The sequence below is a fragment of the Nicotiana tabacum genome, chromosome 16 (genome assembly GCF_000715075.1).
Source record: "Nicotiana tabacum cultivar K326 chromosome 16, ASM71507v2, whole genome shotgun sequence".
Classification (NCBI taxonomy): Eukaryota; Viridiplantae; Streptophyta; class Magnoliopsida; order Solanales; family Solanaceae; genus Nicotiana; species Nicotiana tabacum.
In genome coordinates this window covers 142,785,855-142,857,943 of record NC_134095.1, presented here as the reverse complement: position 1 = coordinate 142,857,943, position 72,089 = coordinate 142,785,855, and the positions used below count along the sequence as shown (strand labels likewise).

Genomic DNA, 72,089 nt, shown 5'->3' with positions numbered 1-72,089 from the left:
TTGGACATTGGTTTTATTTTCCAAAATAAGTAATTATCTCCCCTACGCTGCTATTTTCCTTTTTTTAGGAACCGGTCGACATGCGGAACCGAAGCAAATAAATGCACAACATAGATAGGAATGCAGCAATGATTGGTCTTTTCATTTCAGGTTGCCTGTCCTAGACGGACCTAACCCCTGTGTTGAGTCCCCTAAGTCAAATGCAACATGATGCAAATAAGCGTTCCTACTAGGGATCCGGCATGAAGTCAAGTTATTTTAGGTTCGTAACCTGGGTATTTGTTCTAGACTGTGTACCCGAGCGGACAACTCGAGTCGAGGAGGGGGCTACGTACCAGGGACCCGCGAGATCGTCCGGCTTTGTAACTTGTCCGACCTCTTTCTTATTTCAGGTATTGACACTAACAGAATAGGGAGTCTCGACCAGCGAGCTTCTCCCCGGAGGTAAGAAGAGAAGGGTTTCGGCACAGTTTATATACAGTTCAGATAATATCAAAGCGGTAAAAGACAACATTTAGCACGTTATGCAAAAACATGTAATAAAGATCAGATAATAAAGCCAAATATAGCAATTATTCTAAGCTCGAATTCTTGAACCCTGAACCAGTGGTTCTGGGTCACATATTCCCCAGCAGAGTCGCCAGAGCTGTCACACCTCCTTTTTTGCGCGCCCAACCCCGAAGGGTAAGATGCGCGGGTGGAGTTTTTCCAATTTAAGTGACAATATTCGAAATGGGATTATTTATTTAATTCAGAGTCGCCACTTGGGAAAGGTTTGGCTTTTGGTGTCCCAAGTCACCGGTTTATCTTGAATCCCAAATCGAGGAAATTTTTGACCTTTCCAAATGAAGTCTGCGAACCAGAAATTCTAAGTAAGGAATTCTGTTGACCCGAGGGAAGGTGTTAGGCACCCTCGAATCCCGTGGTTCTAGCACGGTCGCTTAAATTGTTATAATGGCTAAATATCTGATTTAAATACATGTTGTGACTTATGTGCTTTTATTGAGTTTAAACCGCTTTTATTATTATCATTTATTTCTATAGAATTACAACGTCGTGAAAATGCATCTCGAACTATGTCACAATCAATGCACCCGTAGTTGTTAACGCATTTCGACTCCGTTGAGATTTCGATTCGGGTCACATCAATGTGCACTCGAGTTTAAGAACGTAATTTAATTAAGCCGTGCCTAAAAAGTCTAACGCGTTATTTATTTTTGTAGAAGGCCATGAAATTCGCTAAACGGCCTATCCTGGACTCTAAATAATTATTATGGTTACTTATTGAGAGCCCCGCAATTTTGCATTTTTATTCGGCGAGGCTCGCCTCTATTTTAGAAAGGGTATCCTAAAGTGGCTACATTTCTAATGCATTTGTCTCTAAAAATAAAAGAAAGGATTACGTGCTAATTACATGCTTGACCAGCTTCGGATCCTTACTTAATTATCTGATTTTTATAAGGCGTGAATTATTTAGTGCCTTATTTCATGGATGAGCATGTTGTTAAATTGTCAGGGGAATTTAACGTACAAGATTAATAGAACTGTTAAAAAGCTTATGATAAATGTTCTTCAGATCTAAGTATGAAACTTGCTTTTTTTTTAACCAAATCAGTAGAATTAACTTATCGGAAACTATTACTAATAGAGTTTGAATAGGATCCTGTGAACTATCTACAAAGATTCAATAAGACTAAGCATCATATTTGGCAAGCTTAAAGCAATCTTTTCTATTCATGCAGAATGTCAGTTAAAAAGTCACCTAATTATCTATGTGTTAAAAAAACACTCATGCATTCCTTATTAGACAACCCCTTAAACAAACGAAATCACAATTTAGGACAAACTAAGCTACGGTTAAGTACAGGGCTGCCTAACGTGTTTCTTTATTGAATTACAAGCTAAACAAATTACACAGATCTTAATAACATTTGTAGAACTGTAACTGCAGCAAACGAATGATTAAACTCCTGCATATCTTTGATTTCATGCTTTCATTGTTACATCAGATGCAAAGTCTTAGTATGTACCTGGATGTCGGATACAACAGAAGAAGCAAGGGGTCAGTAGGACGATAGAAGCAACACCAAACCAAACAGCAGTAACAACAGGTACAAATAGGACAACTCCCAGTGCAAGATACAATTAGAACCGATAAGAAGTGGTAGAAAGGTAGCAGCAAACAATGCAGTAGGAACAATACTCCAAGACAGACCAAATCCAGGAGAAACGAACAATATGAATTAACCAATGAACTCAGCTGATACTTGAAAGAAAACAGAGTTGATCGAACAGGTTGAACAAGACTGAGAATCAAACAAACAAGAAAGAAATAATTGCTGATTTTCTGTTTATCCCTTTCCCTATCTCCTTTCTTTTCAAGAATCCAATATCAGTCTTCAGTTTTGAACTTATACTTGAGTTATCAGAAAGAGACCTTTTCCAGTTTTTACTGTTTTCCCCCAGAACTTCAGTTCTCAAAAATTCAGTCTGGGTTCTCCCTGTGTCTCTCTATATATGTCTGTGTGTGTATACCTCTCAGTGTGTATCCCCCTCCCTCTCTTTCCAATTCTCCTCTATATATCTGTGTGTATCTATTTGTATGTATTTCAGCTCTCTCTTTCAAAAACTCCTCACAGTGTGCCTCCCTCCCTCTGTGTGTTTATCAGATGTCCTTTTATCTTTGTATGTCCTCCCTTTTATAAGCCTTTACATTACCCCTTTTTACAGCCTGATAGATTAAAAGAAAACCCTCCCATGTGCCTTCTTCTTTTCAGTTCCACTTTAGCTAATTAAGTATTAAACCAACTCCCATGATATTCCCTGGCAGATTCATTTCAAGTAATGTTTATTATTTTTGGGGCTAAAGTAGAGCATGGGCAGCAGAATATATCTGACAGCATATGCTGTTAAACCATTTTTAAATCAAAAGCCCTTTCATGCAGGAAACCAGGCTGTGCACAATGCACATGCTGTGCACGAGTGCACATGCCATCAATTCAGATTTCAATTACAGACCAAGCCTTAGGTTTCTGAAATCATATTAACAACTATAAGTAACTGAACTTGTTTCTTAATTGAGTCAGGCAATGTTCAACAGAAGCAAATCAATTTATTTTTGTTCAGACAGTTGAAACTAATTGACGACATATGTCGACTCGACTATATTAGTTATAACACATACAATCGTAGCCAAAATCAGACATTTAACAGTATCACACAAGGTTCGAATTATACTGACTAAGCAGAATTGTACTCGAGGGGTCAGCTAATCAGCTCAAATTTGAAGCTCAACTATTCGCACAGCACGTACACATATACACATTAGGTAACAAGTAAAAGCAAGAAACAAATCAAACACAAAGGCTCGGGCAAGGTGGACAGGACACAGTTAATAAAACTCAAAACACCAGATTCCACCAAACATGGACAGTTTTTAGAACAATCACATGGACCAAAACAAATAAAGAAAAGAAAGAAACTCACCTTAACCTTAAAAAATCAAAACCTTAACTCGGACTCGGACAGACCTTTCTTAAGGCTGAACGGACTTTAATCGAAGTGTTTCTCAGATGAGAAACACTTTGATTAAAGTCCATTAGACCTTAATCTCTTCGGTTGAACGGATATGGACCAGTGACGAAGAATCACAAAGTTCCAAAACTCAGATCTAGGATTCATGCTTCCCTGATCAGATTCGGACCAAACCAAGTATGGTTTAGTCACGAGGGGGGTCTGGGGAGTGTCTGGTGTGAAGCTGGGGTCGGTTGGTGTAAATCAGGTTTCGACTCGAATCTTCAAATGAAGATTCGAGAAGGTGGGATGGGATTCGAGGTGTGTGGTTGGTGGATTTGGGTTCAGGATGGTGAGGAGCATCTATGGTGTTGAGGGTAAGGTCACCGGCGTCCATGCCGCCGGCTTTCATGGTGAAGGATACAGGGGCGACTCTAGGGTTTGATGGGGAAGATGGTGAAGACGGGAGCTGGGGTATCAGATGGGGGGGGCAGGGTAAGGTTAAAAGGCTTATATATGGAATGGGTGGGTTGATCTCAGCCGTTGGATCAACTGAAATCAATGGCTTGGATCTAAGGGCTTAGGGGAAACGGTGTTGTTTCAACTAAAGGGGGGTTTGGGTTGGTCCGGGTGGAATGGGTCGGGTTTTGTTCGTGGGTATGGGAAATGTGATCTTGGTCGTTGATCAATCTGAGATCAATGGCCCAGATCAGGCTGGATTAAAACGGCGTCGTTTGGACACCCTGAGTATCAACTCGGACTGGACCGGGCAGGCCTGGTTTGGGCATTGTTTGTTTGGGCCAATTTTAACAAATTGGCCCAAATCCGGAAAAAGGAAAGGCCTTTTTTTTTTATTATAAAAAATACAAAACTAAGTAAAATCAAATTAAAATAAACACTTAATACAATTATTTGCACACACATTAAAATAATTCAAAACAGGTAAAAATCATACAAAACAAAATCACGGACAAAGATGCATGTTTATGCTTTTCTATTTAACAACCATGTTACGGTTCAGATTATGCATGACACGTACATTTTTTTGTATTTTGTTTTAATAAAGTAAAAATGGGCCAAAGTCATAAACAATTAACGAAGTGCCATGTAAAAATCCAAAAATTGTACAACGGGATCAATTGTTGTTATTTTTTATTTCTTTTGGAGCGATTGTCTCGTGAAGCAAAAATCACGCGCTCACAGCTGCCCCTCTTTGTTCGGAAACACGAAGAGTTTTCGTGCAAAGATAAAGTGAGCGTGTATGAGCGATTTTTTGCCTATGGACTACTCCGTGTGAAACACATTTTTTGAAAGATCTGACCGAATCTTGCTTCAAAGATTTCCTACATATCCTGGGCTAAACAGGAATCGGGTCAATGTAGTTCGGGAAGTTTTGGTAGCTGGGACTACCATGGGATTGCAATGCTTGCTGCTACTGCTGTTGCTGTTGTCACTGCTGCGTCACTGACCGCCTTATTACAACCAAACGAAAATTGGAAACTGAACTAACTACTTATAAGCATGTCAACTGCTAGTTACAAGATTCCTATCTATGATTCTTTTACGACTTGATCTTGGGTCTTATCTGATTCTGCTTGTAGACTCCGATCTGAATCTTGATGCTTGCGAGTTGCGGCGACTTGTTTAATCTCTGGGATACTGAGTGAGACGCGATTGGCAGGGTTCAGGACCTTAACCAAATGTTGGAGTCAATTTGCCTTCCATTTACTCCGATATCTCGGGACATATTCTCTCTTTTTTCTTCTTTTTCTTCGTTGATTCCGAACCGGGACTCATCTCGTGGGTCATTTCGATCCATGTGGCTCGAGGTTAGACCTGCGGGAGAAAACAAACAAACGAACGAAATTTTCAGCCCCAGTTTCACTAGGAAAATTTCGTTAATTATTTGCCAGGAAGTTCATAAAATTGATGAAGGAAGATAAAAATGTTCAGTTCAGGGTTGGAGCCCTAATACCGACTAGCTGGGGAAAGGTTCAGCTTAGGGTTTAAAACCCTAATGCCGAACAAAGGAAAAATTCAGTTTAGGGTTTTAAAACCCTAATGCTGATTGCATGGAAAAGCTCAGTTAAGGGTTTAAAACTCTAATGCTGGCTGAATGGAAAAAAATTCAGTTTAGAGTTTAAAACCCTAATGCTGACTAAAGGAAAAATTCAGTTTAGGGTTTAAAACCCTAATGCTGATTGCATGAAAAAGCTCAGTTTAGGGTTTTAAAACCCTAATGCTGGCTGAATGGAAAAATTTCAGTTTAGGGTTTAAAACCCTAATGCTGACTAAAAGGAAAATTCAGTTTAGGGTTTAAAACCCTAATGCTGATTGCATGGAAAAGCTCAGTTTAGGGTTTAAAACCCTAATGCTGGCTGAATGGAAAAAGTTCAGTTTAGGGTTTAAAACCCTAATGCTGACTAAAGGAAAAAGTTCAGTTTAGGGTTTAAAACCCTAATGCTGACTAAAGGAAAAATTCAGTTTAGGGTTTAAAACCCTAATGCTGATTGCATGAAAAAGCTCAGTTTAGGGTTTAAAACCCTAATGCTGGCTGAATGGAAAAAGTTCAGTTTAGGGTTTAAAACCCTAATGCTGACTAAAAGGAAAATTCAGTTTAGGGTTTAAAACCCTAATGCTGATTGCATGGAAAAGCTCAGTTTAGGGTTTAAAACCCTAATGCTGGCTGAATGGAAAAAGTTCAGTTTAGGGTTTTAAAACCCTAATGCTGACTAAAGGAAAATTCAGTTTAGGGTTTAAAACTCTAATGCTGATAGCATGGAAAAGCTCAGTTTAGGGTTTAAAACCCTAATGCTGGCTGAAAGGAAAAAGTTCAGTTTAGATTTTAAAACCCTAATGCTGACTAAAGGAAAAAGTTCAGTTTAGGGTTTAAAACCCTAATGCTGACTAAAGGAAAAATTCAGTTTAGGGTTTAAAACCCTAATGCTGATAGCATGGAAAAGCTCAGTTTAGGGTTTAAAACCCTAATGCTGGCTGAATGGAAAATTCAGTTTAGGGTTTAAAACCCTAATGCTGACTAAAGGAAAAAGTTCAGTTTAGGGTTTAAAACCCTAATGCTGACTAAAGGAAAAATTCAGTTTAGGGTTTAAAACCCTAATGCTGATTGCATGAAAAAGCTCAGTTTAGGGTTTAAAACCCTAATGCTGGCTGAATGGAAAAAGTTCAGTTTAGGGTTTAAAACCCTAATGCTGACTAAAAGGAAAATTCAGTTTAGGGTTTAAAACCCTAATGCTGATTGCATGGAAAAGCTCAGTTTAGGGTCTAAAACCCTAATGCTGGCTGAAAGGAAAAAGTTCAGTTTAGGGTTTAAAACCCTAATGCTGACTAAAGGAAAAAGTTTAGTTTAGCATTTAAAACCCTAATGCTGACTAAAGGAAAAATTCAGTTTAGGGTTTAAAACCCTAATGCTGACTGGCTGGGGACAAAGTTCGAGAATACTAAACGATCTCCTTTTTTTTTTTGAATTTTCTTGTTTTAGTAGAAGATAAAAGGGAGTTTCGTGGAAACTTACCTTTCGAGTGAATTCCTTATTGCCAAAATGTTTCTTGTACCCATGTACCTTCTTCTTTGGGCGACACCTGCTTCTTGCACGGTTGTCTTGGATTAAACCTGTTTGAACTTTTCAGACAAAGAACAATTGTTAGTTCGGAAATGACGGTCGGTTTGGTGACCTTGATCGTTCCCGGTTGCTTTGTTGCGTCTTCATTTCTGTTGCGAAGTCCCGTCGTTGATTTGATTCATATGTCGAAACTTTTTTAGACTGCTCAGGCTTGCATTTCCAGATTCTGTGATGATTTGCCTTGTAAGTCTCCTTTCTTTCCTCTTTTTTTTGTGTCCCGTTTTTGCTTGGAGGTTCTCAACGGGGATTTTATTAGAGGTAATCTGTGGGAATTTGTATAAAAGGAAGCTCTGCGGGGGGAATATTTACAAAGTGGATTCTTTGTGCGGATTTTGTACAATGGGGCATGCTGGGTATTTGTTTCAAAATGAGTTTCCCAGGGTTCGTTGGGGTAAGCTTGTTGGAGAATATTTACAAAGGGACTCGCTGGGGATGTGCTGAGGAGATTCCAACGGGGATTTTTTTTTTTTATATTGGGGAGACTCTGTGGGAGATTGTACAAAGGGAGACTCGGTGGGGATTTGTACAGAGGGAGACTCTGTGGGGATTTGTCCGAAGCGGACTCGCTGGGGAAGATTTCTCTCTTTCCTCTTTACCATCAAACGTCATGATTCATCAGGCTTGGGCAATCGTACCAACGAAATGAGGCGTTTTCCCTCATGAGACGGGATTCCGTGCAAACAAACCTGCCACCTGCCCTTTCCGGTGTATCCTGAACTTGGGGTTAAAACAACAAAAGGGATTCGAAGAGAAATAAAGAAAGGAGAAAGCGAATTTTAGAAAAGGAGTGCCCCCTTCGGGACGAGGAAGACTTATCTGAGGAAGATAATGCTGGCTTTAAATGACATGACACGCTCTTTGGACTGGACGCCTGACTTTCCATGAGCCTGCGTTTCCCTCAACCAGAACGGATCTGTGATTCCAAACCTGGTGGAACTTTGCCGAAACCTCCTTGGGGTGGAGTCATTCTTTTTCGGCCAACAGCGCCCTTTGCGGGTTTTCGCTGGCTGACCTCTCTCATTTATCTTTCTGTCATCGCTTGTTAGCACTCTTTGTGAGTTTTTACTAAACAAACTCTCTCATTTTGGTTTCTCTTCTCCCGTCGCCTCGTGGTGCCCGAAGGTTTTCACCGCCGAGACTCTCTCATTTTATTTCTCTCAATTCAGAGTGTGCCGGTTTCCATTTGTGATGCTTATTGGTTTCCCACTATCTTTGGTAATTGATTTGAAGGCTTGTACTTGGTAAAGAGAGGTAGCTGATACTAACTTCTAAACTGCTCGACGTGCCCCGGTTTCAATTTCAGGGTGAATGGGATTTTATTGTTGGTGTGACTGAACCTCGGGGAGAGGCTGCCTACGTATCCTTTCGGAATCAAGTCAAACGTAGTTCAGGCCTCAATCAAATTTTATTTATTTATTTTTTTTTTTTTGCAAGCGGCTCAAAGGTTTGTAGAGAGAATTGGGTAGTGTTTGGGGAGTAGTGGGGAATAAAACCTTCGCCATTTTCAAATGTGTCATGACCACTGGAGTATGATTTAGACGTAGTATCTCTTGACTGCATCTGCATTTACTGCTGTGTCGGGGTCATTTCCTTCGATATCACCTAAATACAATGCTCCTCTCGGTAATATCTTCCTTATGATGTACGGGCCTTTCCAATTTGGAGCAAACTTCCCTTTTGCTTCCTCATGATGCGGCAGAATACGCCTCAGTACCAATTGACCTACTTCGAAATTCCGGGGTCGGACTTTCTTGTTGTAAGCACGGGCCATCCTTCGTTGGTATAACTGTCCGTGACAAACTGCGGCCATTCGCTTTTCGTCAATCAACGTCAATTGCTCTAACCGAGTCTTGACCCACTCGCTGTCCTCGATTTCTGCTTCGACAATGATTCGAAGCGAAGGAATTTCTACCTCTGCCGGTATTACAGCCTCGGTCCCATAAACCAAAAGATAAGGAGTCGCTCCCACCGATGTGCGTACCGTAGTGCGGTACCCCAACAATGCAAATGGTAACTGCTCATGCCACTGTCGGAGAACTTTGGATCGTTTTCCTCAAAATCTTCTTGATGTTTTTGTTTGCCGCTTCCACAGCACCATTGGCTTTCGGCCGATAAGGAGTAGAATTCCTATGTGTTATCTTGAACTGCTCGCATACATCTCCCATCAAGTGACTGTTCAAGTTTGCTGCATTATCTGTAATGATAGTTGCAGGAATACCGAAACGACAGATAAGATTTGAGTGTACAAAATCCACTATAGCTTTTTTAGTTACCGACTTGAGAGTGACAGCTTCTACCCATTTTGTGAAGTAATCGATGGCAACCAGTATAAACCTGTGTCCGTTCGAGGCCTTTGGTTTAATTGGTCCAATGACGTCCATGCCCCAGGCGACAAATGGCCAAGGTGCATACATGGGATGCAACTCCGTGGGAGGTGCATGAATCAAATCACTGTGCACCTGACACTGATGACACTTCCGAACGAAGCTAAAGCAATCCTTTTTCATGGTCATCCAGTAATAACCTGCTCGAAGGATTTTCTTTGCTAAGACATATCCGTTCATGTGATGTCCGCACACACCTGCGTGTACTTCGTGCATGATCTTTCTCGCTTCCTCGATATCGACACATCTTAGGAGATTGAGGTCCGGGGTCCTCTTATATAACAATTCACCGCTTAGAAAGAAACCACTTGCATGTCGCCTAATGGTCCTCTTCTGATCTCCAGTAGCGTTCTCGGGGTATTCTTGTGTCTTCAGGAATTTCTTGATGTCATGGTACCAAGGCTGCGTATTTGATCCCGCCTCGATTACATTGCAGTAACCGTGTCTTTCCTTGATTTGGATTTCCAAAGGATCGATGTGGGCGTTGCCCGGGTAGGGTAGCATTGAAGCCAAAGTAGCAAGTGCATCTGCCAGTTCATTGTGACACCTCGGAATATACCTGAACTCTATTGAGGTAAAGCGCTTGCTGAGGTCCTCCACATGTTGTCGGTATGGGATAAGTTTGACATCCCGAGTTTCCCATTCACCTTGGACTTGTCGGATAATCAGGTCAGAATCTCCCATAATCAGTAAGTCTTTGACATCCTGATCGATTGCCATATGCATGCCCATGATGCAGGCTTCATAATCAGCTGTATTATTTGTGCAAAAGAAACGAAGTCTAGCTGTGGCGGGATAATGCTGACCAGAAGGCGAGATCAAAATTGCCCCAATCCCTACACCCTTGGCGTTCATGGCTCCGTCAAAGAACATCTTCCACACATGAGCTTCCTCCGAGATCACTTCTACGGTGTTTACTTCTTCATCTGGAAAGTAGGTATCCAATGGCTGGTATTCCTCATCAACCGGATTTTCGGCCAAATGATCTGCTAACGCCTGGGCTTTCATTGCCGTGCGAGTGACATAAACTATGTCGAATTCCGTAAGCAAGATTTGCCATTTAGCCAGTCTCCTAGTAGGCATTGGTTTCTGAAATATATACTTCAAAGGATCCAATCTGCTTATGAGGAACGTAGTGTGGGCTTGGAGATAATGTCTCAGCTTTTGAGCAACCCATGTGAGAGCGCAGCATGTCATTTCCAGCAGAGTGTATTTGGCCTCGTAGCCGGTGAATTTCTTGCTCAAGTAGTAGATTGCTTGCTCCTTCTTTCCGCTTACGTCGTGTTGCCCGAGGACGCAACCAAAAGAGTTCTCCAAGACTGTCAGATACAAGAAAAGTGGCCTTCCCGGTTCTGGAGGGACCAAGACCGGGGGATTCGAAAGGTATTCTTTGACTTTATCAAAGGCTTCTTGACACTCAGCTGTCCATTTGATCGTCGTGTCCTTCCTTAACAGCTTGAATATGGGCTCACACGTGCTTGTCAGCTGGGCAATAAACCGACTGATGTAATTCAACCTGCCCAACAGACTCATCACGTCTTTCTTTGTTCTCGGGGGAGGTAGATCTCTGATGGATTTTATCTTAGTTGGATCTAGCTCGATTCCTCTCCTGCTTACGATAAAGCCCAGAAGTTTGCCCGACGGAACTCCGAAAGCGCATTTGGCTGGGTTCAGCATCAAGTTATACTTCCTTAATCTCTCGAAGAATTTCCTCAAGTCTTGGATGTGATTATCCTGCGTCCTAGACTTGACTATCACATCGTCCACGTACACCTCTATTTCCTGATGCATCATGTCATGGAAAATGGTAGTCATGGCCCTCATGTAAGTAGCCCCAGCATTCTTCAGACCAAATGGCATGACCCGGTAACAGTAGGTGCCCCAAGGCGTGGTGAAGGCAGTTTTCTCGGCGTCCTCTTCATCCATCAGTACCTGATGATACCCAGCGTAACAATCTACAAAAGACTGTATCTCGTGTTTGGCACAATTATCAACGAGGATGTGGATGTTGGGCAGCGGGAAATTATCTTTAGGACTTGCTCTGTTCAGATCTCGGTAATCTACACATACCCGAGTTTTTCCGTCCTTTTTTGGTACTGGAACCACATTCGCCAACCATGTTGTATATTGGACTACCCGAATCACTCCCGTTTTCAGTTGTTTGGTGATCTCCTCTTTAATCTTGTCACTGACCTCAGTTTTGAACTTTCGTTGCTTTTGTTGAACTGGAGGACAATCAGGATGAATCGGTAATTTATGAACCACTAGATCAACACCTAGCCCCGGCATGTCATCATATGACCAAGCAAACACGTCTTTAAATTCAAAAAGAAGTTGAATTATCGCCTCTCGCATTTTCTTGTCCGTCTGAATGCTTATCTTGGTCTCCCGGATTTCTTCCGGGGTTCCTAAATTTACCAGTTCAGTGTCATTCAGATTTGGCTTAGGTTTATTCTCGAAATATTCCAACTCTCGGTTTATTTCCCTAAAAGCCTCTTCTGCATCATATTATGGTTCTGGGTTCATTAATTCGCAGTTAAATAGCTCATTGTGATTTGGGCGTGAAGTCCGCAAGCATGTCATATTTAAAGCCGCATTATTAGGACTGAAAAGAAAGATAAAAAGGCAAAATAACAAAAGATTAGAACAAAAGAAAGAAAATGGGAAAGCAATGATGATTTTTTTTTATTTTCTTTGGAAAGTTGGAAGACAACAATGTTTACAACTTAGGAATTCAAAACAACAATTGAAAGGAAGAAAATGCTCAAGTTATGTCCTGGAGATAACTTGTGACACAGGAAAGGTGGCAGGACAGGTCTACCCGGACTTCCGTCTAGTCGGGAATGGCGTGGCCTCCCAGTTTTGGAGTTGGGCGTTTGGCCCCATGTACAACATCTCAACAGTACTTGTGCCTTCACCTGGTTGAACCATGTGGACCTCGTAGAGCATCTCTCTCATCGCCCCACATATCTCCTCGATTTCCTCAGCTGTGAAGACCCCATCATCTTCTTCAACGTACCTTGGCCTGATGAAAGTTGCATATAAATCCGGCAGTGGTTGAGGTAACTTCCAACCCTCATTTCTCCTTTTCTTTGCCCACTCTTCGTCTGCTGGAGTAGGTTTGAAACCTAGTCCAAAAGGTTTCTTGGTGACTGGCAAAGTAATGGGTTCTGTTATTCCCTGAAGAGTTCGTCCAAGTCCCTTCCCTGGCCTAAATTCATGCCGGATCATCTCCTTGGCCACCATAACCGAAGCGTTAGACAAGAAAGGCTGGGGGCAGGGTATTCCCTCTTCGTGCTGCTCAGCCAGTACGATCTCAAAAGCTTGATAGACCGTATGTTCGCTCCCTTCTCTCGGTTCAAGATACGGGATGGACGGGTCTCGATAAATGGCATGCTCATCTTCCCCATGGACCACGATCTCTCGGTCTTCGTACTCGAACTTCACTATCTGGTGAAGAGTGGAGGGCACGGCTCCTGCCGCATGGATCCAAGGTCTGCCAAGGAGAAAATTGTAGGATGTATCCATGTCGATCACCTGGAAGGTTACTTGAAATTCGACTGGTCCTATGACCAACAACAGGTCTATTTCTCCCATGGTATCTCTCTTGATGCCGTCGAAAGCTCTTACGCAGACATTGTTGGGTCGGATTCTTCCGGTCCCAATTTCCATCCTTAGTAGCGTGGAGAGCGGGCAAATGTCAACACCTGATCCCCCATCCAACATTACCCGCTTGACATAGTAGTCCTCGCATTTAACTGTTAAATGGAAAGCCTTGTTATGTGCCGCTCCTTCCGGGGGTAAATCATTCTTGCTGAAAGAGATTTGGTTGACAGCGAAGAATCTTTCTGTCATCCGCTCTAGTTGCTCTACCGAGGTTTCAACTGGTACATATGCTTCATTCAGGGTTTTTAGTAGGATCTTTTGATGCTCGGTTGACCTCATCAATAATGACAGCATGGATACTTGCTCAGGGTACTTGCGCAGCTGATCTATCACTTCGTAATCCGGCATTTTCATTTGTTGGAAGAATACTTCCGCTTCCTCAACACTCACGGGCTTCTTTGGCGGGAAGCGCCTTTGTGTGGCGTTGTTCAGTTCTTGGGTATTTGAATACCTTCCAATGAAAGTATTTTCTGGAAGTTCTCCCATGACCTCTTTACCTTTGTACATCACCAAAGTCTTTTGATAATTCCACGGCACTGTGGACGGGTTGGTCATTGGCTTTTGTGGCACACGTCCGATAACCACTGGCTCATTCAGCCGAGGTGGTTGAATCGTCCCCCGGACCACATAGGCCCCTTTCGGCACGTACATAGGTTTTGTCTTTTTGATTCTGAAGTTCTGCGTCTTCTCAGCTTGACCTCGTGGTATGTAAAGAACTTCATCCTTTACCGGTACCACTTTCTTCTCCACCTTCTTTTCGGGAACTTTCTTTATAGCCTTGACCTCTTCCCCATTTTCTGGTTTTTGGTTCGTTTCAGGCCTCTTTCCCGTGTCGACAATGGCAATTATGGCTTTCAGAGCAGGGTCGAACTCTTTGTCTTCACAAATCATTCCGATCAGCGGCCCATTATTGTGAGCGGGCAATGGATTGTTAGTCACATTTGGGATCTCTTCGTCCCTCAGCACTATTTTCCCCTGCTCTATCAAATTTTCGACCACTCTTTTCAATGACCAACAATCATTTGTATCATGTCCCTCGGCCCCTGAATGATAGGCGCATCTGACTCCAGCTTTGTAAGAAGGTGACGTTGGGTTTTGCCTCGTTTGAGGGATTGGTTGTAAGAAACCCAACTGGACTAGCTTCGGGAACAAAGTAGAGTATTGTTCACCGATGGGCGTGAAAGTTCGCCTTTGAGGTGGCTCCTGAGGGCAAAAGTTATTCTGTGGGGTTTGTGGGTTATAGTGGTTGCGGTAAGGAGGCTGATTTCTGGGAGGTGGAGCTGGGCCTCGGTTGGCTTGTTGTGGTGGATGGTTATAAGGTTGGGCATTCATGACCATATAAGGTTGATGAGCATATGCCAAATTTGAGTGGGGGTAGTAGTGTTGTGGGGCTCTTTCCGGAAAATGGGGCCTGGGATGACGATACTCCCTTGCTTCAGAGGCTGCCATAGTCGTTTCTTCCTTCTTCTTCCCCCTTGTCGTTCCTCCGGACCCGCTTTGGACGGCCTGGGAGGTTGCCCTTATGGCTGCTTGACTCAGAATCCTACCTGTTTTCAAGCCATTTTCCACCATCTCTCCAATCTTGATCGCTTCCGCGAATGGCTTACCCATGGCTGACATCATGTTTTGGAAATAGTCAGACTCTTGAGCCTGGAGAAAGGTAGTGACCATTTCCACTTCATCCATGGGAGGCTTCACTCTCGACGCCTGTTCACGCCACTTAATAGCATACTCTCTAAAGCTTTCCGAAGGCTTCTTCTTCAAATTCGACAGAGAGTTTCGGTCTGGCGCAATGTCGATGTTATACTGGAATTGTTTTACAAAATCTCTGGCGAGATCATCCCATATATGCCATCGGGACATTTCCTGATCCATATACCATTCCGAAGCTATCCCTACTAGACTTTCCCCAAAATATGCCATTAGCAGTTCTTCTTTTCCGCCGGCTCCCCGCAATTGGTTGCAGTATTTCTTAAGGTGCGTAATGGGGTCACCGTGCCCATCGTATTTCTCGAACTTCGGGGTCTTGAAACCCGTTGGCAGGTGCACGTGAGGGAACATGCACAGGTCAGCGTAAGAGACGCTCTTTTGTCCGCTCAATCCTTGTATATTCTTCAAACTTTGTTCAAGGCTTCTCATTCTCTTGGCAATCTCATTTTGTTCTGCAATTCTGGGGTTCTGATCCTGCCTAGGTGCAAGCTCGCACTGAGGCGGTAGAGGATTAGTACTGGTAGCGAATCTAGTTGGTTCCATTGAGAACGATGGTGCTTGGAATGTAAAAGAGGATGAGTCAAAGCTTGGCTTGTACGTGGTAGGCTGTGCCGTAACCGGGCAAGGTGATGCAGTAAAGATGTTCATGCTTGCATTAGTGGATGACATTCGGGGATGAGGCTCGGAAGGCGATCCAGCAGAGAAGGCTGAGGTGGCTGAGTACCCGAATGGGGTAGCAGGATAATTTATGGGGACATTAGAAGTCCCACTTGACCTGGAGAATAATTCAGGGAATCCGGGGACGACACTTGGCGGCTCTTTCCCATTATTCCAATCGTCCAGCATTTCCAACATGCGGAGCCGTAGGATTCTATTTTCCTCCGCAGTTGCGGATTCAGGTGTGAGGACGGCTGAGATCGAGCTTTCCTCAGAAACAGGGATTGTTTGCAATGGAATTTCTGAAGACATTTCCACACTTCCTTTTGACCTGGTGAAGTAAGTGTGAGTACTGCTTCTGGTCCTAACAACAGGTAGTTGAACACTTCTCCTTGACCTTGTGAAGTATGAGTGCGAGGCCAGACTTTCACCAAACCAACCGTCTTTTCAAAAACCCTGGATATACTCAATGACAAACGCATGGTTAATTTGTATCAAATAACAGATAGTTAACCCCACGTTGGGCATGATGCACCTATACAGTTAAGTGGATTACTATATGTTTGCTACGAGAGCATGCGTCGTTCCGGTATTTTCCTCTTATTAGTTTTTCCCTTTTTTTATCTTTTTCTTTTCTTTCTTTCTTTTTTTTTGTTTTTCTTTTATGTTTTTTTTTTTATTTTTGCAGTAAAAGAAATGCGACCGGATCCGTTGAGGATTGCCTACGTATCACGATGCCTACGTGAATCAGATCATTACGTAGTTCGAAAAACACAAACAAGCGTAAAAGAAACAACCTCTTTATTTGTTGAAATGTTCTGTTACAAACTACATTTTGCAAAAGAAAGAGCGAACTTTGAAAATAAACATAGATTCAAAATAGACTAAAAATCACCCTGATGGGAAAAACAAGCAGAAGATGCTAAGATACAGCTTTGACCTATGAATGCATTATGGTTTTGAAAATTGGTGTCCGCGGGGCATCGTTCGGCCTCACCGCGGTCCTAGGCGTGAGATCCCTCTCAAGTTGCTCCAGCTCATGCATAGTCTGCCTGACATAACTCATTACTGCCGAGAGGACGGTAATGCTGGACATGTTCTCACATCGTAGACATCGTCTGGTGATGGCATGGGCAATGGCCTTGATCCTATCTCTGGTTTGCTTCTTCTCTACGAGTAGGCGTTTTATCTGATAGTTGCATATCTTGAAAACTTGAGCATCCTGTATATGCTGGTGTTTCAGTCGCCGTACTTCCAACTTCATCTGGGCTATTGAGTCGTACCAGTATCTGCTCTCTATTTGGAAATCCTTGGCCTGATTAACTGCTTTGATCTCAAGTGCAGCCATCTCTCTCTTTATTTTAGCAACAGTCTTCTCGTGGTTGCCTTCCAATTGATTCAGGTATCGGCGATGCTCATCTGCTCTTGCATCCCACTGTGCCCTGAGCTCCGCTATGACGTTTTCAGATTTCTCCAAACCATCTTGCCATTCCCTGATTTCATTTTTTAACCTTTTTATCAGATGTCCTTTTATCTTTGTATGTCCTCCCTTTTATAAGCCTTTACATTACCCCTTTTTACAGCCTGATAGATTAAAAGAAAACACTCCCATGTGCCTTCTTCTTTTCAGTTCCACTTTAGCTAATTAAGTATTAAACCAACTCCCATGATATTCCCTGGCAGATTCATTTCAAGTAATGTTTATTATTTTTGGGGCTAAAGTAGAGCATGGGCAGCAGAATATATCTGACAGCATATGCTGTCAAACCATTTTTAAATCAAAAGCCCTTTCATGCAGGAAACCAGGCTGTGCACAATGCACATGCTGTGCACGAGTGCACATGCCATCAATTCAGATTTCAATTACAGACCAAGCCTTAGGTTTCTGAAATCATATTAACAACTATAAGTAACTGAACTTGTTTCTTAATTGATTCAGGCAATGTTCAACAGAAGCAAATCGATTTATTTTTGTTCAGACAGTTGAAACTAATTGACGACATATGTCGACTCGACTATATTAGTTATAACACATACAATCGTAGCCAAAATCAGACATTTAACAGTATCACACAAGGTTCGAATTATACTGACTAAGCAGAATTGTACTCGAGGGGTCAGCTAATCAGCTCAAATTTGAAGCTCAACTATTCGCAAAGCACGTACACATATACACATTCAGTAACAAGTAAAAGCAAGAAACAAATCAAACACAAAGGCTCGGGCAAGGTGGATAGGACACAGTTAATAAAACTCAAAACACCAGATTCCACCAAACATGGACAGTTTTTAGAACAATCACATGGACCAAAACAAATAAAGAAAAGAAAGAAACTCACCTTAACCTTAAAAAATCAAAACCTTAACTCGGACTCGGACAGACCTTTCTTAAGGCTGAACGGACTTTAATCGAAGTGTTTCTCAGATGAGAAACACTTTGATTAAAGTCCATTAGACCTTAATCTCTTCGGTTGAACGGATATGGACCAGTGACGAAGAATCACAAAGTTCCAAAACTCAGATCTGGGATTCATGCTTCCCTGATCAGATTCGGACCAAACCAAGTATGGTTTGGTCACGAGGGGGTCTGGGGAGTGTCTGGTGTGAAGCTGGGGTCGGTTGGTGTAAATCGGGTTCCGACTCGAATCTTCAAATGAAGATTCGAGAAGGTGGGATGGGATTCGAGGTGTGTGGTTGGTGGATTTGGGTTCAGGATGGTGAGGAGCATCTATGGTGTTGAGGGTAGGGTCACCGGCGTCCATGCCGCCGGCTTTCATGGTGAAGGATACAGGGGCGGCTCTAGGGTTTGATGGGGAAGATGGTGAAGACGGGAGCTGGGGTATCAGATGGGGGGCAGGGTAAGGTTAAAGGGCTTATATATGGAATGGGTGGGTTGATCTCAGCCGTTGGATCAACTGAAATCAATGGCTTGGATCTAAGGGCTTAGTTGAAACGGTGTCGTTTCAACTAAAGGGGGTTTGGGTTGGTCCGGGTGGAACGGGTCGGGTTTTGTTCGTGGGTATGGGAAATGTGATCTTGGCCGTTGATCAATCTGAGATCAACGGCCCAGATCAGGCTGGATTAAAACGGCGTCGTTTGGACACCCTGAGTATCAACTCGGACTGGACCGGGCAGGCCTGGTTTGGGCATTGTTTGTTTGGGCCAATTTGTTTCCCAAATCCGGAAAAAGGAAAGGCCTTTTTTTTTATTATAAAAAATACAAAACTAAGTAAAATCAAATTAAAATAAACACTTAATACAATTATTTGCACTCACATTAAAATAATTCAAAACAGGTAAAAATCAAACAAAACAAAATCACGGACAAAGATGCATGTTTATGCTTTTCTATTTAACAACCATGTTACGGTTCAGATTATGCATGACACGTACATTTTTTTGTATTTTGTTTTAATAAAGTAAAAATGGGCCAAAGTCATAAACAATTAACGAAGTGCCATGTAAAAATCCCAAAATTGTACAACGGGATCAATTGTTGTTATTTTTTATTTCTTTTGGAGCGATTGTCTCGTGAAGCAAAAATCACGCGCTCACAGCCATGCTTGAAACGTGGTAGACCAATCGGTTCTAAAGATAAAAATCCTCGAAGAAGAAAAGGAGCAAGTGATCAAAGTGAACATAACACAGAGGTAGTGGCTCAAGAAGAGCCCCAAGACGTAACAAATGATAAGACCTTAGGGGAGGTCCAGGTACCTAAAAATAATGAAAATGAAGAGATATCAATAAGTTACGTCTCAACCGGGAAAAGATGGAACCAAAATAATATTGTTATCGATAACATTTTTGCTTATAATGTTGCTGTTGAAATAATGCAACAAGATGAGGATCTTGAACCAAAATCTGTCAATGAATGTAGATAGAGAAATGATTGGCCAAAATGGAAAGACGCTATCCAGGCAGAGTTAGCTTCACTTGGAAAACGTGAAGTCTTCCGGCCCATAGTTCGAACACCTGAAGGCATAAAGCCCGTAGGGTATAAATGGGTTTTTGTGCGAAAACGAAATGATAAAAATGAAGTCGTTAGATATAAAGCACGACTTGTGGCACAAGGGTTTTCCCAAAGGCCTGAAATTGATTATATGGAGACATATTCTCCTGTAGTGGATGCTATCACCTTCAGGTATCTCATAAATATGGCAGTACAAGAAAAACTTGATATGCATCTAATGGATGTTGTTATAGCCTATTTGTATGGATCATTAGACAACAAAATTTTTATGAAAGTACCTGAGGGATTTAAAGTGCCAGAAGCATATAAAAATTTTCGAGAAACTTGTTCAATAAAGCTTCAGAAATCTTTATACGGATTGAAACAATCAGGACGTATGTGGTACAATCGCCTGAGTGAATACCTGTTGAAAGAAGGGTACAAGAATGATCCAATTTGTCCCCGTGTCTTTATAAAAAGGTCTGGATCTGAATTTGTTATAATCGCCGTGTATGTTGATGATTTAAATATCATTGGAACTCTTGGGGAGCTTCCAAAAACAGTAGACTGTTTGAAGAAAGAATTTGAAATGAAAGATCTTGGAAAGACAAAATTTTGTCTTGGTCTACAAATTGAGTATATGAAAGATGGAATATTTGTCCATCAATCGACATACACCGAAAAAATTTTAAAGCGATTCTATATGGATAAAGCACATCCATTGAGTACCCCGATGGTTGTGAGATCACTTGATATAAAGAAAGATCCATTCCGACCTCATGAAAATGATGAAGAGCTTTTTGGTGCCGAAGTACCATATCTTAGTGCAATTGGGGCATTAATGTATCTTGCCAATAATTCCCGACCAGATATAGCTTTCTCAGTAAGCTTATTGACAAGATTTAGTACTTCGCCAACACAAAGACACTGGAATGATATTAAACATTTATTCAGATACCTCCAAGGGACCATTGATATGGGTTTATTTTATTCAAATGAATCCAAGCCATCATTGATTGGTTATGCAGATGCAGGATATTTGTTTGATCCACACAAATGTCGATCTCAGACAGACTATTTATTTACAAGTGGAGGTACAACCATATCATGGCCTTCGACAAAACAAACTATGGTTGCTACTTCTTCAAATCATGCAGAGATAATAGTCATTCACGAAGCAAGTCGAGAATGCGTTTGGTTAAGATCTATAACTCAACACATTCAACAAACATGTGGTCTTTCTTCGAAAGAGAATATTCCAACAATATTGTATGAAGACAATGCTGCATGCATAGCTCAATTGAAAGGAGGATATATCAAAGGAGATAGAACAAAACACATTTCACCGAAATTCTTTTTCACTCATGATCTTCAGAAGAATGGTGAAATAGATGTACAACAAGTTCGTTCAAGTGATAATTTGGCTGATCTGTTCACTAAGGCATTACCAACCTCAATATTTGAAAAGCTGATATATAAGATTGGAATGCATCGTCTTCGAGACATTAAGTGATTTTTCATCAGGGGAGTAACTACACGCTGCACTCTTTTCCTTAACCAAGGTTTTGTCCCACTGGGTTTTCCTGGTAAGGTTTTTAATGAGGCAGCAAGCAATGCATATTATAAATAACTATGTACATCCCAATATTTTTTTTGTAAGTTTTTAATGAGGCACATTATCTTACATGGACATCCAAGGGGGAGTGTTATGAATAGTTTGTACATTGGATGCTACATTGGATGCCCATGTTGTGAATAACTTAAAGATTAAATTTCCTATTTTATGTCCATCATCTTTACTTTTATGCTTATAAAAGGCCATGTAATTGCAATGAAAAATTACACCAAAGTGAAAGAAGAAAACACTTCTTCATTCTCTCTATCTCTTCTTGTTTACATTTTACTGCATTGATTTTATTTTATAACATTACTCAATTATTTAATGTTCTTTTTGTTACATGAATTTTCGTTATAGAAATTAGTGAAGTGGATGATCATTTACTAGAGAACAATAATTATTTTTAAAAAATGTGGATTAATAATATGGAGCGTTTTGGGTCTAATTGGAGGTATATATTTGCGTATATAGATTAAAATATAAGTATATCTTAGCTATTTATTGGTTTAATAGGACCGCGCGAAGCGCGAATAAATTGACTTGTTTTATTAATATGTTCATTTAAATTTTACAATTTACCTTTAGTGATTTGTTTTTATTGTCACAGATATCTCATAATATGTTCAAAATCATAAGTGTTCAAAAAAAATTCTTTCTTAAACTATTTTAAGATAGAAATGTTAAGTGTGTGATTTAAAAATATATGGGAGTGTGTTTGTAACTAAGTGATATTATAAGGTGTTGGAGCATAATTAATCTTAATTTACAAAATACCATAAATAACTTGCTACAATCTATCATAATATATGCTGATTGGGTAAATCCTTATATTACAAGCTTTCGAAATAGACAAACTCTCCCCAATAAATACCGGAACCAAAGAATGGTGGGTTTCCGTTTGGCCATGTCTAGCCATATTATTTTTCAACGGTCAATTAAATTATATTTTGGAATAAATTGAACTTAAATAAATTTAAAACTCATAATAAACAAGTTAAAGAGACACGACTGTTGGACTAGACACAAATTTGTTCCAGTTATTCGGGTTCCTTCGCAAATATAATTTTTTTTCCTCGAAGAAAAAATGAAAAATAAAAATTGTTATTTGTAGTTTGCATGTCTTTAAATTATGTGTTCAGAAAATATTGGAATCGGACTTCATTATTCTTTCAACGGAAAAGGGCCTAAAATGCCCCTTTACTATATGAAATAGAACAGACTAGCCCTCCGTTAAAAGTTGGTTTCTATTCTGCCCTTGCCATCAACAAATGGGCTCGTATATGCCCTCCATCACTAACGGAAAACTCATAAAGCCACGTGGAATATATGTGAGGGCAAGTTAGACCTAGTTCGAATTGTATAGGGGCATATATGAGTTAGTTATAATAGTCATTTCTCAAACACTTCACAACTTCATATCATTTTACTTACACACCTATTTGACAACACCAAATAATTATCACAGCAAGTAAACTAAGTCATAGACACAAACATTCAAATGAACGGCCATGACTTCATTAAATCCTAGTAGCTCAAAGGGATCGAATCATAACAAAAGACAATAAAAGACAACGTCGGAATGTTCTAGTAGTTCAAATGGGTCGAATAGGAGGTGTCATTACGAACTTATTGCCAATTATTTCATGGCATGGACACCCTTAAATGCTAGGAGAAGGTTTTTCAAGTGCCCGAAGCATGAGGTAAGTAAATTTTTTGATGGGTTAATTATTCCGATTTGGTTGTAAATTTATTTTATTTATTTTTGATTTTTAGGATGAAAAATATTCTTATTGGGAATGGCAAGATGAAGAGCTTCCTCCTAGAGTTTCAAATATCATATGCAGTTTAAATAAGGAAAAGGAAGCTCTAATCCGTGAAAAGGAAAAATTGATCTTGAAAATGTTATGATGGTCGTCGATCATGGAGGAATAGAAGCCTTGGAATTGGAAAGAAATGTTCTAATGAAGAAAGTGACCGATTTAGAGTACTCAGTTGTGCTTGATGCTAAATTTCGGAAGAAGATGTGGATTTTCATGTGTGTGATATTGGGATGTCTTGTTATATTCTTTGGATCACTGCGAAATGATATGTAATGTTAGTGTTATTGTGGCTTAATTGTTGTCTTTTATTATGTTATGAAACTTTATGTTTTTATAAAAGGATTTAATGAAGTCATTGTCGTTCATTTGAATGTTTGTGTCTATGACTTAGTTTATTTGTTGTGATAATTAGTTTGGTGTTGCCAAATAGGTGTCTAAGTAAACTGATATGGAGTTGTGAAGTGTTTGAGAAATTACTATTATAACTGACTCATATATGCCCCTGTACAATTCGAACTAGGTCTAACTTGCCCTCACATATATTCCACGTGGCTTTATGAGTCTTCCGTTAGTGATGGAGGGCATATACGAGCCCATTTGTTGACGGCAAGGGCAGAATAGAGACCAACTTTTAACGGAAGGCTAGCCTGTCCTATTTCATATAGTAAAAGAGCATTTTAGGCCCTTTTCCGTTCTTTCAATGAGACATTCCCAACTCTCATTCTCATATGAAGAATAAATGTTTTACCACCACGGAATGTCGTGGGATGGATACGATTCATCTACCCTTAATTAAATATTTCGAGTTCAGCCTTGAGAATGAAGAAGTTCTTGATAGAGAGTGTTTTCCCTTGAATAAGCTTTACGTGGGAATAGAACCAAACTAGTCTAGATATACTTGGTAGCAATCAGTAGAAGTTGGAATCGTAAGTGTATATGGGTTATAAACATCATATAATATGCTCAGCATATAACAAGAAGCTAAGTTACTGAAAAATTGGAACCACGGGTATGAAGATTCAATTTACCATTCTATGGTTTTATATATTTGGAAGTAAAACAAATGCTATCTCATAGAGAAGGTGCACATAAAACATGGTCATGGAGTAAGAGTAAATCAAATATAAACTACGAACGATTGGAAATAACGCTTAACTACACCCTCTTTGCCGAAAGATAGGAGTATTCAGTGGAACCAATGAACTAAGATGCTCTTAGGTAACTTTAAAATTGCTCTCCATTTTCTAACTCGTGAGATGTCTTTTCAGGATAAAACTTCTTAAACTACGAATGTTGTCAAGATCTAACGCAAAATCAAATGTCTTTCAAGTACATTTCTCAAAAGACAAGTGTTGGAAAGGATGTTTTTTTCAACACACACATATATAACATTTCCTTTGATCACTAAGAAAAATCTATAAATCTACATATTTATATATATAAATATGCATATATAGGAGGTAACATAATGCCTCTTTTCACTTGTTTTGATACTATAAGCTTTTGTTCCACATTGCATTAGCCATGTATTAGAAGCTAATTAAATCTGGTAATTCTTGAGGTTTAACAGGTACGTTATTAATAGAATTAGTAGGTACCAAAGAGGCTTCAAAAGGATTTGTTCTTGGTATATATTTTACTATAGCAGAACAGCCACCATTTTCTTCATCAAATGTCTCCCAACGATCAGTAATTATTGTCCTTAAATTGCTTTTTGAGTCATTTTTTTCTCCAAAATTCTCATGCACCACAATTGCTCTATCCATTTCATCACTCTTTTGTTCTTTATCTGAAACCCCATTGATAATTTCTTCAAGTTCTTTGATATCTTCATTTGAAATTTGCTCTACAATTGGACAAACTTCAGCATTTCTCACCCCTATATCGCGATTAAACTCGAAATATAGAGACAATTCTTCTGCTTGAATAGTTGCCTTTTTAATGATCTTTAGAGCCATAGTAGCTTCAACTTTCCCAAATAAATTTATCCTTGATAAAACTCGAGAAATCCCATTGCGAATCCTGCTATACACGTCGAAAATTTCTGTCATAACACAATCCATAGCTTCAAGAACAAGAGGAACAATAGCAGAATCCGATAACGGCTTAATTTCAAGTAACACATCAAGCAAAGATTGCAATTTTTGTACCACAACAAGATCTTGAACGATAGAATAACTTTCTTTTTCTTCAACGTCGAGATTATGCATCATAATCATCATGTTGTTATTGCTCCTCTTTTCATGCAATTCCATGCAAAGGAGAGACGATTTCTGATCAAGAAATGCAAAATAAGCGCGAATAAACGCGTTAATCCCATGCATTTCGTGTTTTCTTGAATGACCATCTTCGAAATTTGAAAGATCAAAAGGTAACCTACCAATTCTTTGAACACAAGGAAGCCTAGTGCTATAAAGACCATGCATTAAGATTAAAACTTTAATGGCAACAACCCAACTTCGAGTTTTCTCTATTCGAATCGAGATAGCCCAAATTAAAGGTTTGAGATTACAAGATGATAAACGTAACCAACGAAAAACACGATCGACGTTCTTCATATTCATGGAGAATTCATCGTGGCTTGTGGCTTTAATAACAGCAGCCTCGATGTCTGGATTCCGGAGAGGTGTTCTTCTTGATAAACTAGCAATGAATATGCTATTTTGATCTTTTACCAATCCGGAAACCTTTCTCCATAGCCTCATTCTTTGATTTCCTCTGCTCTGTTTTCCCCTGTTTTTTTGTCTTGTTGTTGATGTTCTTTCTTTTTGGTAGAGCTTTTGCGGTGGTAATCAATTATTCTACATTTTTTTTTGTTTTTTTATTTTACATATTACTCATTTTATCAAATATGTATAGGAGTGGAGGGTTGACCAATGCATGAATTATCTCGCGTTCACGCGGATCGCACCCTAAAGAGTGTGATGTAATACTATTTATATGTTGGGCGATTCACAGTTGTTTGATATTATACAATTTAACCTTGAGAGAAATACTTTTACTTGCTAAAGACACATGGAAACAATAACTTTGATCATTGGCCATACTTATGGGGTGTTAGTGTGTGCCAATTATTAAGGAGTCGCGAATGCTGTAATTTTGTTCTAGAATAGACAAAATCAGCAACACAAAAGACGTAAAATAAAATACATAGATAAGTAAATAAAATAAGACCAAAAAACTTATACAGTCATACCTCTCTATAACAGTATCCTGTTGAGACCAAATACACACGCAAGTATACGTGGTCGTCAAGCAATAAAATAACTCGAAAGTCGGATGTCGAACCCATAGAGACTTAGATTGATCGTTAATTAAGCAAACTAAAATCAATTAATTGTCCAAGATAATCAAGAGTGATGTTCTTCTATTAGTCTACTATTGCGGAAATTAAACAAATATCAACTAAATAAACAAGAATGCAAATGGGTATTATGAGACTTTAATTCAGAGGAGATGAAGATTCCAGGGTTGTGGTTGGTTTATCAATCCTATTAAGTTCAATAATCACACTCGTTAATCCAGATTATCTATGGTTGCTAATTAACCGGATCGTTTATATGAATAGCATGTTCCCACAATACTATTTGTCTGCCCACAATATATCAACCCTATATTCATATGGTATTGAGTCTATCATGAACAAATATAATACGGTATTTAATTAAGCAAGACTGTTAGGTATATTCCTATTCTAACCGCGAAATCACTGTTAGGTATATTTCTATCCTAACAACAAAATCTTCCCCCGAGCCACGGGTTCAGAAACAGGCTCTCTCTAATTCTACTCTAATCTAAATGTGGCTTTCCCAAGCATAGCATAGATAGTAAATAGAACTCAATTGCTGGCCAGACAATTAAGCAATTATGCACAGAATTAGAGAAACAACCACAAGATGATAATCTGAATTAACGAAGATGTAATTAATAAACGTTAATAATCATGTCAACCACAACCCTAGAAACTAGAGTGCTTAGACACTCATGTTCGTAGCAACAATTTTCCAAGTGTTTTGCATAAACAAACTACAAAGCAAAGATGAAGGAACGAAGAACTCGATGATTTCCTCCTCCCACGAATGCTCCAATCGTCTTCTCTCTTTCAAAATAGTCTCCCTCTGTCTAAGATGTATCAAAAGTCCTCAAAATAGTATTTTTATATGTATTTCTACCAAGTAGGGTCGGGCCTAGACGAAACACCCTTTCCTGTGCGAAATAGGACCCTGGTTCTGTAAAATTTGTACAGGCACGCCGCACCCTGCGCCGCGCTAGTGGAGATTATCAGCAGCCTTGCATTTTCTTGTCAGGCCAGCTTTTACACTGCTGCACCGCACCCTGCGGCGCTCCATGCGGTGCGATAAAAAGAATTTGCAAAAATACAAAACATGAAAGTTGTAGCCCTTTCAAATAGCTTTCCAACGATATATTGTGGAGCCCAAACGGAGTTCTGAGCGAAAGTTATGTGTATTTTACTAGACAATGTTGTATGTCCGCTCGATTCTCTGTTTCGTTCTTAACTATCATCTGTCGATCCCCGAACACGATCCCAGCTTAATTCCTTGGGCTTTTACTCAGACTTCAAAACTCCAAATCTCTTTAAATCATTCCATAACATCTACATAGCTCGGAATCCCTCCTACAAATCATAAAACACATATTTAGTGCAAAACACTCACGATTAAAGCTCAAACTCAATTAAAGTGCAGTAAATTAGAGTGTAATAAGCGACTAAAATATACAATTATAGCCTATCATCAACACCCCACACCTAAACCATTACTTGTCCTCGAGCAATCAAACTACACTTTATATAGACACGACCTTTTTAAAAAATTCTCCTAACTCATCACACCAAGAATATTTAAAATAGACTAAGCACAAGAGTGTAACATCTTCACCTCAAGATTTGACTCACAAGTAACACGCATTATTCACAACTCACCCACTTACTCTAACATAGAGGTCACTGAAATTACCTTTCATTCATGAATCAAGCGCCCTCACACAACAAAAGAGAGTAGTTCCACACACAATATAATTTAAGAACAATTAGGAACTCAAGATAGAAAGAATTCACTCACTCTCAGAAATAACATTTATATGCCACAAAAGATGCACCATAGGCTTGCTCGTAGTGTACTACTATACTAATCGAGCTCATTCGGTCTAGGATAAATTAGGACTTTATTTGGTTGTAATGTAGGCTACGGGTCGGGTAGGATATATTTAGATATAATAGTGACTGCACCTCCCTAAGCACTTTAATACATACACTTTAACATTTAAAACCCCACACTTATGTCAAACCATAACTCCACCGTCACATCAATATATATTAACTCTCCACGTCTTTAAACATAATTACATCAAGAGTCACCACTATCAATTTTTCACAGCAATACAACTATTTTTTTTCTTTTCAAGTGGCTCTTGCTTTTTTTCAAAACACTGCACCTTTCTCCTTATTTCATTAGTTCCACTCAAAAGTCAAACCAACCACCTCGCACTTTAACTTTTACAAAGTTCATAACAATTCAAGTGCTCATGAGAGGTGAAAATGTTCAAATATATGGTTAATTCAAACAAATGGGTAAGACTTGTAATGTGGTTGCCAAAGAAACAGGATTACAGGCTCAAAGGGGTTAACTATGATACGAAACAATTAGGTGGGTAAAATATATATATCTAGCTCAACAAAGAAACGCCTATATCACTTCAAAGACTTATCAAAACTACTATTTCGCTTTGCAAACACACGGGGTAAGTTCTAGACATCAAATGTAATTCACAGAATAACACAAAACCTTACACACACATCGCACATAACTCACTCAGGATTGGACTCATTAAGACACTCGAGTCAAATAAGTTAAGCAAAGTTGAGAGCATACAATTTAAGGTACTTATACAAGAGTCAAAAACTGAGCCTAAATGTTACAACTAAAGTACTGACTATTCTTAAGGCATAACAAAGTCAAGAGATATTGCTTCAATTTATTTCTCACAAAAAAAATAAAAACTAACTATACCCGGTTCAAATAAAACCCTTGAAAAAGAACCGCGACACAAAGAAAAACCAAGGGGGAATTACTACACTACCTATAAAGAAAATCTTTTTTTCCTTTTTCTTTAGACTTAAATTCCTCAAGAAAATTGTCTAGGAGATCCATCGTCGAGACAAGTCTAAATTTTTATTTTTATTTTTGTTTTTGTTTTTTTAACAAAAATTGTACACTAAGAACGAGTACTATAACTAAGCTAAAATAGCACAGAAACTCACCCAAACAATCTCCTCACCCCACACTTAAAATTGTGTATTTTCCTCAATGCACACTATAAATAACAAGAGGGTAAAAGAGACTCTCTGGTAGGCCGAAGCAATAGAGGCTCACGAGGTACTTAGACTTCCCCCAGGTATCGTCCTTTGTGTGGCACCCCACACTTAGTTCTCACCATCTAACTCACTTTTGCACTCTTCCAATGGCTACACTTCCTATTCTTATAATCTTACAAAACAAAAACAAATACTAGAACAATAATAAGAAAAAAATAAAACTAAAAGAAAACAGTAAAAATGGGTTTCCTCCCAACAAGCGCCTGATTTAACGTCGCGGCATGACACTGCTACTCTATTTAGGCTGAGCGCTTTCTCTTCTTCTTTTTCCCATTAAGCCTAGCCTTTTTACACACTCTCAGAAGGTCTCCTCTTTCATCTATGTCTCTTTTCTCAATCACCCTTACACACTCAGCTTGCAACACCACCTCCTCCAATTCAGTTGTCCCATCCGAATCGCTACAATTCGCATAAAGACTTTGCTTTATCCCCTTCAGTTCTACCGCAGTAATCATGCACAACTCCTCATAATGCTTAGGAAGATTAAGTGCCTTGTACACATTAAAAGTGATTTCCTCATCGCCTACTCTCATCTTCAACTTCCCTTCCCTAACATCAATAAGTGCCCCACTAGTAGCTAAGAATGGTCGCCCCATAATAATAGGTACTTCCTCATATGCCTCGTAATCAAGAACAATAAAATTAGCAAGAAGAATAAACTTTCCCACTCGAACTAACACATCCTCAATAATTTCTTCTGGAATAACTAGTGATCTATCAGCCAACTGCAAAGTGATTGTAGTAGGTTTAAGCACCCCCCAATCCGAGTTGCTTGGACAAAGAGGATGGCATCAAATTTATACTAGCTCCTAAATCACACAAGGCTCTACCAACTTCTTGTTTTCCGAGAGACAGAGAAATTGTGAAACACCCAATATCCTTCAACTTAATAGGAAGTTTACTCTGAACTCTAGCACTGTACTCTTCAGTAAGTGCAACTGTTTCAAACTCTGTATGTCTTCGCTTGTTTGCCACAATGTCCCTAAGATACCTTGCATACTTAGGCACTTCCTGCAAAAATCCACCAATGGCAAATTCACACGCACTTGGCTCAAAATATCTAAGAATTTCTTGTACATAGCATCATCTTTTTGCTTTTGAAATCTTTGTGGAAACGGAGGTGGTGGCCTTGTCACAATTTTTGGCTTTTCTTTCTTATTCTCCTCAACGGGCTAAGGAACTAATTCTCCTTTAGATCTAGCTGTATACTTCTTTTTCTCTGGAACTTCTTCTAATTCTCTTCCATTTCTCAAGGTAACTGCATTGACTTGAGGATTTTTCTCTATATCACTTGGAAGGGCCCCGCAGGTCTAGTATTCTGATTGTTAGCTATTTTCCCAAACTACCTCTCAAGATTTCCGAACTCTGTGCGCAATTGTTGATTGTCCATCAAGAGTTGTTTCATCATGTCCGTCAAACTCTCTTCTAATTACTGTGGGGGTTTAGGTGGCTGATTGTAATTAGCTTGAGGCCTGATATTTTGATTTCCACCCTAAGAGAAGTTACGATGATTCCACCAGTTCGGATTGTATGTGTTACCATATTGAGCATTTTGATTCATCGGCCCTCTAGTTTGTTGCCCCACATAGTAGATGGATTCAGGATTCACAGGGCATATATCACGTCTGTGACCTTCACCACATAACTTGCAGCAAGTAGACATCTGTTGCACATGCTGCATCTGTTGTGCTTGGTGCATTGTCATTTTATTCATCTGATTTGCTAATCTCGCTATATCTGCCCTCATGGCTGAGAAATCATCAAGCTCAATCACACCTGTTGCCTTTTGTTTAAGTGTTCTTCGTGGTTCCCCATCTCCTTGCCAATTATTATCATTAGCATTGAAATTGTTTAGTAGGATCTAGATCTCACTATACGGTCTTGCCATGCAACTACCCCCACATGTTGAGTCAAGATTCATCTTTGATGCCTCGTCCAACCCATCAATGAAAGTGTGACCCAATACCTCATCAGCCTGACAATGATGTGGGTTGTCTCTAAGTAGCTTCTTGTATCTTTCCCAAGCTTGACAAAGAGTCTCGCCATCTCATTGTTGAAATCCAAGAAGAATCTGGCTCCTCAGCGACTTTGTTTTCTTAGTGGGAGAAAACTTGATTAAGAATTTCCTTGCTAGATCATCCCAAGTATTGATTGAGTTTGCGGGCTCCTTTTTCAACCATTCCTTAGCTTCCCCCATCAATGAAAAGGGAAACAGTGTCAGCCTAACATAGTCCTTGGAAACGTTCGGATAATTGTAGTGTCTGTAATTTCCAGAAAGTTCTGAATGTGCCTCTGCGGGTCTTTATGAGATATACCTACATATTTCCATGTGGATTGGATCAGTTGTACCATGTACTGTTTAAGTTCAAAGTGACCCGTGATATAAGGCTTCACAATCGCCTGGGTCATAAGAGCCAGATTGGGCCTTGCTGCTTCTATCACCGGACGCTCTTCATTACCTGCCATCTCTATTGGTTGTGGTTGAACTACAATGTCCAACTCTCTTTCAATTCTAGTTCTAGTTTCCATTTCCCTTCTCACTCTATGAAGTGTTCGTTCAATTTCAGGATCAAGAGGAAGGAGATTATTTGCGCTTCTACTCATCCGCATTCAAGAGAAGAGCTTGCATTATCACAAAATAAAGCAAGCTAAAACAATTAAAACTTGCACGAATAACGAATAAAAGCTTAACTTAACTAAACAATCAATAACTAAGTCCCCGGCAATGGCGCCAAAACCTTGTTGAGACCCGCAAGTATACGTGGTCGTCAAGTAATAAAGTGACTCAAAAGTCGGATGTCGAACCCACAGAGACTTAGATTGATCGTTAACTAAGCAAACTAAAATCAATTAATTGTCCAAGATAATCAAGAGAGATGTTCTTCTATTAGTCTACTATTGCGAAAATTAAACAAATATCAACTAAATCAACAAGAATGCAAATGGGTGTTATGAGACTTTAATTCAGAGGAGATGAAGATTCCAGGGTTGTGGTTGGTTTATCAATCCTATTAAGTTCAATAATCACACTCGTTAATCAAGATTATCTATGATTGCTAATTAACTAGATCATTTATATGAATAGCATGGTCCCACAATACCACTCGCCTGCCCACAATATGTCAATCCTATATTCCTATAGTATTGAGTCTATCATGAACAAATATAATACGGTATTTAATTAAGCAAGATTGTTAGGTATATTCTTATCCTAACCACGAAATCTTCCCCCGAGCCACGGGTTCAGAAACAAACTCTCTCTAATTCTACTCTAATCTAAACATGGCTTTCCCAAGCATAGCATAGATAGTAAATAGAACTCAACTGCTGGCCAGACAATTAAGCAATTATGCCCAGAATTAGAGAAACAACCACAAGATGATAATCCGAATTAACGAAGATGTAATTAATAAACGTTAATAATCATGTCAACCACAACCCTAGAAACTAGGGTGCTTAGCCATTCATGTTCGTAGCAACAATTTTCCAAGTATTTTGCATAAACAAACTACAAAGCAAAGATGAAGGAATAAAGAACTCGATGATTTCCTCCTCCCACGAATGCTCCAACCGTCTTCTCCCTTTCAAAATAGTCTCCCTCTATCTAAGATGTGTCAAAAGTCCTCAAAATAATGTTTTTATATGTATTTATACCAAGTAGGATCGGGCCAAGACGAAACACTCTTTCCTACGCGAAATAAGACTTTGGCTCTGTAAAATTTGTACAGGCGCGCCGCACTCGGCGCTGCGCTAGTGGAGATTTTGCATTTTCTTGTCAGGCCAACTTTTACACTGCTGCGTCGCACCTTGCGGCACCCCATGCTGCGCGATAGTGAGAATTTGCAGAAATGCAAAACGCGAAAGTTGTATCCCTTTAAAATATCTTTCCAATGATATATTGTGGAGCCCAAACGGAGTTCTGAGCGAAAAGTTATGTGCATTTTACTAGACAATGCGTCATATGCCCGCTCGATTCTCCGTTTTGTTCTTAACTATCATCCGTCGATCTCCAAACATGATCCTGGCTTAATTCCTTGGGCTTTTACTCAAACTTTAAAGCTTCAAATCACTTGAATTCATTCCATAACATCTACATAGCTCGAAATCACTCCTACAAGGCATAAAACACATATTTAGTGCAAAACACTAGTGATTAAAGCTCAAACTCAATTAAAGTGAAACAAATTAGAGTGTGATAAGCGACTAACATACACAATTATAGCCTATCATCACATCTCTATATAACAACACTTCACTATAAAAGCCAAGCTTTTCCAGAATCAATTTTCATATTATGTTATAATATATGTTCTATATAACAATACTTCGCTATAACATCCAAAAATATTCAGAACAAACGAGACTGTTATAGAGAGATTTGACTGTAATTGATCGTTTCGCTCTCCTTTTGCTCCTTCTTTCCCCTTTTTAACATTTTTCTTTTACTCTTTTTTTTCTTGGTTTAGTTGGAAATGAAATACGGAGATGAATAATGATGGTGGTGGTGTAGTGTTGGGTGTAATGGGAGGCCAATAGTAGTGGTAGAGGTGTTGGTTGTTGAAACCGACAAAGAGAGAGAGAGAGAGAGAGTGCAAATATGATGTGGAATCCGCTATTGATGCTTGCGTCTACCTACATTACACCCTTGGCTTACGACCCTTCCACGAGTTTGTTTTGTTTTGGGTTGATGAAGACGATGTTGATGTGTTATGATTTTATTTGACGTGGATATGGTAGAAATGGCGTGGGGTAGCCACTGTTTAAGCTGGTATTTACTTTTCATCCAGCATTTTTAATGCTTAGCAATAGTAGCTACTAGTCTATTAAAATTAATATGAAAAGACCGTGTTACCCTTTCCTCCCCAAACGGAAATACACTGATGCATTCAAAACATAAAGACTTCGTATTCTCTGGTGTTCTCTTGGTACAAATCGCTGCTATGTCGAAGCATGTTAGAAATGGACCTCAGTGGACTTTTTTCGGATATGACGTTTTATAGGAGCTTTCGTGAAGATTTTAGATCCGTCTCTACTTTTTTGTTTAAAATTTGGTTGACGTTGAAGCTATTGTGCTTCTGGCATTTCTCTTGTGGCAGAATCGGTGTGCTGATTATTTTTCTTTCTAGTGAGTCTAATGTAATATGGTTTATTTGCTCTTAGCTCCTTGAATTTATTTTTAGATCTAAAAGTTGTGAAAATAAGAAAAAGAGTGATGAGAAAACAAGAAATGCAATTCCTTCCCAGAAGTTAAGAACATGTAGCCCTAAAGTTAAATTCAAAAGTTAAGGACGTGGTCCTGAACTTAGAGTTTCAAGTTCAAAAGTTAATGAAATGTAGTCTTGAAGTCCTTAAGTTAAGTTCAATAGTTAAGGACACAAGTTCAAAAGTTAAGGACAGACAGTCCTTAACTTACAGTTACAAGTTCTAAAGTTAAGGACTGACAGTCCTTAACTTATAATTACAAGTTCAAAAGTTAAGGACATGCAGTCCTTAACTTACAGTTACAAGTTCAAAAGTTAAGGACAATAAGTTCTTAACTTTGATTTCCAAGTTCAAAAGTTAAGGACAGACAGTCCTTAACTTACAGATACACGTTCAAAAGTTAAGGACAAGCAGTCCTTAACTTATAGTTACAAGTTCAAAAGTTAAGGACAATAAGTCCTTAACTTTGACTTACAAGTTCAAAAGTTAAGGACGCTTGGTCTTGAAGTTTGAGTTCCAAGTTCAAAAGTTAAGGACATATAGCGTTGAAGTCCTGAACTTAGAGTTCCAAGTTCAAAAGTTAAGGACATGTAGTCCTGAACTTAGAGTTAGAGGTTCAAAAGTTAAGGACATGTAGTCCTGAAGTCCTGAACTTAGAGTTCCATGTTCATAAGTTAATGACATGTAGTCCTGAAGTCTTGAAGTTAAGTACAAAAGTTAAGGACATGAGCAGAAGGGTATTTCTGTCCGGGCAGTTAAAGTTTATTAAAGCAGTGGCTAAAGACTAAAGACATTTTAAACGGTGGCTTAAAAGTAAATACACGTATTATTAGTGGCCAACCGTGCACTTCCCACATGGATATGATGCAGGGTTTAGGATTAGACTGCTGAGAACAAGTGCTCGCGAACCTAGTAGATCTGGTTCAAATCCTATATTATTCTTAAAATTATATATTGAATATGTATAAATTAATAAATTAAAACTCAAAACTTAAAAGAATTAAAATCTAGAATAAGTTTGAAATTCTGGGTCTACTTCTGATATGATGTATTATCCATAATATTCACGTCAGATCAAGTGACATTATCATACCGCATAAATTCGAAGGAATATTTATCTTCCTATTTTTGCTATACCAGTCAAACATTTTGGGAAGTAGAAAATAGAGGGAAATGAAGTTGACTGATAATGGAACCCAAATACAGGGCCAAATTAAACTAAAGGAAGGTATTTTTTTTTCCAGGAATCTAATTCGAGGTACTCCCTCCGGTCCACAATAAGTGATCAATTTACCTTGGGCACATCCGTTAAAAAAATATTAAATTCTAGACAAAAATAGTTAGTGTGACTAAATTACCCTTAATTAAATGTTGCAGTATAATTAATTTGAGGAGTAAAAGACTTTCTAGGGATACGTACATAAGGGTAATTTTGGAAAAACAAATTAAATTTTTTCTTGGTTTTATAAATGAACACTTATTTTGGACCAAATAAAAAGGCAAATTGGTCACTTATTGTGGACCAGAGGGAGTATCCACAGAGGGAGTATATGTTACAGTAGTGGATATAATAGGTTTGACATAATAAATGGTCCTGATTCGTCCAAAAAATATGAACTATACTTTCTTTAAAAATTATTTATTATATTAAGATTAAAATTGTCTTTACCAAACCCTCTCAAGGGGGAAAAATAAGAAAAAAGGTTCTCGAATGACAGTTAAATCTTATCCATTTGTACAATGTTTTAATTAGTAGGATTAACTTTTTTTAATTATTCTTGAAAAGAGCCTTAAAGTGTAATCCAGAGAGAAATGATTCATTTGAAATTTTTAAAAAGACTATTTACACTCCCTAATTGACTAATCTATCCAAAATAGATAAAACATACCATTGAGGTAATGGAAATACAAGTTCATCCTTATTTTGAAGAATTTTGGTAACGTACAATAATAATTGACTCCAAAAATTTTGCCCTTATGTACAGAATATTGTGATTCCCTTTATTAGCTAAGTAATAAAATTCAGAAAAGATGTTTATCTATAAAATTATTGGTAAGAGTCTCTCACCAATAAGTGTGGGTTTAATTCTAGTTGTCCCACTTCCTCGTCCACCGTCCCTATGTTTATGAAAAGAGTGAAAAAAGAACTGCTCGAGGAACCAAAAATATCTTCAATTTACTCTTTTAATTATATTCCTTCCGTTCACTTTTACTTGTCTAGTATTCTAAAAATAAATTTTCACTTTTCACTTTTACTTGTCACTTTTAGCATATCAAGTGAAGACAATTTCTTTTTTTTTTCTAGTATACCCACAGTATTAATTACTCATTTCAAATCATTTTCTCAAATCCATTAAAAATATGCATCTATTAATATGAGTATAATGGTAAATTATGCACTTCATTTATTATTTTTTAAGGGGAGTACAAAGTCCATAATGGACAAGTAAAAGTGAACAGAGGGTACATGATATTTATACTAAACCAAGTAACTTAACTTGAGCAGCTAAAATTAAATTGAGAAAATAATGTCATTTAATCATCGGTTAAGTGAAAAAATTGTATAAAAATAAACTCCGTTTCATCAGCTTGTGCAAACACCAGGAAGAACATCATACTTGCACCAAACCAAACAATTTAATTTGAAACGCTAAATTGAAATTGAAAAAACATATCACTTAACCATGGTTAAGTTATCGAAGAGAGACATATCTGGCATTTACTAGCTTGGTTTAAACGGGTGGGAATAAGCTTTTACTGGACAACAACTACAAATTGCCACCAATAGTCTATTTTTTTTCTTTTCCAAATTTCAATGTATCCATCCAATATCCCAAAGCTAGTCTACTAGTCCAATTAATTCGAATTCGCACTAGGTAAGCCTACTAGGAGAGGGAAAACGCTCTCCACCAAAAAGTACTCAATTCCTCGGGCTTGCCAGCAACCTATCATTTATGCATCTCAGGCTACCAAAATGCTAAACCAAGAACATCTGCAATGAGATAACCGCAGATAAAGAACCTTTATAAACTAGTACTTCCTCCGATCCACGATAACTAACCAATTTGCCTTTTTATTTTGGTCCAAAATAAGTGTCTATTTATATAATCAAGAAAAAATTCAATTTATTTTTTCAAAATTACCCTTATGTACGTATTCCTAAAGTCTTTTACTCCTCACATTAAATTATGCTGCAACATTTAATTAAGAGTAGTTTAGTCACACTAATTATTTTTGTCTGGAATTTAGTATTTTCTTAATGAATGTGCCCAAGGCAAATTAGTCACTTATTGTGGACCGGAGGGAATACTCTATATGAGCTCAAGAGCAAATAGATAGCTCAGTGCCAAGAACTCTAATTAATTTCGAAATTAAATTTGACACGAGTTTATTCCGGAATTAAATTTTGAGATAAGTTTATCTCACATTTAATTGAGATAAAATTGCGGTATAACTAACCTCGGGATAGATTGTAGTGTTATTTTTATTCCTATGAGAGGGTGAGGTAACAATCCCGGAATAATTAATCATGGGATAACTTGTTTCTCAACTAAACGACCCCTAAGTTGGCAGGCAAGAATTGCACATCTTGAATCTTATCTGCACACAATGACTGCATTCTCTTTCGAACGATGAATAATTTTCAGACAAGCCTTAAAGAATACAAGACAGCTCCAACACTAACTGTTCAAAGATTTACTATGAAATGATAATGACTCACAGTCTTCACTTGGATATAGAGAAAACAGAAGTCTTTCCCAACATGGCAACAACAGTTTAATTAATACTCCTAAGAAGATAATTTGTAACAACATCAGAATATTGTACAATATTTACACAACTTTTGAAGGAATTAAACGATTTTACACTCAATTGTATACATCTTTGCAGTGTCTTTGCCAGCATGCGTTCAAATCATTATACTGAATGACATCATGAAATGAAATCTTGAACATAAAAACTGTATTCCATGCATAATACCTAATTGCTAGGCTTGTTTCAGACATCATGAAGCTTACCATAACGGAAAATGCACATGAAAACATATACATGAAAGTTGATTGCAAAAGGTAATCAAGCCTCTAACAGGCAGAGGAAATGATAGAGAGAAGCTAGACAGCCTAAACCTGAATTCATGTTTGGAAAGTTGGTGTTTGCAGACTCCAGTCTCCTCTAATTAAGAAACCTTATACTATCCATGAATTAAAAGGTGGTGAGTAATATTTTTGAAATTGTAAAATTTTGATTCATCAGCATTTATCAAAAAACGCAACCTTTATGAGTAAAATTTACTGCTTAAACTTTAGGGTGAGTAATAAGCTTTTATAGAATTAACACAGAATGACAAGGAAAGAACAGTATAGCTCAGACAAAGCCTGATAAGAGAAGGCACAGGAGTAACACTACAAATTGTCACCAACAGCCTGTCATTTATGCATCTCAGACTATCAAAATGCTAGACCAAGAACATCTGCGATAAGAATTTCGAAGAGATAAAGAACTTAATTGATATATATTCACAGAAAATGCGACATTAGAGCCAAACAATCTAGCCACAAATCAGCAAATCACCACCATCCAATCCCCCAACCATGAACCACAAGCCACGGGAGGAAAATATAATCCATGACATTTCAAGAGGATTGGGGAAAAGCATTCTAGATACACATTAAGCCTATAGATTGCTTATTCATTTGCTTTAACGATACTTAACATCTACTAATCAGGGATTGACCTGTAACAGAAATGCAGCAACACCGTCCATCTCCTATAACAGGGGATCGGGATAGTCTGATCCAAGACACAATATGCAATTCAGACTAACATACATAACAAGGCACTATAGAATTTCTCCAAAGTAAAAAAAAAAAAAAAAAAGAAAGAAAAGAAGGGCAACCCAAAGCACGGAGCATCCCGCGTTTACGTAAGGTCCGGAAAAGAACCGCACCCCAAGAGATGTTATGTAAGCAGCCTATCCTGATGCAAGCGGTTGATTCCATCACTCTATAGGTCACATGAAGACATCTTTATCGTTACTCCAAGGCTCCCCTTCCTTGAATTTCACCTAAGTAATCCTTCAAAATATGTTGATTCAAACAATTTCTCGTCTCATGCAACCCTGTCCAACCGACACCCCCTTCCCTCACAAGGTACAACCACACCAAAATAGAGGATTGTTACAAGCACAAAACAGCTCTAAGACCAACCGTCACTATTTTAATAGATAGTATTTCAAATATCTAGAACCATTACATAATGAAGATATCACATGAAAACAAGAAACCTATGCAAGATAAAATGAAATTCAAGTTGTAGAAATAATCAAGCTTACAGGCAGAGACAAGTATATAAATAACTTCCAAAGAGGGTGAATCATACTTGCACATTCATGATGACTGAGAAGTCTTCCCAAATCAAGTTTTTTTCCTAAAAAGATTGGGCCTAAGCTTGAATCCATGTTTGGAAAGTTATTGACTGGAAATGTCAGTCTCATCCAAATTAAGTAACTTTACATTATCTATCACATAAATAATTATTCAAGAAGGTGTGATCAGGACCAACCCATAATTACAAGTCAATGAACATTCCAATCTTAAGATTGCTTATACATTCACAAAGTTACCAGCCACCGACAGCTACACAAAATGTATGCACATGCCAATCTCAAGTTGCTTGTACTCACAACAGTTACCAGCAACAAGCCAGGTAGCTGTATGTTGTTAGAAACAGAGTTAGGTAAAGAGTCTCGGTAGAAGATCCTTACTGTGGTGATATCAAATGAACCGTCAAGCTAAGACGAGTCATCTAAAGCTAAGGCAAGTCATCTATAGAAGATCTCCAGCAGAATGTTGCAAAAGCAACAGAAGAAATTCATCTGAATAAAAGCATCACTCATGACAGAAAACTATTATAAGATTAAAGGAACAAAGGAAAGAAAATCAAAGAGAGTGAAATGTCTTTAAAAGAGAATATTTTTTCCTTTTTGGATAAGTAGGTATTCGAAAAAGATAACAGACAGGAGTAAAAATAAATGGATTGAACGTGCTCATCTTAGAAAACAACCGATCAAGAAAAGAAATTTTCAACATCCTACTGTTGGTGACCAGAACAGAGTGCCAGCCACCAAAACAAACAAAATGAAAGATTAAACAACTGTTGCTGGGAATTTAAATATCAAAGTCTAAACATGTGTTGTCACGGACTACGAAAAGGTACCAAGCAAACCTCTGCAAACGGCCCCAGGGATATACAAGTAAACAAACAAGATGCATTGGCGGTCTGTGGTGATACCCTTTATGTAATTCTACCTGATTGTCACAAACTTGTTGGTACCATGTTTAGCCCAGTGAGTCCTCAGATCAATTGGATTAGCAAAACTGTATCCTTCCGCAGCAAGTTTCTCCAAAACCTTCTTGAATGCACCCTGGCTCATCTTTCTTCCAGCAATCCTTGCTCCGCGTCTTTTGGTACTCATTGGCAGCGGATACATTGATATACTAGTGGTACAACAAGCTGACTGCCAGCCCCCACATCCCCATCGATAACATTGCTGAGGAGCACCAGTGCAGGAGCAAACTGGTATAGGAATGCCAGAAATGTCCATATCAATTCCATTTATTACAATGTCCATGCTCTTCTTTGCTGGTTTTGCTCGTTGAACACGGGGAGTCCCATTTTCCTTAGGTACGGATGAGCCTTTCTTTAACTTCTTCGCTTTAGGAGCTTTAGGAGTGGCACCACCTGTCTTCCTCTTTGAAGGACCACTTTCGTTCTTCACACTTGGTTCCTCTGCATTCACCCTCACATCCTCAGTTACATCAGGTTGCTGTACCATTTGCATGGAATGACTTGCAGAAGTTTCCGGGAGAACTGTAGTGTAAGGGTTCCCGGGAAACATATGAAGAAATTTGTCTCTGTGATTTATCCAACTGTCCCTTACATAATCTATGTGAGATAAAGGTGCTTCTGGAACGATGGAATCCCGAGAATGGTACATCCCGTTTGCGCCAAGCATAATTGGATTCTCACGCCTAGTTAGGAAAGGTTTCGTATCTCGATCAACCACCGAGGACATCAGCTGAAGACCTAGATGCCCTTTAAGGGAAGGTTCATAATAACCCCAGTTCCTCATGTTCAAACCGTCGTCATCCATCAATAAACTACAGATGAATGCAAAAAACACCACTTAACATTAATTTTCTTGCCACAGTTAGAAATTCCAAACAGAAGTGCATTAACCTTCTAATCTCCATATACTCTTTTTTTTTTTAATCTCCATATACTACAAATACACACAACAGCAACATATCAAACACAACAGAACCATCAAGATTAGAAATAAAACAGGAAATAACATACAAAACCAAAAACACAATATGACCAGATCCAGAAACTCAAACCTAAAGTAAACCAGTCAATGCCAGTAGCAAATGGATCTAGAAATCTAGCCACACCCACGGTCAACATTCCAATTCAGATACAATTTCATCCTATTTTGCTCACTCTCCGAAAATATTGCCGGAGGTGTATCGGGTCCTCCAAAAGTAGTGCATTTTTGGAGGATCCGACACGGGCACGGCAGCATTTTAGAGAGTCCGGGCAACATAGATTTCATCACCATTTCAACAGCAATGACATTACTAATTGGAAAATTTAACAGATCTTGATAACCCCAACTCAAATATTTGAACCCAAAACAAATTAGGCACTCAAAACTCATCAAATTCATCATTGCAATCACTAGAAATGAAAACGCACAGATAAAGTTAGAATCTTTAGGATCTCCAAATCAACTATGAAACAATTAAATATAAGATTTGATAAACCCAAATGTGGGTACTCAAAAATCATCAACACAGAATCAATCAACCAGAAATAAAAACCCACAAATAAAAATAGAATCTTTTCGGTCACAAATATTTGGAAAATACCAAAATTGGGTATTCAAAATTCATCAATATAAAATCCACAAATAAAATTAAATCTTTATGGTTTCCAACACGAATATTTGAAGGGAAAAAAAATAAGAAAATGGGTACTCAAAATTCCTCAACATAGAATCCACTAGCAAACCCACAAATAAAAATTGAATATTTGTGGTTTTCAACATAGATCTGATAAGAAAATAGAGGCACAAAAACCAGATCCAAAAATTATAAACAGAAAGCTCAAAATAAACTATCAGAATGAAAATGGCATGCAAAAAGACAGTATTTCTATTTTTTTTAAAAATCAAATGAGGAAAGAGAGAGACAGAGAGAAAAGTTCAGATTTTTAAAGAAAGGGAGAGAGAGAGAAAGAGAAATAGAGAGAGATGGAGAGAGGAGAGAGAGAAACTTACTTGTTGGTAAACAGTTCTTAGGTTTTTTTTTCCTTCAGGAGAGAGAGAGAGGAGAGAGAAAGGGAGAGAGAAAGGGAGAGAGAGAGAGAGAAGAAGAAGGGAGAGGAGAGAGATGACAGAAACCCTTTTAAGAAAGAGAGCAGAGAGAGAGACCCTTCTATGATTTTTTTTCTAAAACTTCCAATAAAAGCATTAATTAATTAATTAAATTAGTAAAATAAAAACAGCCGAATATTATCTTTACGTTTACTACTTGATACCTTGAAGTATAATTTATATAAAATAATAAAACTCGGAACCCCAATTCTTATCCTATCTCCGTTCAACAAGGGGTACCCCACTTGGCAAATTGAAAACAAAACATTACTTTTTCCTTCCAAGAACTTTAGATTTTATTGTTTCCATCTTTAGATAACTAATTTTGCTACCTTTAGTAGGCCGCATTTCATCTTCAGAGTGGGATTTTTCTGATCGAATATCAAATTAAAAAAATTAAAAATAGTGTTTGTTTGAAGGAATATTCGCAGTACTAAAATTTGGGCAAATAAAACTAATTGTATTCGCTAGCCAAAAAGTATATAATATATATAAATTATATGTATATATATATATTATCGACTGTTATTTTTGAGAGCAGTTAAAAATATATATATTTTCTTAATTTTTTTGCTATATTTACATTTACAAAAAAGTAACCATTTTAGACATAATTGTAGTATGTCATATTGTCAAATTCTGACTTCTAACTATATCAACGAGTGCTTATGCACTATGTTTCAATTTATCCATAATTGATTAAAAAAAAAGTACAAAATTTGGAGGAGATGTATACTAACACTTTCATCTCACACGGTTCCTAAGGGATAAAAGAAGGAAGGACTCATTTTCCTTCTTTTTTGCTTAGCTTTCTCGTATACGTATAAGATCGAATCCATTTGATGTTTAAAAAAGATTACTAATTTTAACTTTTCAAGGAATCCTTTTGTGAATGACTAATTTTTTCAATTTTTTAACCTTTAAAATAGACACAAAATCATTGCATAAGAGATTTATATCATGCTGTAATATTTATGTCTAAGTTAAACAAAGATAAACAATTTGGAGTTAATGAAACTAATTACTATTCTTATTCCCGTATAAAGGAAACGATAGTCCTTACTTTCTTCTTTCGTAAATTAAAGGAGCAAAAATACTCTTTTTTTTGGTTGTTAATTCTTTGAAGCCCTTTTGTTTATTTATCCACTTCAATTCTTTTTCTTGAATTGTCACACCATTCACATTTTAACTGATGTTTTGAATGATCAAAGTATTAGTTTACTTCTACTTGAAAGTTTATTTAATCGCATTGTAACTTGACTTACATAACTTGATATTTTAGAGTTGACAAAATAGAGAGTCTCTCTTGAGAATTACGATATATATAACTTGCATTCGTCGTATACTTTAATCCATTTAGTGGTGGTAAAATAGCTAAAGAAAATAATTAACCACTCATATTATTCACTAAAAAATAAATTGGATAATGAACTATTTAAAAACGGGTCAAATATGGATAAAAACCATATTATTCATTTAGAAAATGGATAACCAATTTGTATAACTAATGAGTTTAACTTTTACATTTGTAAAACCTCAAATTGGGGATTCCTCAAGTTTGGGAGACTAGGAAAGTGATCATATTCAAGAAGTCATGGATAATATAGGTACCGATACTATCCGTCGGTTAACAAATTTTTTATCATATTAAATATGGGTTGAGTTAGATAATTTATCTGTTTTTTCATTACCTGCTTTTGGCCCGTTCCATATCCAACCTGATCCGCCCGTTTTCCACCCCTATATCCACTATTATATAGATAATATTTTTTGCTACTCTCTCGATATATTAATTTAATTGAAAAAAGTATTTCTACCAACCCTACAATACAACGTTAGCACTATAACACTCTGTTTGGATCATTGTTACCCATCATATTATAATATATTTATTGTATTGTATTGTTTTATGAATACAATGTTTGGGTATATTATATCGTATGTTGTTGTTAAATAATTTTTTACTGTTTGGTTTGACTGTATCGTACTGTAACTGATAAATTTACTAAATTACCCTTAATTATTTGAGATATTAAATTTATTAAGAATTACGCATAAAAATATATGAAAGTAAAAATATAATTTGAGCCTTAAATAGAGAAAAAATAGTTTGAAAACTAACCTGTGGCATATATTTGCAAAATAACGTCTGTGGCATATATTTGCAAAGTACTGACGTTATTGTAATGGCTTCCAAAGCTAAGAACCAATCACAACTTGGCGTGAGAACGCGGGCAAAAATAATACATAATACGTATTTGGGTGGAGTAAGTATAAAATATGACAAAGCAAAAATAGAATTATGGAGTAATAAGTAAGGACACAATTAAAAAGAGAAATATGAAACAATTTCACTATACCGATTCGGTTGTTTAAAAAAATTGGGGTTTTTCATTGTTGCGGAACAATAAATTTAACAATACAATACAATCCATTTTAAATAAATAATCCAAACAAATATTATTTTGGGATAACAATATAATATAATACGATACAATGAGTAACAACCATCCAAACAGGCGGTAAGTTCCCTAATTCCATTTGCAAACCTATATTTTACTCATATGGTTACTCCCATTGTATTTTGGCATTGCTCGATTTCAAATTATGATATTTGATTGAATACAAATATTTATCATGTTATTTTGACTTAAGTATTATGTTGTGTTAAGATAAGAATATATTAATGATTGAAAAGTTGGTTCAATAGAGGAAATGTCATAGCAAAATAAAAAATTTGAGCAGTTCGATGAATTTGAATAATTGAAACTTATGAAAGCTGCACAAAAATGAATCGTGTCAAACATTCTCAAAATACAGTCAAAGTCTCTATAACTTTGTTATTCGGATATTTTTTTAGCTGTTATAGTAAAATGTTGTTATGGAGAACATATATTATAACATAATATAAAAATCGATTCCGAGAAAAATATTGTATGACTTTTATAGTGAATGACTATTATATAAGAATTTTGTTATAGAGAAGTATCGTAAAAAAGTGTCACACAAATTGAGATAGGATAAATTATTGTGTACTTATACAAATAAAATCTCATAAATTATATATTCCTAACAAAACTAATTTCACATATTCATGTTATCTACCAGTAAGAGTTGTGATACTTGTATTGTTCAAACTCCACTCATTTTCTCTATTCTTGTTACACTTTGTGAAGAAACTAACTTGTCTTTCAGTAGAAGCAGGCTGTAATGGTGTTGGCAGACTTGTATTTTCAATTGTAAGCATGGCAAGAACATATGAAATACTTGGCCTGTCTTCAGCAAATTCTTGAACACACAGTGATAGAATTAGAATTGCATGTAAAGTTTGAACCCTAGAAACTAGAGAATTCGGAGAAGAAGAAGATGAAGGAAGAAGAAGAACTTCATTTCATTTTGGCTGAGCTTTGTTACAAGACTTAAAAACAGTATTTACCAAAATTAACCGACTATTACATTCCTCTCACGTGTGTGTATGTGTATTAACTAAAATGCCCTCACTTAACTAACTTAATTCTCAATAATCCCCCTCAAGCTGGAGAGTGGAAGATGTTTAACATGCCAAGCTTGGACACTAAGAAGGAATGTTGTGCAGCAGTAAGTCCTTTTGTTAGAAGATCTGCTAATTGTAAGGAGGAAGAACCATGACATGGAGTAATAAGGCGTGTCTTGATCTTCTCTCTGACAAAGTGGCAATCGATCTCGATATGCTTTGTCCGCTCATGGAATATTGGATTTCCAGCTATTTGTATTGCAGCCTTGTTGTCACAAAACAATGTAACAGGTCTAGACACTTTAATTTCCAAGTCCTCCAGCAATCCTGTTAACCATGTGATCTCTGCAGTTGTAGCAGCCATACTTCTGCATTCAGTTTCTGCTGAACTCCTACTTACTGTAGGGTTGCTTCTTTGATTTCCATGATATCAAAGAGTTACCTAATTTAACAACATATCCTGTCACAGATTTTCTTGTATTAAGGCATGATGCCCAGTATGAATCACAATAGGCAATGAGATGATCAATATGTCCTACTTCCATCAATAACCTCATGCATGGTGCTCCTTTGACATATCTCACTATTCTCAATGTTGCCTCCATATGCAACTGTTTGGGCCTTTGCATGAACTGGCTCAGAGTTTGCATTGCAAAACGTATATCAGGTCTGGTGGTAGTTAGGTATAATAACCTTCATATCAGTCTTTGATAAGCTGAATTATCTTTTAGCTCTAAATCTCCTGTCTTCCCAACACATGTGTCATACTCCACAATTGTCAATTTTTTATTCAACTCTATAGGAGTTGCAACTAGTTTTGCACCACTTAAGCCTACCTCTGAAATTAATTCCAAAGCATACTTTCTTTGATTGAGCAAGATTCCTTTCTGTGACCTTGATACCTCAATTCCCAGAAAATATCTTAGCTTGCCTAAGTCCTTAACTTTGAATTTACTGTGTAGAATTGTCTTGGCATCATTGATTAAGTTGGAGGAGCTCCCAGCAAACATCAAATCATCTACGTACACCAATATAATGACTATCTCTCCTCCTTGCTACTTTGTGAATAAGGAATGATCAAAAAGATTTTGATTGTAACCATTCTGAACAAGTGCATCAGTGAGCTTTATGTTCCACTGCCTAGATGCTTGTTTAAGACCATAGAGGGATAAGTCTGCACACTTTCAACTTCCTCTGTTTATGAAATTCCTAAGGCAACTGTATATAAACTTCTTCATAGAGACCCCCCTGTAGAAAAGCATTACTAACATCCATTTGAGATAAAGGCCAACCCTTGGCAGCTGCTATGCTGATAATGGTCCTGACTATGACCATCTTTTCTACAGGTGAAAATGTGTCATGGTAGTCCAGCCCTTCCTTTTGATTATAACCTTTAGCAATTATCCTTGCCTTGTATCTTTTTATCTCTCCATTAGCTTTGTACTTGATATTGTATACCCATTTGGAACCAATAGCTTGCTTTCCTGATGGTAAGTCCACTATCTCCTAAGTATGATTATCTTCAAGAGCTTGGATCTCCTGTTGCATAGCTGTATCCCATCTGCTATCAGTGGAAGCCTGCTAAAAATTAGTAGGTTCAACTTCAGCTGAAAAAGCCTGCAAGTATGCTTGATAACCTGCTGTGAGATTAGCATAAGTAAGGATGTTAGTCAATGGATATAAGCAATGGCTAGAAAACTTCTTAGTAGTTTGGTAGTCTTTCAACCAAACTGGAGGTTTGGATGTCCTAGTAGTCTTCCTAGGTTCTTGATCATTTCTAGACATAGGTATGGTATTGTCAAGACTAACATTGAGCTCTGGCTCAGTGTTTGGAACTAAGTCAGTATAGGTATCTTGCTCATTATGCTCAACCTCTACTGCTTCTGTGTTTTGGGTTGTGTGATCAAGCTGTAGGACTTCTGTAGTAGGTATATTGGTGTTCTCTGTGACTGGAATATTGTCTGTAGGTGGAATGTGAGGGTCTGTGGATGTAGGCAATGAGAGATCAGGATGTGGTGGTATAGAAGCTTATGTGGGAAATGGATCTTGTGGAATGGTTACACTTTCCTTAAAAGGAAAGATATGTTCTCTAAAACTAACATCCCTACTTATAAAGATAGTCGTAGTTTCTAAGTCAAACAATCTGTACCCCTTTTGAACTTCTGAGTAACCTATGAGGACTGATTTTCTTGCTCTCTTTGCAAACTTGTCTCCTTTTGGTAAGTTGCTAGAGAAACATAAACAACCAAACACCTTCAAGTGATCAATAACTGGTGCTTTATTATACAAAACTTCATAAGGATAGTATGGATGTAGGTCACTTGTTAATTAGGTAAACAACTGTCTTGATGCAATCTCCCTAGAATCTACTAGGAACAGAACTTTGAAATTGCAATGCTCTAGCCACTTCAAGTATATGTCTGTGCTTCTTTTCCACCACCCCATTCTGTTGGGGTGTGTATGGGCAACTGCTTTGATGCACAATACCTAAGGATCTAACAATGCATTATAACTGGAATTAAAAAACTCTCTTCCCATTATCAGATCTCAATACTTTCACATTCATGTTAAATTGAGTCTTTACCATTATAAGAAAGTCTTTCAACACTGTTACAACTTCACAATTAGACTGAAACAAACACACTCAGGTATATTTACTAAAATCATCCACAATTATAAGAAAATAATATTTTCTATCAAATGTAGGCAGCTTGTGAGGACCCCAAACATCAAGATGAATAAGCTGAAAAATACACTCAGTCTTGCTGCTACTGAGAGGAAATCAATCTACTTTGCTTAGCTAAAGGACATAATTCACAGTTATGTTGTAAACTATCCACTACTTTATTTTTCAAGGAAGAAATGTGCTTCATTGCCATTATTGATGGATGTCCTAATCTCATATGCCAAAGACTGCACTTATCAGTGTCCTTGGTAGCCAATGCTACTACAGGTTTGTCTCTCCATTTGAGAAGATAAAGTTCACAATTCTATCTACCAATCCCCATCACCTTCCCATTGTAAAGACCCTGCAATACACAAAAGTCAGGGAGGAATAAAGCACAACACAACAACTCCTTGGTCAGTTTGAAGATTGATAATAGATTGAACATAAAATTCGGAACATATAATACATCCTTTAGTTCATATCCCTGTAGAATAGAAGTATTTCCTTTGTGTGTTACTGAACATTTGCTAAGAACCTACACTTTATGATTCCTGTGTTTCTCAATGTTCTCTATATTAGATAAAATTTCTTTATGACATGTGATATGGTGAGATGCTCCTGTATCTACTACCCATTCACATAAAGATGCATCAGACAATAATGTAGTTATACCTGCCATTAGTGTATGATAATCACCTGCAGTTGTTTTGTTCAGAAGCTCCAGTATCTGTTTGTATTGACCTTCAGTGAACAGTTGTCCCATCTGTTGGCCTTGAGATGAGCTTGTAGTTTCTTCTGTCATCATGTTTTCATAAGTTCTATTTCCTTGTCCTTGTTGTTTCTTCTTGCTCTTGAAATCAGGAGGATACCCTATAATTTTGTAGCAATTTTCCTTGAGGTGTCCTTTATGTCCACAGTGTTCACAAACAATCCCAATCTTATTAGCCTTATATCCTTGATTCTGTCCTGCCATCATAGTTAAAGGTTCCCTATTTACCTCAAGCACACTTAGTTCACGTTGGCTTTCTTCTTGAATGACCAAAGCATAAGCCTGATTTACAGTCAATACTAGCGTCTTAAGCAATATCTGACTTCTCACCTGACTATAGCTTTCATTAAGCCCAACTAGGAACTGTAACAAACGCAAATTCTTAAATTGCTTAATGAAAGGCCTAGTTTCTTCACAATCACAACCAGGCGCTGGAACTAATAGGTCAATTTCATCCCAAAAATCTTTCATTTTCGTATAATATGATGTCATAGAATCAGTACCTTGCTTTAATGATCCCATTTGTATCCATAAAAGATAAAAACGAGTGAGATTAGATTTATCAAACCTCTCCTTGAACTCCTTTCTGTTTTTGCATTCGAAGCATAAATGATGCTCGACTATAATTCTGCAGATACTGTACATCCTATCCATGAAAGAACAACCGCGTTACATTTTTCCCATTGATTCGCCAATTCTCCTTTGTAAGAGCTTTTCAAGCAAGTTCCTTCTATGAAACCTAGCTTATTTTTCATCAAAAGTGCCATCCGCATCGATCTACTCAACAAACCGTAATTTTCAGGTCCGGTGAACTTGATATCATGCAAATAAACTCTAGGCGTATTTGTGGTTGCTAAAAACATAGGATGATTGTGATCAATTAGAAGACTTCTCGTTTCCGCAATGGCTGATGAAATCGAAGCTTCTAATCAGTGTTCGATGTTTAGATCCTGCAGAATTTCAACTCGATTACAATAACCTACTCTGATACCATGATAGAATTGAATTGCATGTAAAGTTGGAACCCTAGAATCTAGAGAATTCAGAGAAAAAGAAGATGAAGGAAGAAAAAGAACTTCATTTCATTTTGGTTGAGCTCTGTTACAAGACTCAAAAATAGTATTTAACAAAATTAACCGACTATTACATACCTCTCACGTGTGTGTATGTGTATTGACTAAAATGCCCTCAGTTAACTAACTTAATTCACAATACACAATTGTGAACATGTGATTTTTGCCCTATATGAAATAATCCTATAAAAATAAAGAAAATAGATTTTTTTTCAAATTATTTGCAATTTTATAGAATTTTTGCAGGTTTTCTTTATTAATTATTTGCATTTTGTGCGCGTTTAGTTTTATTAAAATCATGAAAAATATCAAAACTACCATGCATTGCATTGAGATTTTGTTTTCATATTTTTAGGAGTAACTAGTTAAATAATTACTTTATTAAAATGAAAATCACAAAAAATAGTTCATTTTTACATTTTAGCTTTTAATTTTAGATTAGTAATTTTTTTCTTTTAATTTAGGATCAACTAATTTTTATAAATATTATAATTAGATAATTAGCTTAATTTTACAATTTAGATTAATTTAGGAATTTAATTTAGGATAATTAATTAAAGAAAAGAAAAAAAAAAGAAAACAAAGAAAAGGAAAATGGGAAAAGGAATTAATTTAGTCTTGATGTATTGGCCACCCCAAAGAACAAATACAGTGGTCCAAATTTTTGGTCCACCCAGCCAGCCCAAGTAAAAAAAAAACGACTCGACCCAAATCCCCTTACTTAAGACCCTCTTTCCCTTAACCCTAAAAAAACGATCAAATCCTGGACCCCTTGAGAAGAAACGACGCTCCCTTCTTCTTCTTCATTAAAAGATCTAGAAAAATAGAGCTCATAAGACCCCTTCTTCAGCGAGACCAACACCGTTCCAGCTCTTCTTCTTCACAAAAAAACACCCTAAGAACTCTAGAATCAGCCGCAGCTAAAGCCATCATCTCTGACCGTGCTAAAAAGAAAGACACACAAAAACACACACCCAAAAAAATGCAGAAATGGCTGAAGAAGAGAACACAATATCCTCTCATAGCACTCATCTTCGTCGTCTTCATAGGTTTCTCAATCCTGTACAATGAAAGTAACATCCAATAAATTCATTCAAAACATACCCTCCCAAGAATTCCTTCAGTGCCTTTGGATTAATTGAGTGCGTTCCAGTCCACTGTGAAGTATAGTGGAAAGAGAGATGAATGAGATAACTTCAAACTGAAGATTGATAGCTGGAGAGAAATGCTAGAGACGTGTGATTATTTTTCAAGGGAATGGGTGTTTGATAATAGTTCATATCCATTGTATAAAGATTCTGATTGTACTTATATGTCCGATCAATTGGCATGTCACAAGCATGGTCGGCAAGATCTGGATTACCAGTACTGGAGATGGCAAATTCACAACTGCAATTTGAAGAGAACTGCCGTTCACCTAAGCTAGAGAATTGGTGCTCTTAAAACTGAGTGAACAATAGCTTCTAGTTTGGGTTTCAAGTTTTTTGAGGTCGATTCGAGGTTTCGGTTTGTAATTTCGGTGTTTCAATCCAAGGATGGTTGCTTTGTTTAGCCTGATTGATTTGCAATTTTCAGTTTTGTTCATCTATAAAAGGTTCATTTCTCAATTTTCATTCTCATTTCATTGTGTTATGATAGCTTGGTGAGCGTGTTGGTTGATTTGTGATTCTACGTTGTTTGAGTAGTATGTCTTAGTTTTCATTTAAACTGTTTTAATTAGTTTTATTTCGATTATGATGTATGTAGTCTTGGTTCATGAACAAATGCTTTTAATTAGGTAGATGAAAATTGGAGTTGTTTCTTTCTGGGCAAGGAATAAGAATGGGCCATAAGGTGGGTCTTGAACTATAAGAAATTTATGCCAAGTAATAGATCATGTTTGTCACGATCCTAAACCCGAACCCGGTCGTGATGTCGCCTCTCGTGAAGACAAGGCCAGCCGACACTTCCCATTCTATTATTTAATAGTTAAACAATAAGAACCAGTCTAAAGCATGAGTAAATAAACCAATAGTTTAAACAGATAATAGCATAATTCGCGGAAAATAACCCAACACAACCCGATACCGGGTTGTCACTAGTCATGAGCATCTAGAAAAACATAATACTCCCAATATAACTATAGAGTTTAATATAGAAAACTAAGAACATGAAGGACTAATATAGGGAAGAGCTCTGGGCTGCAAACGCCAACAACTACCTAGAGACTTCTCGGATCCGCCTGAGCCGGAATGATCAGCACTCAGGAGTGGGACCAGATACGCCTGAATCTGCACACAGGGTGCAGGGAGTAAAGTGAGTACTCCAACTCAGTGAGTAATAATCATAAATAAAGACTGAAAGCAGGAAATCACGTAAGACACAAAACATGCTATAACGAAGCAGTAAAACCATTTAAAACAATAAACCAGTGAAAGATAGGTAAAATCCTTTAACTCAAAATTTACTTCATGAAAAGCCTTTTTCAACAATTAAGCATGGTAATTGACAGGAAATTAAGAAAAAGATAAACACATAAGGGTTCGCCCCTCAGGCACAGTATCAACAAATTTGCCCCTCGGGCAACATCTCAAAACAATACCAGCCCCCTAGGCTCAATCTCAGAACAATACCAACCGCTCAGGCTCAATCTCAGATCACAATGGGTACCCACGCTCACTGGGGGTGTGCAGACTCTTGGAGGGGCCCCTTACGGCCCAAGTACAAAATCAAGTCACCTCTTGGCATCATCACTAGGCCCTCGACCTCATATCAATCAAGTCACCTCGTGGTGTACATATCTCAGGCCCTCGGCCTCATAATCAGTATCAAATATTTCCTCACAACATAGGCCCTCGACCTCATATCAATCAAGTCACCTCGTGGTGTACATATCTCAGGCCCTCGGCCTCATAATCAGTATCAAATATTTCCTCACAACATAGGCCCTCGGCCTTACTCAGTCAAAATCCTCACAAGCCACTTGGGCAATAGTAAAATATGATTCTTAGCCCAAAAATATTATTTAAGAGATCATGTAAGTGTTAAAAACAGAGTAAACATGACTGAGAACGAAAATAGTGAAATATAACATGACTGAGTTCAAGTATAAAGTCAAAACAGTGAGGAAATACCAGTAAAAATCCCCGAAGGGTTCAAATAGTTGGCACAAGGCCCAAATATGGCATTCAACCCAAATCATGATGATAACAAATAGATTTCAGTCAAATATGCGGTAAAATAGTCATTTGGGACGAACCAAGTCACAATCCCCAACAATGCACGACCCCACGCTCTTCATCAAGCGTGTGTGTCACCTCAATATAGCACGCGATGTGCAAGTCCGGGGTTTCATACCTTCAGAACATCATTTACAATCATTACTCATTTCGAACCGGTCAAATCTCTAGCTCGCGATGCCTTTGCCCCTCGAATCGGCCTCTACTCGTGTCGAATCTATCCAAAATCAGAACGAGGACATAAAAATATGCTAAGGGAACGAATCCCAAGCGAAAATAATCAAAATACTACACAAATCCCGAAATTACCAAAACTCGACCCCCGAGCCTACGTCTCGGAATTCGATACTTTTTACATCAATAGATTCCTTATCTTCCCACGAGTTCATATATATCAAAAGTTCTGAAATCCGGCCTCAAATAGTCCTTCAAATCCTCAATCAAAGGTCTAAATTTCCAAGCCCTAGTTCTTCAATTTTGGCTTAATTTCCATGATTATTTAGGTGGAATTCACATTAGAATCGAGTTTTAAGTTCAAGAATCTTACCTCCAAGTGATTCCCCTTGAATCCCTCTTCAATCCCCTTCAAAACGCTCCAAAAACGACCAACAATGGAGGAAATAAACCCCAAAATCGTGGACAAGACAAGTATTTAAATATTCTGCCCAGGCCTGAAATTCTTCTTCGCGAACGCGGTCAAAGCCTCACGTTCACGAAGCACAAAATGACTTTGACCAAAAATCCTCTTACGTGAACACAACATGCCATCGCGAACGCGATGGTTCCTCAGACATACTCTTCACGAACGCACTCCCTCTCTCGCGAACGCGATGAACAACTCTACCTCAAAACCCAGCTGGCCAATTTCCTCTATGCGAACACAAAGCTTACCTCGCGAACGCGATGAATCGCTTCTCAGCCCTTCGCGAACGCGGAGTATCCCTCGCAAACGCGAAGGTCAAAGTCTCAGCCTTCTCTAGCTAACCCTTCGCGATCGCGGCTCCCCTCTCGCGAATGCGAAGGTCAATTGTCTGCAACACTGAGCAACAGATTTCTGCAATTCCAAACTTCATAAAATGGTCTGATTGACCACCCGAAGCTCACCCGAGGCTCCCCGGACCTCAACCAAACATACCAACATATCTCATAACCTCATTCAAACTTGTTCCAACTTTTGTAACGCTCAAAACAACATCAAAACACCAAATTCGCATCGGGTTCAAGCCTAAGAATTCCAAAATCTTCTAAATTAAGCTTTTGATAAAAAACCAAACCAAACCACGTCCGAATGACCTAAAATTTTGCACACACATCCTAAATGACTCAATGGAACTACTATAACTCTGGGAATTTCATTCCGACTCCTATATTAAAATCTTGCCTACCAACCGAAAATCGCCAAAATATCAACTTCGCCAATTCAAGCCTAAATCTACTCCGAACCTCCAAAACTCATTTCGATCGCGTTACTAAGTCCCAAATCACCTCCCGAAGCTATCCGAACAATCGGAACTCACATCCGAGCCCTCTAACATATAAGTCAACATCCGGTTGACTTTTCCAACTTAAGCTTCCTCAAAAGAGACTTTTCTCAAACTTTACCAAAATCATTTCCGGATTCAATCCGACCAACCCGATACCACATAACACGGATAAACAAAGCATAAAGAAGCAGAAACAGGGAAAACAGAGCGGTAACTCATAAGATGACTGGCTGGGTCATCACATCCTCCCCAACTTAAACAAACGTTCGTCCTCGAACGAGTCAAGAAACATACCTGAAACCTCAAACAGGTGAGGATATCTGCTCTGCATCTCCATCTTGGTCTCCCAGGTAGCCTCCTCCACGTGACAACCTCTCCACTGCACTTTCACTGAAGCTATATCCTTTGACCTCAACTTTCAAACCCGATGACCCAAAATAGCTACTGGCTCCACATTATAGGTCAACTCATCATCTAACTGAACCGTGCTGAAATCCAGAACATGAGATGGATCCCCAATATACTTCCGAAGTATAGAAACATGAAATACCGGATGTATACTCGACAAGCTGGGTGGCAAAGCAAGCTCATAACCACCTCCCCAATCCTCGGAAGCACCTCAAAAGGCCCAATGAACCGAGGACTCAATTTCCCTTTCTTCCTAAATCTCATAACACCCTTCATGGGTGAAACCTTCAACAAAACCTTCTCACCAACCATGTAGGACACATCTCGAACCTTCTTGTCAGCATAGCTCTTTTGCCTCGACTGCGCTGTACAAAGTCTCTCCTGAATTACCTTTACCTTTTCTAAAGCATCCTGCACCAAGTCTGTCCCCAATAGCCTAGCCTCACCAGCTCGAACCAATCAACTGGAGATCTACACCGCCTCCTATACAAAGCCTTATATGGAGCCATCTGAATACTCGACTGGTAGCTGTTGTTATAAGCAAACTCTACAAGCGGTAGAAACTGATCCCATGACCCTCTAAAATCAATGACACAAGCACGCAACATGTCCGCCAATATCTGAATAGTGCGCTCGGACTGCCCGTCCGTCTGAGGGTGAAAAGTTGTGCTCAACTCAACTTGAGTACCCAACTCTCACTACATAGACCTCCAAAACTGCGAAGTAAACTGAGTGCCCCTATCTGAAATGATGGAAACCGGGACACCATGCAACCGAACAATCTCCCAGATATAGATCTCTGCCAACCACTCTGAAGAATAAGTAGTACACACAGGAATGAAGTGCGCGGACTTGGTCAGCCGATCCACAATCACCCAAATAACATCAAACTTCTTTAGAGTCTATGGAAGTCCAATAACAAAGTCCATAGTGATCCTCTCTCACTTCCACTCTGGAATATCTATCCGCTGAAGCAAGCCACCTGGTCTCTAATGCTCATATTTCACCTGCTGATAATTGAGATACCGAGCTACAAATCCCACAATGTCTTTCTTCATTCTCCTCCACCAATAATGCTGCCTTAAATCCTGATACATCTTCGTGGCACCCAGATGAATGGAATACCGTGAGCTATGGGCCTCCTCCAGAATCAACTCCCGAAACCCATCCACATTGGGCAAACAAATTCGGCTCTACATCCTCAACACCCCATCATCACCAATGGTCATATCTCTGCATTATCATGTTGAACTCTATCCTTAAGGACAAACAAATGCGGATCATCATACTGGCGCTCTCTGATGTGATCATATAAAGAAGACCGAGAAACCACACAAGCCAATACCCGACTAGGCTCCGAAATATCTAACCTCACGAACTGATTGGCCAAGGCCTGAACATCAATTGCAAGAGGTCTCTCCCCAACTGAAATATATGCCAAATTCCCCATACTCACCGCCTTTTAAGTCAAAGCATTGGCCACCACGTTGGCCTTTCCCGGATGGTACAATATAGTGATATCATAATTCTTAAGCAACTCCAACCACCTCCGCTGCCTCAAAATTGAGATCCTTTTGTTTGAACAAGTGTTAGAGGCTACAATAACCAGTAAACACCTCACAAGACACACCATACAAGTAATGCCTCCAAATCTTCAACGTGTGAACTATGGCAGCCAACTCTAAATCATGAATGGGGTAGTTCTTCTCATGGGGATTCAACTGACGAGAAGCATAAGCAATAACTGTACCCTCCTGCATCAATACACAACCAATGCCAACTCTCAAAGCATCACAATACACGGTATATGAACCTGAAGCTGATGGCAAAACTAACACTGGAGCTATGGTCAAAGCTGTCTTGAGCTTCTGAAAGCTCTCTTCACACTCATCCAACTATACAAATGAAGCACCCTTCTGAGTCAACTTGGTCAAGGACGATGCGATAGATGAGAATCCCTGAACAAAACGGCAATAATAACCCGCCAAACCAAGAAAGCTGCAAATCTCTGTGGCTGAGGACGGTTTGGGCCAACTCTGAACTGCCTCTATCTTCTTCGGATCAACCTAAATACCCTCGCTTGACACCACATGCCCCAAGAAAGCCACCGAACTGAGCCAAAACTCACACTTGGAGAATTTTTCATAAAGTTTTTCCTCTCTCAATCTCTGCAACACAACTCTCAAATGCTCCGCGTGCTCCTCCTAACTATGCGAATATACCAAAATATCATCAATGAAAATTATGACAAACGAGTCAAGATAAGGCCGGAACACACTATTCATCAAATGCATGAATGCTACTGGGGCATTGATCAACCAAAAAGACATCACCAAGAACTCATAATGACCATATCAGATCCTGAAAGCTATCTTAAGAATGTCTGAGTCTCTGATCTTCAACTGGTGATAACCTGAACAGAGATCAATTTTGGAGAACACCCTCGCTCCCTGAGGTTGGTCGAATAAATTATCAATGCAAGGCAAAGGATACTTGTTCTTAATTGTCACTTTGTTCAATTGCCTATAATCAATGCACATCCTCATAGTGACATCCTTCTTTTTCACAAATAGAACCGGTGCACCCCAAGGTGACACACTAGGCCGAATGAACCCTTTATCAAGGAGTTCTTGAAGCTGCTCCTTTAATTCCTTCAACTCCGCTGGTGCCATACGATACAACAGAATAGAAATGGGCTGAGTGCCCATCACCAGGTCAATACCAAAATCAATATCCCTGTCCAGTGGCATGCCCGACAGGTTTGCAGGAAACACATCGGGAAAATCCCTCACGACTGAAACAGAATCAATATTGGGAGTCTCAGCACCGACATCCCTCACAAAGGCTAGATACGAAAGACAACCCTTCCCAACCATACGTTTGGCTTTCAAGAATGAGATCACTCTACTGGGAACATAATTAGTCATACCTCGCCACTCAATCCGTGGCACACCCGGTATAGCCAATGTGACTATCTTAGCATGACAGTCTAGAATAACACGACACAGAGATAGACAATCCATGCCCAATAACATCGAAATACACCATACACAATAATAAAAGATCCACATGGGTCTCCAGACCCCCAATAGTCACCACACACGACCGGTACACACGGTCTACAACAACAATATCGCCCACCGGGATAGATACATGAACAGGTGAAGTAAGAAACTCACGTGGCGTACCTAAATAATGAGCAAAGTATGATGACACATAAGAAAAGGTGGAAGCGGGATCAAATAATATAGAGGCATCTCTGTGGCAGACTGAAACAATACCTATAATAATAGCATTTGAAGCAATAACATCAGGTCTGCCTGGACGTGCATAGAAATGGGCCTGACCGCCACCTGATCGACCTGTGCCTCATTAGCACTCCAACACCGCAGAGTGTAACCTTATCCTAAAACAACTAAGCAACTTCCTGCTCTATGCACTGAACATCCTTTATCAACAACATCTCACGACATTCCGTGATTCTCACACACCTATGAATTATACTATAACCTTTGTCAAGAATTTTCCTTTACTTGAGCCATCTTCGGTCTCAATCTCCGTAGGCCGTAACTGATTCTCCCGTATGCCTCAAACTGGAACCAACACAGCACATAGCCGTGCAGTCAACTAATCAACAACAGACTCCCCCACTTGGCTCGAAGCCATAGATCAAAACATATACAATAACTCATAACACATATACCCTATCGCATGCCATAATACCATAGTGAGATTAAACTTAACCCTTTATAAGCTCGTGAAACACAGACCCTCTAGTACTTTAAATCTTCTGCAATTCTCGCATTCACTCTCGTAATAGTTAAACCCACTCTTTTAAGCGATCCAAATTTAAATTGCATATCTTTTGCTTATAAATGAGATCTTCTAACAGACAATATAAGGATCGCACAAACTTCAGAACACTCCGCAGGAGATAACCCACCTGCTTTGCCTCAAACTAACATTTCCGTATACCTTCCACCGTCATAAACATTATGCAGTCACTTAAACTTCCTGAGTTTGAACTCAGACCGCAACATGAAATTTACTCAACTCCCAACTAGAAAACATGGAAATATTCTTCACACACCCATAACTCGGGGCTATACCTCAAATCAAGATAAAAATTGAGCACCTAATAGTCCTTCTATCCTCCAGCAGATCCTTCTTGTCGCTTCCAAATCACATGAATACATCTCGTAGTCACATCACACTCATCACGTAACTATCCAGTCATCACCTCCCTTAATAGGGACACAACAGAACATATGGATCCAGAAACACGCGCTCACGAAATCAACAGCTCAGGGCTCAAGCTATAGGCAAAAATCTGGCCTCGAATCCTGTAGACTGGCCCAACATCAACGCACAAAAAATCACATCTCGCCCTTCGACCAGGGAATAACAAGTCATCGATGCACATCTAATACTGAGCGCTCGTGCACATGCGAACACGTGAAAGGAATTCAATGAGTTACATTTCAAGCTGAATCAAGGACGCACGAAAAGAATTTCAAGACTATGAAGCTTTTTCTAAAGGTTCTGCAGCCTCTCGAGGATAAATACAGACGTCTCCTTACCAATCCGTGAGACTCTACTAAACTGCTCATGACTTTTGAGACCTATGTAACCTAGGCTCTGATACGAACTTGTCACGACCCTAAACCTGGAGCCGGTCGTGATGGCGCCTCTCATAAAGACAAGGCCAGCCAACACTTCCCATTCCATTATTTAAAAGTTAAATGATAAGAACCAGTCTAAAGCATGAGTAAATAAACCAATAGTTTAAACAGATGGTAGCATAATTCGCGGAAGATAACCCAACACAGCCCGATACCGGGTGTCACTAGTCATGAGCATCTAGCAAAACGGAATACTCCCAATATAACTACAGAGTTTAATACAGAAAACTAAGAACATGAAGGACTAAGATAGGAAAGAGCTCTGGGCTGCGAATGCCAACAGCTACCTAGAGACTCCTCGGATCCGCCTGAGCCGGAAATGATCAACACTCGGGAGCGGGACCAGATACGCCTGAATCTACACACAGGGTGCAGGGAGTAAAGTGAGTACTCCAAATCAATTAGTAATAATCATAAACAAAGACTGAAAGCAGCAAATCATGTAAGGCACAAAGCATGCTATAATGATGCAGTAAAACCATTTAAAATAGTAAACCAGTGAAAGATAGGTAAAATTCTTTAACTCAAAATTTACTTCACGAAAAGACTTTTTCAACAATTAATCATGGTAATTGACAGGAAATTAAGAAAAAGATAAACACATAAAGGTTCGCTCCTCGGGCACAATGTCAACAAATCCACCCTTCGGGCAACATCTCAGAACAATACCAGCCCCTCGGGCTCAATTTCAGAACTGTACCAGCCCCTCGGACTCAATCTCAGATCATAATGGGTACCCGCACTTACTGGGGGTGTGCAGACTCCTGGAGGGGTCCCTTACGGCCCAAGCGCAATATCAAACCACCTCGTGGCATCATCACTAGGCCCTCCGCCTCATATCAATCAAGCCACCTCATGGCGTACATATCTCAGGCCCTAGGACTCATAATCAGTATCAAATATTTCCTCACAACATAGGCCCTCGGCCTTACTCAGTCAAAATCCTCACAAGCCACTCGGGCAATAGTAAAACATGATTCTCAGGCCAAAAATATTATTTAAAAGATCATGTAAGTGTTAAAAACAAAGTAAGCATGGCTGAGTACGAAAACAGTGAAATATAACATGACTGAGTTTAAGTATAAAGTCAAAACAGTGAGGAAATACCAGTAAAAATCCCCGAAAGGTTAAAATAGTTTGCACAAGGCCCAAATATGACATTCAGCCCAAATCATGATGATAGCAAATAGATTTCAGTCAAATACGCGGTAAAATAGTCATTTGGGACGGACTAAGTCATAATCCCCAATAGTGCACGACCCCACGCTCGTTATCAAGCGTGTGCGTTACCTCAATATATCACGCGATGTGCAAGTCCGGGGTTTCATAACCTCAGAACATCATTTACAATTATTACTCACCTCGAACCGGTCAAATCTCTAACTCGCGATGCCTTTGCCCCTCGAATCAGCCTCCACTTACGTCGAATCTATCCAAAATCAGAACGAGGACATCAAAATATGCTAAGAGAACGAATCCCAAGCAAAAATAATCAAAATAATATACAAATCCAGAAATTACCAAAACCTGACCCCCGAACCCACATCTCGGAATTCGATAATTTTTACATCAATAGATTCTTTATCTCCCCACGAGTTCATACATATCAAAAGTTCTGAAATCCGACCTCAAATGGTCCTTCAAATCCTCATTCAAAGGTCTAAATTTTCAAGCCCTAGTTCTTCAATTTTGGCTTAATTTCCATGATTATTTAGGTGGAATTCACATTACAATTGAGTTTTAAGTCCAAGAATCTTACCTCCAAGTGATTCCCCTTGAATCCCTCTTCAATCCCCTTCAAAAAGCTCCAAAAACGACTAACAATGGAGGAAATAAACCCCAAAGTCGCGGACAAGATGAGTATTTAAACATTCTGCGCAGGCCAGAAATCCTTCTTCGTGAACGCGGTCAAAGCCTCACGTTCACAAATCACAAAATGACTTTGACCAGAAATCCTCTTACGTGAACGCGACATGCCCATCGCGAATGCGATGGTTCCTCAGACTTACTCTTTGCGAACACACTGCCTCTCTCGTGGACGCGATGAACAACTCTACCTCAAAACCCAGCTGACCAATTTCATCTATGCGAACGCGGAGCTTACCTCGCGAACGCGATGAATCGCTTCCCAGCCCTTCGCGAACATGGAGTCTCCCTCGCGAACACGAAGGCCAAAGTCTCACCCTTCTCCAGCTAACCCTTCGCGATCACGGCTCCCCTCTCGCGAACGCGAAGGTCAATTGTCTGCAATATTTAGCAGTAGATTTCTGCAATTCCAAACTTCATAAAATGGTCCGATTGACCACCTGAAGCTCACCCGAGGCCCTCGATACCTCAACCAAACATACCAATATATCCCATAACCTCATTCAAACTTATTCTAACTTTCGGAATGCTCAAAACAACATCAAAACACCAAATTTGCATCGGGTTCAAGCCTAAGAATTCCAAAATCTTCTAAATTACGCTTTTGATCAAAAACCCAACCAAACCACGTCCGAATGACCTGAAATTTTGCACACACATCCCAAATGACTCATTGGAACTACTGCAACTCTCGGAATTCCATTCTGACCCCTATATCAAAATCTCGCCTACCAACCGGAAATCGCCAAAATATCAACTTCGCCAATTCAAGCCTAAATCTACTCCGAACCTCCAAAACTCATTCCATTCGCGCTCCTAAGTCCCAAATCAACTCCTGAAACTATCCGAACCATCGGAACTCACATCCGAGCCCTCTAACATATAAGTCAACATCCGGTTGACTTTTCCAACTTAAGCTTCCTCAAAAGAGACTAAGTGTCTCAAATCTTACCAAAATCGTTTCCGGATTCGATCCGACCAACCCGATACCACATAACACGGGATAAACAAAGCATAAAGAAGCAGAAATGGGAAAAATGGAGCGGTAACTCATGAGACGACTGGCCGGGTCGTCACAATGTTAGCTAGCCTATGTACTTCCCCAATAATATCTTGTCCATAAATTCGGCATCGTAAAAATCTCAAAAGATTAGGAAAATAATTCATATGCCCTAGTTGCTTTATGCGCGAATAATAAATCATCGTGACTATGGGTACGGTTGTCGTGGCATAGTCTCGATACATAAATCTCAATTCGGGTGTGCATTTCATGTGACCCGACCATAATTTTCAACCAATATTAAAATAAACATGTTGTAAATCGCGGCTGCATTTCATGTGACGCGATTCGTAATATGTACAAAAACAACGAGTGCACGACATCATGACTCGTTCAAATAAATTCCATAAATACTAAAAGCAGTTGATTAGATAATTAAAAGTGGTTAGAAAGTTAAAAATGCACAATAGGTTTAAAATATTTAATTAATCAGATAATTAGGCCAATTATTAATAGTTGAGCGACCGTGCTAAAACCACGGAACTCGGGAATGCCTAACATCTTCTCCTGGGTTAACAGAATTCCTTACCAGGTCTTCTGTGTTCGCGGACCTAAAATATAGTCAACTTCCGCAATTTGGGATTTAAAATAAACCGGTGACTTGGGACACCATATAATTATCCCAAGTGGCGAATCTAAATAAAATAAATAATTCCATTTTGAATAATGTCACTTTAATTGAGAAAACTTCCTTATACCCCTATATACCCTTTCGGGGTATATAAATGAGGTGTGACAGCTCTAGCGACTCTGCTAGGGAGAAAGAACCTAAAACTTTTGGTTTAGGGTTCAGAATTCGAGCTTAGAATAACTGTTATAGTTGTCTTTTATTTATTATCTGATTTTTACGTGTTTGAGCCTAATGTGCTAAATGTCACTTTTTACCGCTTTGATATTGTTTGGACTTTATATAAATTGTTACGAAACCCTCTTCTCTCTGAGTCTTCTAAATCATCTGGGAAGTGTGCACTTCGTGTGACTTCTTTTCTGTTAGAGTCATATCCTAATTTTAGAATGAGGTTCGGACAATTTGCAAAGCTTGTGGAGCTTCTGTATTCCCGGTACGCTACCCCCCTGGCTCGAGCTATCCGCTTGGGTAAGCCAGATCTAGAACAATACACCCAGGTTTTTAAACCTAGAATAACATAGCCTTATGTCAGATCCCTAGTAGGAACGCTTGTTTGCATCACGTGCATTTGACTTTGGGGGCTCGACACAGGGGTTGGGTCCGTCTAGGACAGGTGCACCCGAAATCAAAAGACCATCCTGATGCATCTTACGTGCTACTTGCGTATCTTTTTGTTTCGGCTTGCATGTTGACTAGCTGCTAGAATAGGGAAAGAAAAATCAAAAAAAAAGAAGAAAAAAAGAAAAGAGAGTGAGAGGTAGGTATTTGAATTATCCTGAAACTCTGTTGAAATTTTGAAAAAAAAAGGAAAAGTCATTTCAAAATAAGTCATATTTTCATGTTGCATCAAAACTGGACGAACTACGCGGGTCTGATTTTCACAGGATGTGAGATACGTAGGCAAACCTCATCGGTTCCGACGCACAATTTTCAAAAAAATCCAAAAATATTTCCTTTGAAGTTTTTCTTTTAAAATTCCAAAAAAGAGTCGAAATTAAAAAAAAAAACTTCTTCTTTAGAAGTCCTTCTTTTCAAAAATTCTCAAAAAAAAAAAAAAACTAAATCCAAAAATATTTTCTTTTAATTTCTTATAAAATCCAAAAATATTTTCATTCTTCTTCAAAAGTTTTTCTTTCGAAAATTAAAAAGAAAATTCAAAATTCAAAAATATTTTCTTTCTTTTTTAGAAGTTTTCCATTCAAAATCAACCCCCCCCCAAAAAAAAAAGTCGAAATTCAAAAGAAAAATTTCTTTCTTCTTTAGAAGTATTTCTTTCGAAATTCCCCAAAAAAATGAAAATCGAAATAAAAAAAATTTCTTTCTTCTTCATAAGTCTTTCTTCCAGAGATTTAAAAAAAATTCAAGAAAAATTCAAAAAAAGAAGAAGAAATTAGTTTATTTACTTTATTCCCCATCTTTCCGAACTACGCAAGATCTGATTCATGTTCCAACATGATACGTAGGCAACCCACATCAGGTTCGATCAACCATAAAAAAAAATGAAAAAGTGAAAAAAATGAAAAACAAAAGTGATAATAATAAGGACCGACTGAGTCCATTCTAACGTGTCTCTTGTTTTGAATTGTGAAGAAAGTTTAAGGTGGTTGGTTTGTGGTAAGCTAACAACACAAAATCCAAAGGAAAAAATGACAACTGACATCGAAGCTGTTATAAATGCTCAAGAGACTCAGGGTCAGAGGGTTCAATAAGAGTCTACTGTGGCTGAGGAAAATAGAATACTGAAACAGAAAATGACTGAAATGTGTCAAGCATGGGCTAATGGCCAAGGACCACCCTTTTCTTCTCATGGTTTTGCAGAGTTCACACCCATCTCAACTACTGCCATTCCGGTCTCATTGTCTAATCAATCCTATCCACCTGGGTTCAGTCCTTATCCTAACTGTACGACTACAGCTGGAACTTCTATGTGCGCTCCCAAAGTGTACCATTAATAACCAATCAGACAACCACTACTGTTATGCCTGTCTTCACCATCCCACAACCGATGGTGGTGTAGAGGAAAACTCATGAGTCATAATTTGCTACCCAGCAAGAGCAGTATCACTCTCCTAAGTACCACTCGTACTTGTTTGATCTTCTTGCAAACATTGAGAAGCTTGCCCGAAAGATGGCATAGGAAGAAATGACCCAAAGAGTGAAAAGCTTAGAACAACAGTTGAAAAACATGCAAGGTTGGCTGGTCAGAAGAGCATTACCTTCAAGGATCTATGTATGTTCCCCGATGTCCACTTGCCGCCTGATTTCAAGACTCCCAAATTTAAAAAGTATGATGGACATGGAGACCCCATAACTCACCTGAAAAGGTATTGCAATCACTAAGAGGTGCGGGAAGAAATGAAGAATTACTAATAGCTTATTTTGAGGAAAGCCTTACAGGTGTAGCCTCCGAATGGTTTATGGATCAAGACACATCTCGTTGGTATGTCTGGGATGACGTGGCACGGGCCTTTGTCAAACAGCTCCAATACAACATTGACATCGCCCCAGACCGCAATTCCCTTTCAAACCTGAAGAAGAAACCAACTAAAAGTTTCAGGGAATATGCTATTAAATGGAGAGAGCAAGCAGCTAGAGTTAAGCCACCCATGGACGACCACGAGCTAATCACTGTCTTTTTTCAAGCTCAAGAGCCAGATTATTTTCAAAACATGATGTCCGCAGTGGGTAAATCCTTCTCGAAAGCGATAAAAATGGGGGAAATGGTCTTAAGACAGGCAGAATTATAAGTCAAGCAGTTCTCAAAGCCGCAACTCAGGCTGTGCAAATTGAATCTGGTAATTTCAATGACACGAATGAGATGGATGAAGAAATCATGATGACATCAGGGTCTAGAAGAGGTCCTAGGAGAACATCTCGAAAGTATGACCAGCCTCGTCTGTTTTTTGATGATTCCCTTGAACCCGACCACGTGGAGCTCGGTAAAACCCAACTGATCAGTGGTTGCACAATAGGTGTCGTACCCGGCCAACTATAGCGTGGCTCGGTAGAGTAAAATAGATACATATATATAATGCATGCTCGACTCATGGAATCACATTCTAAACCTTTCGGAGTGACGTAAGGTCGGTATCCTCTGTACACGTTATTAGGACTAACTCTTCACTATGAACCTTATAAGAATCAGGAAGTACCAACAACATTGATAACATAAGAATAAGAGAAGCAACATTAACATCAATCATTCCATAAGAGGGAAAACAATGTAAGTACTGCTACCTTCTAAGAGTAGAGTATCTTGGAAGCTCGTTCATTACATTATGTACAATCGGAGTCGTGCAAAAGAAGGAAAGGGATAGACTCACATACCTTGTATATATTGCCCCAATCTCAAGCTATGCAATTGTCAAAACTCCTTAGTCTACAATAAGAGAAACGATACTATCGTTATCATTTAAGCGTCATAACTATTATGTATCGACCACAACCTATTTTACGATGAAACGGACAGCACCTCCCCTATATATATGACTTCACACCATTCAAAACAATCACCAAACAGCCCAAACAACATCAATAATAAACATATTGAGCTTCCCAAAATAGTCCACGCACAGCCTAATCACTTCATACATACGACGACCACCGTAGTCGTGTCAAACGACACGGAAATGTTACGAATAACTATAAGACCACAACCCTACATATATATGGTGTTTCTCCATACCCTTCCTCCTCCAAAAATCCACAAAACAGTAGTAAAATACGCAGCCCAACAGCAACGCAAAACAGTCCACAAAACAATAACATTACTACCAAGCCTTTCGATATATATTTCACAAGTTCTAGCTTCAATGGCTTAGCCGCAACTTGGATAATCTTAAATACATATATAGTAAGAGGTTCCTTACCTTTATACAGAAAGAACAACTCCAATTTTACCTTAAATTTCCATGAAATATCCCTCCAATGCTGCCACAACAACAAGAAAGCGAAACTAGCGATCAATTAGTGTTTTTCGGCGCTAGAATCACTTTAGAAGGCTTGAAATCACCTAGGATTGATATTAAGAACATGAGGGAGTATTTACAGAACATAAACCCTTTAAAACAACCTCCCACACGAGCTGTAACAACACAAAAATGAGCAACAACAAGAAGAACAAAAGACTTACTAGCGCCACGGAATTTCCGACACTTGATTTGTGTTATTTGCCCTTTTTTGGGTCTTAAATCTTGAGAGAACCTTGAGAGGATGTTCCTAGGGTTCTAAGGTCTGAAAATAGTGAGAAGAAATGACTTAAAACGGGTTGGAGGCATCCTATATAGGTCCAAATATCTTAAACCGCCTTAGTGGGCCCCATAGAGAGGTGCTTGGCGCAGTCTCGCAAAAATGCGAATATCTCTCTACTCCGAGATCGTATCGATGAACGGTTTAATGAGTTGGAAACTAGACTCATAGATATTTAATTTGGTTGGTAGATCACCCCGTAATTTCTTGTAAATTAGGAGAAAAGATTAGAAACATTTGACCTAATGTTTAAGTAAAATTATGAACCTAAGTTGCGACAACTTTTGTCGACTTTTGTTTCATAACTCGTTTGACTTCAAGACTTATGATACGGATATTATATGATTAAAATACTTTAATACATGACCTCTTGAGTGTATTAAGCACCACTAGATTTACCTGAAAATAAGAGTTACAACATCCTTTATTCATTTAACTTCTAATACTTGTTAATCACCCTTATAAACTCTTGTATCACTTAAGACCAATAGGATTGACTTCTTATCATCTCAAAGATAATTCATTCTTGGATTTATGTTAACTAATATATTGCATGAACTAACACATGTGGATATGGGTTGTAACACCCTCCCCCCCTTAGGAACATTCGTCCTCGAATGTAAGGGTTCATGGGGAGTTTAAATCATTGTGGATTCCAATGGAAATTTCCGATCAATTTTCCCCTATAAAATGGTCACTAGCAAAACTTGCAAGTAATTAAGCCCAACATATGGCTTCACAAGTCTACACAAAGCATTATGCATATTTACATTATCTACATATCACCATTTTGTATTAAGGAGGAGTATTCTCAAATTATTGCTTACCTCATAGAGCCGTTTCACCTTCCAATGTATCCTGTCTTCCACCAGCATCCTTGTTATCTTCATTCTGGAATAGGTAAGGGTATTTAGACTTCATCTCCTCTTCTGCTTCCCATGTCATTTCTTCCATATTTTTGTTCCTCCACAATACTTTGACGGAAGCTACATCTTTTGTTCTCAGCTTGCGGACTTGTCGATCTAATATCGCCACTGGCACTTCTTCATATGATAGGTCCTCTGTAACTTGTACATCTTTGATAGGGACGACTCGAGAAGGGTCTCCAATACATTTCCTCAACATAGATACATGGAATACCGGGTGGACAAATTCCAATTCGGATGGCAATTCTAACTCATAAGCAACCTGTCCTATCCGTCGAAGAATTTTATATGGCCCGATATACCTTAGACTCAGCTTACCTTTCTTCCCAAAATGCATAATACCATTCATTGGTGAGATCCTCAGGAAAACCCAATCACCAACCTCAAACTCTAGATCACGACGTCGGACATCAGAATAAGATTTTTGCCTGCTTTGTGCTGTCCTCAATTGCTCCTGTATCACTTTCACCTTCTCAATGGCTTGGTGAATCAAATCTGGCCCATATAATTCTGTTTCACCGACTTCGAACCATCCAACTGGTGATCTACATTTCCTCCCGTATAGTGCCTCGTATGGGGCCATTTTAATACTGGAATGATAGCTATTATTGTAGGCGAATTCTATGAGTGGAAGATGGTCATCCCAATTCCCCTTAAAATCTAAAACACATGCTCGTAGCATATCTTCCAATGTTTGAATGGTACGTTCAGCCTGTCCGTCAGTCTGCGGATGAAATGCAGTGCTGAGATTCACTTGTGTGCCTAAACTCTTCTGAAAAGACCTCCAAAAGTTAGCTGTAAATTGAGCTCCTCGGTCTGATATAATAGATACCGGCACACCATGAAGCCTAACAATCTCCTTGATATACAACTCCGCATAATCTTCAGCTGTGTAAGTTGTCTTAACTGGCAGAAAATGGGCACATTTTGTAAGTCGATCAACTATCACCCAGATGGAGTCAAACTTATGATAAGAGCGAGGTAATCCAATACTGAAGTCCATATTAATCACCTCCCATTTCTAGGTCGGAATCTCTATATTCTGAAGCAATCCACCGGGTTTCTGATGTTCTATCTTTACTTGTTGACAATTGGGACACTGGGCTACAAATTCTGCAATAGACTTCTTCATGTTATCCCACCAATACTGCTCCTTGACATCATGATACATCTTTGCCGAGCCGGGATGGATGGAATATCGGGATTGATGCATCTCATTCATAATCTTCTCTCGCAACCCTACCACATTAGGCATACATAATCGTCTCTGGTATCTTAGTGCCCCATTTTTTCAGATCTCAAAAGCTGTACTTTTACACTGATGAATGCTTTCTCTTAATCGTACTAAGATAGGATCTTCATATTGCCGTGCTTTTACCTCGGCTACCAAAGATGATTCTGATGTATTCTGTACAGTAACACCTCCGTCATCAGAGTCTAACAATCTGATTCTCATATTGGCTAGCTGATGAAGCTCTTTAGTCAACCCCCATCTACCTGCCTCAATATGTACTAAGCTTCCCATTGATTTACGGCTGAGAGCATCTGCCACAACATTGGCTTTACCGGGATGATACAATATCTCGACGTCGTAGTTTTTCAGTAATTCAAGCCACCTACGCTGCCTCAAATTCAACTCTTTCTGCTTGAAGGTATATTGAAAACTCTTGTGATCTGTGTAGATGTCAACGTGGACGCCGTATAAGTAGTGCCGCCATATCTTCAAAGCATATATTACTGTAGCCAATTCCAAATCATGGGTTGGATAATTCTTTTCATGCTTCTTCAATTGTCTTGATGCATAAGTAATCACCTTCCCACGCTGCATCAATACGCACCCCAAACCTATACCTGAGGCATCACAATATACCATATAACCTTCTATTCCTTCGGGGAGAGTGAGCACTGGTGCAAATGTCAATCGATTTTTCAGCTCCTGAAAATTACGTTCACAAGTGTCAGACCACTGGAATTTGGTAGCTTTCTATGTTAACTTAGTCAATGGTGATGATATAGAGGAAAACCCTTCTACAAACCGCCTATAATATCCTGCTAGCCCCAGGAAGCTGCGGACTTCTGATGGTGTTGTAGGTCTCGGCCAATTCTTTACTGCATCGATCTTCTGAGTGTCGACACTAATACCCTCATCAGATATCACATGGCCAAGAAATGCTACTGAGTTTAGCTAGAATTCACATTTGGAGAGCTTAGCATATAACTTACGATCCTGAAGTGTCTGTAATACTATCCGCAAGTGGCCCGCATGTTCTGCCACTGAACGAGAATACACTAGAATGTCATCAATGAATACAATCACGAACACATCAAGATAGGGCCTGAATATAGTATTCATGAGATCCATAAAAGCTTCTGGGGCATTTGTTAGACCGAACGACATCACCAAGAACTCAAAGTGCCCATATCTTATCTAGAAGGCCGTCTTTGGAATATCCTTCTCCTTAACCCTCACCTGATGATACCTTGAACGTAAATCAATCTTGGAGAAATACTTGGCACCCTGGAGTTGGTCAAACAGGTCATCAATTCTTGGAAGTGGATACTTGTTCTTTATAGTA

At 38.6% G+C, this 72,089-nt stretch overlaps 2 protein-coding genes across 2 annotated transcripts; both read right to left on the bottom strand.

Annotated features, from left to right (window-relative positions):
* Window positions 1-24,149: 24,149 nt before the first annotated feature.
* Window positions 24,150-25,764, bottom strand: LOC107792697 (putative clathrin assembly protein At1g25240). The gene has a single exon (XM_016614932.2). It carries the CDS (start codon window positions 25,660-25,662, stop codon window positions 24,487-24,489), a length of 1,176 nt encoding a protein of 391 aa, XP_016470418.2. The 5' UTR covers window positions 25,663-25,764; the 3' UTR covers window positions 24,150-24,486.
* Window positions 25,765-40,511: 14,747 nt separating this feature from the next.
* Window positions 40,512-43,033, bottom strand: LOC107792698 (protein BASIC PENTACYSTEINE2-like). The gene is made up of 2 exons (XM_016614933.2): window positions 42,895-43,033; window positions 40,512-41,713 (listed from the first exon to the last, which is right to left on the bottom strand). The coding sequence occupies exon 2, from the start codon at window positions 41,704-41,706 to the stop codon at window positions 40,858-40,860; it is 849 nt and encodes a 282-aa protein (XP_016470419.1). The 5' UTR covers window positions 41,707-41,713; window positions 42,895-43,033; the 3' UTR covers window positions 40,512-40,857.
* Between the last annotated feature and the right edge of the window lie 29,056 nt (window positions 43,034-72,089).

Excerpts from the sequence above, each read along its gene's own strand:
- LOC107792697 (XM_016614932.2), bottom strand. The coding sequence starts at position 25,662 with ATGAGGCTATGGAGAAAGGTTTCCGGATTGGTAAAAGATCAAAATAGC.
- LOC107792698 (XM_016614933.2), bottom strand. The coding sequence starts at position 41,706 with ATGGATGACGACGGTTTGAACATGAGGAACTGGGGTTATTATGAACCT.